Here is a 72,089-nt window from a genome sequence, read left to right on the forward strand (position 1 = left end):
TATGGCAGAGATTCAGTAAAAATATTATTCAGGTAGGCTAAACTTAGGTGGATGGATCTCAAAAGCACTTCAGATTAGATTTGCAACAGCGGCTATAGGGATGCTGGGGAGGGACTATTCATTAGGGACTGTAGTGATAGGACAAGGGGTAATGGGTTGAAACTTAAACAGCAGAGGTTTAGACTGGATATAAGGAAGAAATTCTTTACTGTTAGGGTGGTGAGGTACTGGAATGTGTTGCCCAGGGAGGTTTGAATGCTCCATCCCTGGCAGTGTTCAAGGCCAGGTTGGATGAAGCCTTGGGTGATATGGTTTAGTGTGAGGTGTCCCTGCCCATGGCAGGGGGGTTGGAATTGGATGATCTTAAGGTCCTTTCCAACCCTAACTATTCTATGATTCTATGATCTTCTGCTGGTAGTATCATGCTCTTCCATCTTACCCTCTTTCCATAGAAGTGATCAGTCACTATCCTGCTCTCCACTCCCTACCTCTTATGCTGCCATCTGCATTCCTTTTTCTTCCCCTCCTAAAATATCCTGGATTGTCTATTGCGGCCCACCCTCCAAAACGGAGCAAAACCCTCTAAACCACAGTAATGGAATTATGTCCTTCTGAGACCTAATCACGTCTTGTAGAAGCAGCCAGAAGTGGTAGACCATCACAGTTAAGAAACACCAAAACATCAGTGAAGGAATTGTTGGTATGTGGACTATTACAGGAGCATGGACCCTACAAGTTGATGGAGCATGATGGTCATAGTACCATAGAATGGTTTGGGTTGGAAGGAATCTTAAAAAGAATCTAATTTCAACCCCCTGCCACAGGCAGGGACACCTTCCACTTGACCAGATTGCTCCAAGCTCTGTCCATCCTGGCCTCAAATACTTCCAGGGATGGGGCAGCCACAGCTTCTTTGGGCAACCTGTGCCAGTGCCTCAGCACCCTCATAGTGAAGAGTTTCTTGCTAATATCTAATCTAAATCTACCCTAAGCCATTCCCCCTTATCCTGTCACTACATGCTCTCGTAAAAAGTCCCTTTCCAGATTTCTTGTAGGCCCTCTTTAGGTATTGGAGGGCTGCCATGAGGTCTTCCTTGAGAGATGTTGTCTACCTGAGGGTGTTAAGAGAGCAGGCTGATGTCATTGTGAGGTCACTTTCTATAATCTTCACAATCTCTGTAATGCAAAACTACTGAAAGGACAAAGTGGGTTTTTTTATTTAATTTTATTTTTGTCTCTTTCTGCATAGAAAACTCTTAACAGCTAAGATATAGCCTTAAAGACTATGGTTTCTGCTCATGCTCTATGGGACAGTGTATCATTAGGTTCTTTCTATTCTTAATGTGCCCCTCATTTGCTCCTCAGACATAATTTCAAAGCAGTATCTTACAAACTGGGACTTGAGAAGGGCAGACACAGGGTTTGGTGCACTGGAGCATATTGAGTTCATTCTCATTAGGTGTTTGTTAAATCTCTATGATACTAAACCAAGTTTCTTGGAATTAATGTGCAACAGTTATTTCACTTAAACATTTGCTAAGGGCTTTTAATGTCCTTATCAGTAAAATTCAGTGTAAGCTTTAGATTAATTTGTTCCTGATTGTGTAGTGCTTTGGAAATACAAACTACTAAATAAGAAAGAAATGCTATTATTTTACTATCTGCTAGTTTCTGCAGTACCATTATTAGTTTCTGCTAATATTTCTTTTCAGTGCTGAAATGCTTGAAATTTAACTTGCTTAACAGTAGAAAAACTGATAAATATCAGTTACGTGCAGAATTATTTGCATAAATGTATCAGATAAACATAATTCTGTGTATTATGCTTATACTTAGCTTTTAACAAGCTGTAGTATATTTAAAGCTTGACAAAGGCAGATGGCACAATAGCAAATACAGAAAAGTATGTGTCTCCATTAAAAACAAAAAGGAAAACAAAATCTTAATGACAGTGTCCAAGCTAGGTACAGAAGTTTGTGCTGATGTCTAACTATGTATTGCACTCAGACTTACTTGGAGTAAAAAACTGTCAAAACTGTGGTTTCAGGTTCAAATTTTAAGTATCACTTCAGAGCAGAAGCGGAAGAATTTGCTTCATTTACTTCATTTTATTTCTAAGTGTGATGCTCCTGTGCCCAGGGATTTTGGCCACAGAACAGGAATGAAGGGACTCTTCCAGTTACAGCATGAGCATGTGATCTGTATTTACTATCTAAGGCCCTAATTAGGTTATCATGTAATCAAATATTTAAGTACCATTGGTTTATGTTTTACTGTAAGTATATATATATATTATTCTGAACACAGAACAGTGCTGAAGAAAACTGAGGCTTCTGCAGGTGAAATGACGGCAGGGCGAGGAACTGGTGCTCCAGGATTTCTCCTTGTTAGGCTGTGCATTAGTTGCCGAGCTGTACACCATTTCGCCTTTTAAATCTCTAAACCCAGCAGAGGACATATGTAGCTCAATGGAAAACTGGGAAGTCACAGGTCTAAATAGTAGAAATGTGGCATTGTTTAGAAATATGCCTAATAATAACCTTTTTCTACTTCTTTTCTCAAGTAATACATGCTTTCAGCAGTATTTTCATTCCATAGAGGTTTATGAAAACAGAACAGAAAGCCTATTTCAGCATGAGGTGTTTTTAATTTTTTCTTGGTTACCTAACAAGCATTTGTTATATCCGTTTCAATCAGTGAATCTCAAAACCAACCAAGGCCCTTGCACCTCATACAGTATTTTTAGACTGGTTTTGGTCTGCATTTGTAGCTTCCTTGGTTTCAAACTTCAGTGTGTTAAAACAGCTCATTAGCACTTTCACCAATTGTTTCTTTTCTTTCCCTTTTTTCCCCTCTTTTCAAGTGTTTCTTTCTATCACTGCTGCCAGCTGTGTCCTATTTCCAAAGCTTCATATACAAGCACAAAACAGCTTGGAATGGTGAGGTAGATTTTAGAAAGATTAAAGATTGCGCTGTAATACACTAGACTTAATCCTAATGCCAGTAAACTCTTTATATGCTATCCTCCCCTTAGGATTACAAAGATTTATGTAACCATATTTTTTTCACATCCAAAGAAGCTTAAAGGAATTGACATAGATTGTTCTGGGTGTTGAATAAAAGCACTAAGCCCAGATAAAGTATTTTTGTTCCTCAGTTAATATACCAGAATGTAGCATTTTCAAATTTAGTGGTCATAAGAGATATAGCTGAATGGGGTGAAAGGGGGCAGAAGGGAGCAAGCATGATTACTTCTGAAAAAGAATAGATTCACTTGTGAAGTGAATTTTCTGCTGGAGTGAATTATTTGCTTATTTGTCTTTTTAGTTTAAATGGTGAAAGTATAATGAAGAATAGTGTCAAATTTGCTGTTTACAACCCTTGCTTATACTGAGAGTTAGCCTAGATAGAGATCTGGTTGCTTTTTTGGTTTGTGGGTTTATTTTGGCTTGTTAAATTGTTTTTAATGTGTAACTTTTCCCTCAGTCTGGAGTAGAGTGTCTGAACATGAGTGAGTGCCTTTCCTTCCTATCTCAGCAACTGAAATGTCATGTTGTTTCTTCTAATAATGGCTGCACCACCCACATCGTGCTTTGATTGTTGTTTCATCTTTTCACCTCTAGAAAATGCAGGTGTAGTGTAGGTCTTGCTTTGAGATCCCCAAATGACGTAAGAACAGAGCAGTTCCTAAATGCACCACGATATACATGGGGTGAAAAATATAATATTGAAGATCCAAATTGTCAGGTTTTCACCTTACAGTCCTGCCAGCCGTATTGGCTCTTTCACATATTGATCCTATTTCCAGGCGTTTAGGCTGAACACTTATAAAGTGGCTGAGAGACTTTGGAGCTAGGAATCCATTCTCCCTTTTCTAAGTCTTGGCTGATGTCCTGTAGGATGCATTTTATATATTTTGGGGAAATATTTTCTTTGCTAATCTTAGATTCTAGATCCATATAGAAGCTAAGAATTGCTGAATATTAGATTGTTTTATATTCTCCTACAGAATGTAACAGCATTATGAATAATAATGCTTTTTGAGGAACAGAACAAACTGAAAACTCTCTTATGGGAAAATCTATTAGTGATAGCGTCTTTGAGCAGAAATGAGTACTCCACTGAAGAGATGCTATAAGCTGGGTCATCAGCTTATATAACTCAGCATAGGTTTTTTGCTGGCATAAATACAACAATTTTCATAGTCTGAAAATGAATCCCTGAAAGTTAAGAATGTAATATAATAAATGTAATGATACAATTCTGCAGAAGGCACAGAAAAGTCTGAGGTGTTCTTACCTGCATGTATTTGTAAAATATGAATTTCACAAAGTCTACAAGAATTGTTGGAATCAGTCTTCCAAGAGATTTGCCTAATACCAAGCTGATCTTACTAAAACAACAGCAAACTTTCTGTTCAACTTAGTAGGAACAAAATTGTGTGTGTGTGACATAAAACACAGATTATGAAAAGGATGCAGCTACCAAGTATATTTTAAGTTATTTAAGAGGTAGAAACTGTGTAAGGGTATAAGAATTAAGAATATTTAAACTGGCTACAGAAAGAAATCTGGAAACTCATAGAGATTGGACATACAGTTATTAGAAACAGGAATTTACAAGAGGAGGAGACATAGTTGTGTAGATGCATCTAGATGCTACATCTTTGTTCGCAGTAGCCCAGCCTGAAAGGGGTCTAGTAGGCAGGTATGTAGGTTGTCTCTTAGGAACAGGATGCAGCCTAATGGAAAGTACAGGAGTGCATGACCATAAGAGATCTCTTTATATGGTTTTCATGTGCATAAAGCTTAGCTTACTTTGCCAAACCAAAAGATGTATTCTGGGAGTTTTACTCCTCCATATCACAGTATATTTAAATAGAAATTAGCAAGAGAATGGTTGTCAACTGCTTGTGTCTGCTTGTGGAACAGAAGTCTCGACCACTGAAGGTAAGAACATGTTAATCTACTTGTAGATAGGGAAAGAAGAGAAAATGTATTTCTAAAAAATAATTACTATTGGAAAAGAGATCTTGTGGAGTTTACTCTGACCTTAAACTTCATTTACACTGAATTATTATGTATTTATGTTGTAGTGGTGCACCTTCAATGTCTGTAATAACAACACTAGGAAAAACTGGTATAAACTGGTAAAACATTTGGCTTTATATCTAACAGTGTTTCACATTATGTGAATTTTGTTACCTAAGATTTGTGTCTCCTAGTTTTTAGCATTAAATATTCAATGATGTAAATGTGTACTAGATTAAGTTTGCCCATCAGTTTTTCAAATCAAATTATGTGGGAAACATACTAGGGATTGTAATCAAAGTTGGTTTACAGCCAGCAATGTATCAGGAGTTGTCAAAGGGGTTTTTATGTCTTACTACTGGGGAAGCTCTTTAGATAACATCAAAACCATGAATATTCTAAACATTGATGTTCTCTCAATGCAGATATTTAGCTTAAGCTTTTAATATTTTAGAGGACATAACTGTGTGACTTGTGATTTGCCATCTTCAATCCTCTTTGATGGAAGGTCAGTGTAGCAACATATATCTCTAACTTAGTTTGATTTCTGATGTTTCCAGGATGAGTGGAAGACTTTTCCTTTTGTTCAACTGTACTTTTGGATACGATTTACATCTTTTCTCCATGTTTTTACACTTTCTTGTCTTCAGAATGATGATTTTTTTCCTTTTTTTGTGAAGGAAATTAAAAACACCAGGGGCAAATGTAATCTCAGGAGATTATGAGGCTTTTTATTGGACTGAAAAACCATTCAAATGTGGCCTGGATTGTTCTGGCCTGTTAAAAGTAATTTTAGCATTACCTGACTTTCAGAGGAATGAAAGACTACCAAAGCAACCCCACTCCCTAAACTGCCACTTAAAACCTCCCAGATCAAGGCAGTCAGCTGTAAGACAGGAAAATAGCTGAAAAAAGTTGCTCACTTATCACAGAACATGGAAACATATTAAAAAAATTAACCAGCCCTCATTATTTTTAGGAGAAGTAGAGAGACAGGAGAATGATTTCACTGCACTTCTTGAATTGCTTCAGCAAAGTGCTTATTCAGTGGGCAAAATCACGGGGAAGAAGAAAAGATGAAAGAACAGCATCTAGGGTACAATTAAAAGTATATTTATATCTGGTATCTCAACAGTGATTTTCATATAGAGGAAAAGATAGAAAATGAAGTGTCTTTTGCAACATTCGGTCATTTCAAAAAGTGGAATTTCGTCACCTTTTCAGAGCTGTATAGAGCCTTTAGCAGCTGTTCTGTAACTAAATGCAGAGAGATATATAAGATGCAGCAATTAGCATTTTATCAGACATGCAAGAAGAAGTTGATACTTAAAAAGTTTGATACTTTAAAAATGAGTGGAAATATATTTCCATCCTTGGTGATGAAAATATATTCATAAATTCAAAATATCTGAAGTAGTGTTCTGCTTTTCTTCTGTATTTTTCTGTTAAAATATGCTGAATGGAATCAATAAATGTACTTAATGTTGTAGGATATACATACTCAAAGAACTATATTTACAGATTAAAAAAGCATTTAAAAAGTATTTTGGTGTTCTCATGTCTTCCTTCTTAGGCTGTGTAAATCCTGTGTAAACCAGTGTAATCCACGGGGATGAGGAAGCATTATCATGTTAGGGGACCAGTGTTTCTTGAAACATGAGAAAAGCACAGGAAATTATGTGTTTTAGTAGGACCTATTGTCAGAGAGAAAGTCATTGGTTTCTCTAAACTGTCATCAGTCTGTCTTCAGATGTTCAAATCACAAGCAGCATATGAATTTCCTTCTGATCTCATTAATATCAGTAATGTTGGATTTTGTTTTGTTTTCAAGTACAGGATTAGAGGGGTATCTATCTCTCCATAGTCACTAGATTGACATAATTTTGAATCATGTTATCTCAGAGCACATGGTTATAAGCCAGTCCTAAACTTTTTGAGATGCTTACCCTACTTTAGACTATCAGTATTTTAGAGCATTGTTATTGTTGCATTCTACTTAAGAAGAGGAACTAAAAATACCCATTAAACTCTTAACTGGTATAGGAAGAAAGTACAGTCCTTGCAGAGGGAGAGAAGTGTTGCAATATTAGGAGTACTGCTGATCTTTCTTCAACATAGCAGATGCTAAGGATGGGAGTCTCACATGCAAATACTTAGCTTTTCTTATTTGTGTGGTGCTTATGGTTGAGTAGTGTTTTTCATCCAAAAACCTTAAAGCATTTTACAGTTCTTATTTCATTAAGCTTTGACAATTCCATGAGATAAAATGGGAGCAAGTCAGCAGCAGATCCAGAATCACAACTTCATTCATTGATACTTTGTGAAGTAGGGAGAGCTGTCTTTGCTGTGTTCTTCAGTATCCAGCATGTTAGGAGACTTATAGCAGCCTTCATGGCCAGTAAACAAAACCAGCACTTCAGTGTTAATTTTAAATGACAAAAGGACAGTGAGCTAATGTCCCCATCATGCAGCAGACCTTACAGATGTTGTTTGTTTGTGATTTGGTGGTTTTTTTGGTATTGATTGTTATTTTCCTCTATTTTTGTGGGGTTTTTTTTTACCTCTCCCTCAAATTTAAGATCTAAATGTCATTTAATGTGCCTGCTGTTGGATTTATGAAGCATATCACTTTTACTAACTTACATGTCTATGTGTGTATATATGTAAATGTTCAGTTACATAATCTATAGAAATATAGAATATTATATTTAAATATACAATTTTTAATATATTTTTAATATCTTTATAAATATATATAAATAGATATATATTTACTGAGAGTGTTTGTAGTGGGAATGTGACAATGAAATTGTTATGTTCATAATCATAAGCTACACCTAGAATTTAAAGAAGTAAATAGAACAGTTTGACATGAAGAAATTCTGAATTTAAAAGTCTGGAGTACTGTTACTGCATATATCTTAGAGAAAAGCTTTCATATTTCCTCCCAAGCAGACATTTATGTCTAAGAAAAAAGCCTGGACTAACGGTAAGCCTTCTACAGAGCTGCTGGGTTTCTGTGCCTCATTTTCAGAGGTCCAGTTTCTGCACTAAATCTTACATTCTGGGCTGATGTTGTTGAGTCACCCCTTCATACTGTAAAGGAAATTGATGCTGGGCTTAAATCTGTGTGTTGATGGATTGCTTAAGAGTGACTGGCAGCTTGATTCATCTGCTGATGCCTGGGGTTTGGCATTTGTTTTCTGCTTCCTTGTCAAGGAGTAACAAGAGAGTGCCAGAGAACTGAGAGGAGTGAGGGCATCTTCTGTCAGAGGTTAGTTAGCCAGAATGTTGAGACCTAGGCAGTATGATGACCTGAAGACCTTAAGGTGCTGAAAAAGCCATCAGGGTTTCTAAGAAATAGCATGGCTTGATCATAGGCTAATTCCAGACACACTGGCCATATATTCCATAGGAAAATGGGATTTCATTATGTTTTCTCTGGGTATTGTTTTTTCATCATGTTCTCTCTTGGATCTATACAAAAGTACCTCAAAGAAAATATTCCAGGTGATGTTTCACACTCTTATGCTTAAGTTATCTGAAAAATGAATGGTTTCTGCCTAAGTAGTAGATGGAGATATTCCTCTAAATTTTAAAAGTACAGTTCATTGGAAGCTTTGTTGAATGGCTGTGTGACAGGATAGTTCATTTATCTATATCATCGTAACAGCACAGGACATGAAAGGTTTCATTTCTTTATTTAATTGGAAACTCACAAGAAGAGATTGCCACTAAAACATCATCCATCTGCTTCTATTACTCTTTAAGGGACATTGTAAATCGTGCTTCATGTACCATAAGATTTTATAATATTACATGCAATTTGCTGCATAAAAAGCATTAACACTTCCAAAAATATTTTTAATGTAGCCTATTTTTTAATTTATTGGTCTTTTAAGCATCTCTCCTTTTTTTCTCCTTGTTCTTTTTTGTTAATTTGGAAAGCTCCTTCAAACAGAAACATGTTATAGGCATTTAGAATGTCACTCTGGGTTGCTTTCACCATTATATCTATGTAAGGCAAGTTACATCAGCAAGATCTTTAACCTCCCTGCCTGGGCTGAATTCTTGCTGTGCCCCTGATATATAACCAAGTTTAAACTCTCACTTTTTCTTAGGCATTCATCATACTTCTGTGTCACTTTGGTAGTAGTAATATCTAGGAAAAAACACATGGAATCTTCTCCAGAAAGAGTTAAAGCCACTTACTGAGCAAACAGGTCTTCCTTGGGAATAGTGCTACACTGTGGGACAAATTCCCACAACAGCTGAGTGTCATTACAAAGCTTCCACTAGAGATGCAAGATGTGCTGCTTCAGTCTTGCTTTTTTCTTAGTGCAAACTCAATGACCAATGTGTGCAAATTAATCTAAGTCTAGAAATAAAAATATAATCCAAGAACATGTCTTGTGGACAATAAAGATGCTAGTAAATTTGCCTGTTCTAATTGTGGGAGATATTCAGGACCTGTTCTTAAAAATATATCAGATATAATAAGTGCAAGTCACTGCTACTCTCATATTGTAGGGATCTGTTAAAAAACCCAACCCAAAACAAACAAAGAAAAACCCCCACAACTCAAAAACTAAATAAAACAAGTGTTTCTACATCCCTGTTGGCAAACGTAAGGGTCAGAACCACAAATGTAGCAAGGCAGTGATGAAAATTGACTGGTCCGAATTTGTAGCTTCCAAAGTGAATACCACTAAATGTCTTTGAGTCTTTGTTGTAAGAAGAGAGAATTGTAAAGCTTGTTGGCAGTGCTGGAGACAGTACAATTAAACTATTCATTTAGAACAAAAGTCACTGCAATAGCTCAGATGTAGTAAATTTAATAGTGCAAGCTTGCCGGGTCTTTTTCACAGTATTGATAAATCTTCTATAAACCTAGATCAATTTAACTGTATGACTGTGTTTAGCTAGGAGGTGATAGTCTTACCTGCTTTAGCATGGAGACATATAATTGCTTTCCCCCAAAAGAAATGTAAAATGAAAGATAACCCTTATACACTACAGATAGTATATGGTGATAATTTCCCCCCAGCATCATCTATTTCACAGTAAAGATCTATCCTTTCTGCTCTTGAATCATACCCTCAAAACAGATTGAGTTTCACATTAACCCAAAGTGCTGAAATTATCAGAGCCCATTGAAATGACTGTGGTAAAATGAGCCTCAGTGATCTGATGATTCATCTTAATCAATTGCCTAGTCTCGTGTATAAAATTGTCTTTCTCAATGATACATGTGGATAATATAGATACAACATTATTCTCACCAGATACTGCATAATTAACCATGGCCATTTATCTTCTCACACACATGCAAATCATTAGTAACAACTGCAAAACTCAGCTGAGAGGCAGTTAAAAAAATAGAGAAATCAGTAAGAAAGCTCATAAACTGAGACTGAATACCTCTAAGTCTGAATATTGGTTTTAAGAGGGCTTTGTAGATATCCTTGTGTTTGGTACCTTCTATACACAGCCTGAAAGTTTGTGTGCTAACAGAAGGATGGCCGTTTGATCCATTAAGACTTTCAAGTGTCTGGCAGGTGGGGTTGTTTTGTTGTTTGTTTTTTTTAATTCTCTAAAAAAATGTGTCAGCAGTATAAGAGATGTGTTTAAAAGCTTTCTGACTTAGACATTAATTTATTACAGATGCATATTCTTCATAATTGGATTAATAGATGTTATTAACAGGCTTTGGGGTGTTGATATTATAGTATCTCATGAGGTGGTGAAACATTTCCATCTGCTTCTGGCTGCCAACAGGAGCAGCAATGCTTACTTCTAAGATCATTATTCTCCATGGTAAAATTTTTTTACTATCCTAGTGTTGCCTAAATGTTAATGGTAGTTTTATTAATGAGCAGTACTTACACAGCATAATATGTAACGCATGATCTATTGTGGCAGAGTAATTTTTTCTGTGATCACAGCTTGTGTGTTTCACATGCACAGCAAGTCAAAAATCTGTTGTATTTCTGTGCAGGCCTGCCATATCTCTCACATAATGAGATGATTTCTATGTATAACTAAGAGACACAAATGGAGCAATTCTCTCTATGTGGACAGAGTAGTCTACCAAATACTCTCTCTTTGTTCATATAAGAGTCAGCCCAAACAGTTGTTCCAGTCTTGAATAGTTTGAAGTTTCCCCTAACCTGGTTTAAAATAATTTTTATTAGTGCAAACCATTGGAAGAGTTTGTTGTAAGGATAATATTGAGAATTCATGAAACCTAAACTATTAGTAATTAAACTAGATCACTTGTTTCAAAAAATCAACCTGCATTCCAGGATTCAGAAGGTAATTGTGATTTACTTATTCACTTCTTAAGCATCTCTATGCTATTTCACTTGTGTTTCTAGTGTCTTTTCCAAAGGTTTCCCTAAATTGGGAGTGTATATAAATTGGCTGCAAATACATAGAGTCCAAATACACAGAATCCAAGAAATTACACTGAGATATACAAAGACATTTCTGGGTTTTACGTTCCCTACTGAGTACTTTATGAACCTTGTCTGACCTTATTCAGTTCACGATATTAAAAATGAATTTCAAAGGTGATTCAAGAAAAAATGTTTGTAACTTGTATTTTTCCTTCAACACTTTCTACATGACGAGGTTAGACTTGCTTAGACTTATACTCACTTGCCAATGCAGGGCCTATTGGTTTGTTCAGATCACTTCTAAATTAAGAGAAACATAAGAAGCCTGAACTGGTGTTTATTTACATGAAGGGCCTCCTTGTTTAGGAAGAACAACTACTTAAGGTGTATATTGATGTTGCATATTTCTACTGAGAATAAAGCACTTTCTTCCAGCACCTTGCCACTTAAATTGTAATAGTGCAGTTGCTTTATATTAAGACTGCCTGATATCTGACATTACATTCACTGATGTGTAACTTTGCACCACCATACACCTTACCTTTGCATTTGTCCCTGTGCTTAATCAGAAAGAATCAATCAGAAGTATTTTTTCTGATGCATAAGTCACCATAGCCATGACTTCAGCAGGTTCTGTAGAGGTCACAGTGAAGAGTGGAGGTTTATCCATAACAAGCCTTGCTTGAGTTGTTATAGCTATCTTAAAGTGGTGTAATAAATGAGAGTGAGCATGTGGATATGAAATAGCATACTTCATTGCAGTTTTGTTTTGTTTCCCATCTTTTGGAACAAAGATTTCCTCACCCAAAATAACTTTAGTGTACCTTTTATCACATTCAGAATAAGAAAAGTTTACCTTGCTTCAGCTCAAAGAGTAAAAAGAGTATTTCAGGATGTCAGTCAGACTAAAGCTCACATAAGCAATCTTCCTGGTGCTAATACTCAGCACTCAAATTGTTACTATGCATTGTAGAAGAGCATTTAGACCTCTCTGAATTAGGTTGTTCCTTTTGAAAACTGCGAATCTATCTGGATTGATGATAAGTTTATGTGTATGTTATCTTTGCCTGTGTACTCCAATGGGATATCTGTCTTTAATCTCATAGAAGTCTGACAGTGCGTCTCATAAGCATACAAATTAAGCAAGTTTCTTTTGCAAACTAATCAGGTCCCTGCTGACAACCTGAGCCATCTTTCTGCTTTAAGTGTGATAACATATTCATCCTCCTCTATCAAGTCATGGCTAATGGATAGGAATATTAACATCTTTTATATGTTATTATATAGCCTTTGATAATCTAAGGGAAATAAAAATTACAGTTTTTAGTAGTGGAATCTGTGATGTTTCTTCATTAAGCAATTAAAGGGAAGTGGAGAACACATGGAACACACTAAAATGTAGTGTCAGCTGCTAAATTAAATGTTTATGATCTGTATAATAGTCTAGCTATTATTCTTATAAATTGTTGACTGAATGGATTTTTCTTCTAAAAGGGGTACTAGTATTTGGTGGTTTTTCCTTGTAACTGTGCTGTGTTCATAAAAGACATGTTTGACTCCACTTTATAAAAATAACTTGGAACACTGGAACAGTGAATGATTCAAGAATACCACCTGATCCTTGGCTACAAGATGCTACAGGAGTGTGTGTGATCACTTTAAGCTTCAGAGCTTAAGTGAGTGACTGCATTTATTACTTCAGTGGGAATTGTGAACAATCGTGCACGCTGGGTTCAGTCTTTGAGAACCGTATCATCCACTTGAGTTAAGGCTGTGTTTGCATGGCACAATACAGTGCCATCTGAGTGTCATCTGAGCTGTCCTTGATACACGTTCAGTGCTGTGAGGTTCTGCATAAGGTCATTTACTGTTCCAGTACATGGAAGCTTGTTATGAGTCTGTGATTTAAAAAAATAATGTGCCTCCTGATTTAGCTTAATTACTGCATGTAAGGCAGATGAAACACAAAGCAGACAAGCAAAAAGAAAAGATTCAATGACTACTGTTGGGGAGATGGATAGATAATTCAAGGAGAATAGGCTGAGGACAGGCAAAAGTTGCTGTTACTGCTGGGTGTTAATAAGGGAGTTAGTGAGCTGAATGCCACATGCATAGCCACCAACATTAGATCAGCTTGTGGTTCTAATACAGAAGGCGATCTGAAACTATATTGTGCATATTTGACTTCTTACCCATATAACACTTAGTCTTTTCAAACTATATTTAGCTCTTTCATTTTTACTAAAGGAACGACTTTAACATGGATTACTGGACTAGGCCCATTAGTGGGTTAAGAGAAACAACCTATTTCCATTTCTTTTGCTAACCTGGTTCTCCGTAATTAATTTTGGTCAGCATGCCTGAAAGATCTGAGTCTGTTGTTCTTTATTGCCATTTTAAGGAAATGGTTGTTTTTGTTTGTTTTTCTATTTGTCTATTTTTTTCCTGGACATTACCCAGTCTAAGGTAATGGGAGTTGATATTTTTGCTAGCGGACTTGCCCCTACAGAAAACCTTTGGTGTGTCACTGTCTTCAGTGTGCATTGGGTTAATCAACTTCCACGCTTCCAGCCAGCTGCTTGCTCACTTCCTCTCCTCAAGGGACAGGGAAGAAATGAAAATGGAAAAGCTAATGGGTTGAGGTAAAGACAGAGTGGGTGCTTCTCAGTTGCTGCCATGGGCAAAGAAGATTTACCTTGAGTAAAATTAATTTAATTTATAAGTAATTAAAATACATTTGGCTGGTTAGAAAGAAAGACAAAACCTCAAACACCTTCCTACCCTGCTCCTCCTCGGTTCTGAGCTTCTCTGCCCTATCTGGAGCACCATCTCCCTCCCCATGCCCACCCCTTGGTGTCCCGGGGCTCTTCCTCACATCTCTCCCCTCACTCCCTGCACTGCCTTTTCCTAACCCCATGTTCCTGAGGCTCCCTCAGCCTGAGGCGCTCAGCGCTGCCCTGTGTGGGGCTGTTGAACCGGCGGGAACCGGCTGTGTCCGGCCTGAGGCAGCCCCTCAGCTACCTCAGCGCTCCCAGTGCAGTGCATTGCATCTCGAGGCTCTCTGCCATGGTAGGAATCATTCAGGCACCCCACATCTCTGCTGCTGCAACTGCTCAGGTAACTCTTAACAAAGCAGTAAGACATGGTTTATGTTGACTTGTGGTAGGGAAGGGTGTCAAAACCTTGGCCATCAACTTCTGGTGTCTGCTTGGGTCCATTCCATGGCCCGGTCCCTGGCTCTGCAGGGAGCACCCATTCTTCTCATCTTGGCCTTACTGTCTCTGTGCCTGGAAAGCACTAGCTTACAGCACTGAGTTACAGTGCTGCAATGAGCAATTGAAAACATTCAGTGTTCAAGGCTAGGTTGGACAGAGTCATGGGTGACGTGGTCTAGAGTGAGGTGTTCCTGCCTATGGCAGGGGAGCCGGTCTACTTACATGGCCTTAAGGTCTTTTCCAACCCTAACTATTCTATGATTCTATGAATCATGATCTTGTATAGGAACAGGGCTTCAGAACAGGTCTTCAAATAACCCTGGTGAAAAAGCAGTGTGACCCATTGTGTTCAGTGACACACAGAATAATGAAATAGGTTGCCCAGGGAAGCTGTGAATGCCCCATCCCTGGCAATGTTCAAGGCCAGGTTGGACAGAGCCTTGGGTGGCAGGGTTTAGTGTGAGGTGTCCCTGCCCATGGCAGGGGGGTTGGAACTAGATGATCTTAAGGTCCTTTCCAACCCTGACTATTCTATCATTCTATGAAATCAAAGGCCAAAATTATTTATAACAGGGTTTATGTAGAAAACCTGTTGCAGGTTAAAGTATGAGTCATAAAATTACATAGTAGGCTAAGTCTTCTCTCTGTACTACAATATTAGCCAAATAGCTGTCTGCTCCTAAAAACACTTTTCTTCTGAAAGGAAGTTTCTGGGGATATTTCCACTTTTTCCTAAGCATAGAAAAGATTGTTTCCTGGGAAGTAAAGATAAGTTTCAACACTACTTCTGGGATGCTGCATAGGCTTGTGTGTAATATTTCTACAAATGCTCTAACATCTTAAAATTGATAAAGACAGAAAAGGTAGGTTAGATTTTGAAGATCAAAATGGTGGAGTATTGTAGACATAAATTTTATCTGTAATTTGAGGCGTAGGCTGTATGTTGTATTGAAAATTTAAAAAGTACTAGATGTCTCTAATTTAGGTTAGAATCTTGGAATTAAAACTATTATTTCAACGATTTTATTTAACTATGAGGAATGAAGAAAAGCAGTCTTTCAAATTGGTGACTTCAAGAGGGAGTGAAACCTGGTTATGCAGCTTCAAACAAATTTGATTGCATATGTGGAGATGATGCATGCAAATTACCTAATATGCACACTATATATAACATTTTAAATACAGTAAAATAATTACGTGCTGTTATTAAAAATGTCCTATAAAAGAACAATTGGAAATGTTTTTTTCTTTATGCTCTGAAGACTATGATAAAGAGAATATCGTAATTATTGAAATCACTTTAAAGAGGTATAAGTAGCAAAAGAATTTTAAATTCAGTTTTCCTAGTTTGGAGCTGCAGATAATATGAGAGGATGAAGCCTTGGGTGATATGGTTTAGTGTGAGGTGTCCCTGCCCATGGTAGGGGGGTTGGAACTAGATGATCTTGTGGTCCTTTCCAATCCTAACTATTCTATGATTCTATGATGTCATTTAATCATAAAATACTTCATCTGAAATATGGACACAATTTGATAGACTATCTAGCTGGGATCAGGTCATAGAATGCAATTCATGATAAAATACCTTCAGTTCTATTTGCACCTTTGAAACTGTTCCTTTTAGATATTGGAGGAACTATGAAAATCAGGACTCAAAACCCTAGAGCTTTCTTATTGCTACAAAGAGATATAATTATCTTAGTTACAACTTAATTTTTCTAAGCAATGGCAAATAAATAAAACCCATATGTTTCTGATATTTTGACAATTTACCTAGTATTTAAAGAGTAGTTGCTGTATAAGTGTTTTCAGAGCAGTGCATCATTTTCTATATCAAAGTAATGATAATTAGTAGCTGTCCTGATAATGGCTGTGTTTGATAGACCTTTATCCCATTCACAGTGACAAAATAATTCAGTCTATCTCCCAGTTTTTGACAGACAACCTGGGTTTTTAAGCTGTGTTAGGAAGAAGTCCAGTTAGGCAGAGTTGGATTTTTGAAGTTCCTAAGCGTTAGTTTCTCGTAACATGGGATGCAAGAATTTTAAGGTTTTTTTCAGAGTATGAGGTGTAATGTTTCTTAGTTCTTGCAGTCAGAATCCATCATGTAAAAGGAACCTGAAAAACTGCCTTGTGATTTGAACATGTTAATATCAAAGGGCTGATTTTAACTGCCTCTCTTATAAAAGCAGAGTAAGAATAGGTTTCCCTAACAATAAAATGATGAACAATTGACAAGCAGTATCACAATTTCACACCTAGTGGTCCATCTAAATGTATTGAGACTTAAGAAAAAAAACAGACTGCATTAATTTTTAATAGAATTTCACTGCTGCTGAAATATATTCATGCCATATTTGATTGACAAGTCTAACACAAATAACCTAATCTGTAAAGAACAGTGTTGCATTTAAGGTCGGGCATGTCATTTTCATCTACCTGTGCTCAAAATGCATAGCCCTGAAATGCTGTGGTTATTTCCCAAACATTCCATTAATTTCCTTCATCAACTTAATTTTTATCTACTATCCATACCAATTCTTCTCCAGAGGACTAAAACAAATATGATGAATGCAATTACGTTTTTGAGAACACAGTAATAGTTCCTTACCTTCTGTGTGAATGTGATTTTCTTGACTTTGTGTATTTCAGTTGGCTTTATGTATCTTTGTGAATGACTTCAGAGAGTCATTCAGCTTGCTTTGTGTAGCAACTGAATTTCAGCTAGGTGGAAGTGTCCCTAAAAACCCATACATCATAGAATCATAGAATCATTGAATAGTTAGGATTGGAAAGGACCTCAAGATCATCTAGTTCCAACCACCCTGCCATGGACAGAGACACCTCACACTAAACCACATCATTCAAGGCTTCGTCCAACCTGGTCTTATACAGAAAGCTTTTACATTTTTGTGTTGTGCATCTTTGGTTGGTGTTGGCATTACTTCAGTAAGCTTTGTTGGTGAGATGGCTTTCATTTAAAAGACTGAGATATTGTACAAAGAATCATTGGAGAGGAAACCAGAAGAAAAATGGGTCATCTTGATATCAGCTGAGACAAAGCAGATGCTAAAACAGTGGGAAAATCTTGTCTCCATATGTGTGATAGCCAGCAATTTACTGAGTTTAAATAACTCAAATATTTCTCTCAAAATTACTAGGTATAAATTAGAAGATTACAAAGGGGTATCACCATTGTAGTGGTACAATCACTACGGGAGATACCTAGCTTTGAAGTGTTCAAGATGATGATTTTTCTCTAGATATATAGAAACATATTTTATAGACCAAATGTGCCTAGACTTGAATCACAGATTTTTTTTTTCTTTGCATTAGAGGACAGGATAAATAGTTTACTATTATTTGAATTTTCAAACTACCAATTTTTCATAAAATTGCTGCCTAGGTGTCATCATTACAATGCCTGGTCTGTTCTGTGGTATGACTGAAGTTCTGTGTCCTGTCCCATGTACAGCTCCTTTATTAATAGTCTGGCATAATAATACTTGTTGAGCTACTGCAGTAAGATCCTGCAGTTCCTTTAATATTCATGTTGGACATTCTCAGCTGTGTCTGAAGGATTTGGTGGAAAGGTTGAATCTGATAGATGATAAAACAAACAAGCGAGTAAGGAATTCTGCAGAAGTCAGATCCATATGTGCAACTGGTTAGTGTCCAGTCTGATTTTAAGAAAAAAAAGCACTTGTGAGATGAAGGAAGTAGCAGGTAGTTGGATGCTGGAAAATGTGGAATAGGCCTAAATTAAGTATATAGATTCACAAAGCCTTCATATAAAGTTACGTGTATGTGAGAAAGGCACTGCAACACCAAGGAATTTTTCTGAAGTAGTTGAATACATTTTCCTAACTACATTTTTACGACAATTATGTGAAGGACTCATGTAGTATAACACAAAACATTTGGTATGTTTTAAGCCTTTAATTACTGAAGAATTTCCAGGTTAAGATTTGGTACCACTGCAAGAATGTTCACAGTAAAGAACTTCTTCCTCATATCTAACCTCAACTTCTCTTGTTCCAGTTTAAACCCATTGCTCCTTGTCTTGTCACTGCCGTCTCTGATGAATATTTTTGTTTAAAAAATTAGACAAAATGCCCATGCCTGTGGATATATGTAACCATGAAGGTGAAGACAGATCTTTTAATAGTAAAATTTGTATTTCATGCTTACAATATGTCAAAACCACCAGTCTCCATATAGTTAAAATAACAAAGAGTGACTGAAGAGAGTATTATAATTATCTTGTGTTATTCATTGCTGTCTCTGGTGGGAGATGATGTAGAAATTAAGTGGGTTCATAGCTGTGAGTTAGTAGGCATGAAAGACAGACTTGTAATGATTCTGAATCTGAAAGGATTCATCTCATTTGTATGACATGAATGAAATCTTCAAGAATTAAATGAATGCTGCTCATAACAGTCCTATGTCTTTGCTCAAGTAGCCACTGGAAAGGTTTGCCTTTAGATGACTTATGTTATCCACTCAGGATCTTTCAGCATCAAATAGTCTTCTTGTTGACTTGACCTCTGTTTTAGTCTCATGAAAGATTGCATTTTATAAATTAAATATTGTGTTAAGAGGGGAACCCCCCTATCTTTAAAAAATGTTTCTATTGATTGTAATAATTATCGGACTCAAATACAAGTGAATTTTACCTGTGGCGTATGATGGCAGATGGGTTTGTTTATTACCACCTGTTCTATTTGAGTCAGCAGCTGTATTTGTAAACTGGTAATGCTGTATTTAGTAAATGGCCAGCTTTCTGCACTGATTTCAAGGTATTTATGCTGAAAATCCCTTCCTTCTGAGAATAGTAATGATGTTTTATGTAGATTGTTTCATTTAGCTGTTGTATGAAGCTACAACTTTATTCCTCCAAAATAGACATGTAATGTTATAACTTAGCCCTACCTCAAAACAATTAAAATAATCTCTCTTAAGCTTCATCAGTTCCCATTAAAATTATTTCAGACATTTGCACTTTGCTGGATTCTTTGTTAATGAGCTTTGGAGAAAGATGATAAATGATGAGATAATAGATCCATTAAACTAGATCTGTTCACATACCACTTTTTCTAATTCATTGTATGTTTTTACCTCCCAGGCTCCTCATATCTTAGTAAATACCTTTTAATTTTCACCACTACTTTATGTGCAAAGTAATATATACATTCATGGAAATGTAAAATAAAATAACCTAGGGACTGTATTCATCTGAAGGTCATTTTTTTTTTCCCTACTCAAAAGACGACACAGTAGATTATTAGAAGTTTCATTAATATTCAGTGAGTTCCTAACTCTCACTGTAATACTGTATACTGAGCCAGGACAAAGGTTGATTTTCTTGCTTTAAACCTTGTACAAAGAAATCCTAAGTGACTTCATTAGAGAGATGAACTGATGAGAATACAAAGATGTTAGAAAGCTAAGAGATTCTACAAGACCCACAGTAAAGTGAAATTGCTATGAAATGAATTGATTATATGACAAAATAATGGTAAGTTCTTATTAATATGAGAACTTAAATGCAAAGGGCCAAGTTTTTGCTTTTAATTAGGAATGTTTTCAGAGGTTTGTGTGGTACTCACGTGCCTCGAGGAAATATCTTGTAGAATTAGTTAGATATAATTTTAAAATACATACTGTGCTATATTAGAAGCCCCGGTTTAGGAAAGGAATACAGCGTTGTACATATAGCAAATACAGCTTGTGCATCTGTTGCCTAAGCTGAGGAATACTAGTCTGTCTAATTGGTTTCTGCTTGGAAACAGTTCTGCATCATTCATCAGCATTATTTACTTCTCTTTTTTTTTCCTTAATTTTTTTATAATTTTGCTGAGCTGTGGGGACCAGAGCTGCACGCAGCATTCAAGATGCAGGCTCATCACATATTTATATACTGGCATAATAATATATTTTGTCTCTTCAATACATTTTTTTTTCTCTTAGTAAAGCAAATTGAAATCCCTGAAAAGAAAGAGAGGGATGTAAGGCAGAAACATCATGAAACAACAGCTGAAATTGATGTATCCAACACTGTAAATTGCAAAGCCTCATAAAGTTTCATAGTTGCTGTCCCCAGAAAACTGTTGAACAGGAGCAGTTAGTGACTTTAATGGGAAAAAAAAAAGTATCCTCTTTATGCTCCCTAGCGTATTGTTGGAAAGCTGGCTTGGTGCTGAGAGCTGCAGTGCTTTACACAGGATCCATAGGGGCACTGAAAGCTGGAGTGGTCTCATGGTTTCCAGGCTTCTAACTTCAAAAGATGTTTTTGTCTGGCTAATGAGACCTAACATAGACAAAAAAGCAAACAGAGGACCTTTCCTTGGTAGCTAGCATGTAAAATGTGCAAAGGTCCTATAAGTGAACCAGCCACTCTGCCAACAGCATCAAGGGATGCTAGAAATTCCCAGTTCTACTGTGAGTGAAAATAAATCTTGTTTCTATTAGTTTCTCATGAGAGATTCGGTTTGTCTTTCCCATGGATGCCACAGCTTTTAGGAAGGAAAAGTTAGGTTGCATAAACAAAGAAACAAAGAGTGTCTCATACTGGGGAAGTAAAAAAGTGTTTTCTCTCAGTTTCCTTAGATCTTGCTTTGCAAGATGACAAAATGTTTTTGCCAAAAAATATCCATTCCATGTTTAAAAGCACTGGATTAATAAGCAGAAGATCCCAAGGGAACTAATGAGTGGTATTAAAGAATTCCAACAAAAACAGAGTGTTCTTCTGGGAAGAAAATACTTCTAAAATTTTTAAGAGTTGTCTATATTCATTCTCTAACTGAGCATATCCAAGAACAGCGGTGACTGAGATAGTCTAAGCTGTCCTGAGAAATTATTCCAAAATATCGGCAAAAGAGAAAATTCTGGCAATGCCAGGGGGGAGTTTCCTCTGATCTTTAATTTGGGTGGACGTAAGTATACATTCTGTGAGTCAGAAAAGTCAAAACCAGCAGGAGGAATGAACTTTCATGAGATTAATAGTAACCTTCAACACCTTCTGTGGGTTTACTGAAATTGGAAACTGCATCAATGAATAAGCAGATATAATTTTACTCCTAGTACTTTGATACTATAAAGAAAGAAATTTCCAAAGCTTGCTTTGGCTTCCTCTTGAGAATTTGCTCACAGTGATATCCAGGTCACTCAGACGCACACACATGGCAATACACAATCAAAATTTGAATTAAAGATCTTTAATGTCAAGCTTTTTTCTTTCACTTCTCTGGAGAAAAGAATTCTGAAACTGTATTTGTTTCTACTCCTAGAAACTATATTGGTTTCTGTTTCTAGAAACTATTTGTATTTCAAACTACTACCAATGCAGTTCAGGTGAGGTGGTAATTGGCTGCAGGAATCCAAGTCTGAGTACAAGGCCATGTATTCAGGATGGCTACTTTTGTTGGGTTCATGACACCAAAATGGCAAGGAGCAGACTGAAGAACAGATGGCTTCTGAATGCTTAGTCTTTTATAAATATGTGATTATATATAAAAATGAGGATAGGTTCGCAAAGCAGAGAATGGCCTTGGAAACATAAGACTTCTTTATCCAGCCTCTTTTCCAGAAGGGTGGCAGGATTGAAACTTTGAGCGTACTAGAACTGCAGATTACCAAAGAGCTAGAAGATTTGGGAATTTTAAAATTCTATGGATCCTGATCCCTCTTGGCTCTTGTTTTAAAGGCCAAACAAATGCCAAACGAGCACCTGCTAGTGCTTCTATTTTTTGCCACAACAGTAGAGACAACACCTGTGCCCATCCAGGGCTAAAAATCTCATTTCAGAGAATGTAGCTCTTGAAGCTAGTCAGCAAAGCAGAATTCATGAATAATAGAAACTCATCTCTCAAAGATATAAAAAAGTGGTTTTAGAGAAGAAATGGAGATCTAAATGTGCCATGTAAAAACAACAGACAACAAAAATTTTCAGCTCAGCTGAGCTGACGAGAGCTTCAGAGACAAAGGCTGTTTTACAACTGCCTTAGATAAATGCAGAAGAGAGCGAGCTTAGGTGAAACTCTATGGATAGCACTGGATAAAAAATTCTTGAGCTTTTTATTCTGGTATATAAGCACGTATATATACATACATGAACACACTGGTGAGACTACAAATGGAGAATCATCCCCAGTTCTGGGCTCCCCAGTTTGAGAGAGGCATGGACATACCGGACAGGAACAGCAAAAGGCCAGAAAGATAACTGTGGGAGTAGAGCATACTGGAAGAGGCTGAGAACTAGGGTTGGTTAACCTGGAGTGGGAATGGCTCAGTAGCATCTTATGAATGTGTTTACATACTGAATGGGAGACAATAAAGTCTGGAGGCAGGATCTTCACAGTGGTGCTCAGTGACAGGAGAAGAGTCAGTTGTCACAAACTGGAATAGGGGAAATTCCATTAAAAAAAAAGAAAACAACTTTTTTTATTTATGTTTTTTTTTTGCCCCCCTGGGATGGGGATTGAACAGTAGCACAGGTTACCCTGAAAATTATTGAGTCGCAATCCTTCATGAAATTGAAAACCTAATGGGATACAGTCCTGGGTAACCTGCTTTAGCTGACAAGATGGAGTATGGAGTAGGTGATCTCCAGAGGTCAGTTCTGTGATTCTTGGATGATACGGCCCCTTAGGCAGAAGTTGCATTTACATAAATTCAGACCATAAGTAAATTTTTAAGTGAAGACAATTATTAAATATTTGCCAAGGATCTTGCTAAATTCTACAGCTGTGAAGACTTTACAACAGGAATTAAATATTTTCTCAGTAAGTGAACTTTAGTTTTTGGTATTGGGCTCTTTTAAAACAACACAAAATCTTTAAGGCTTCTCAGCTGGGTAAGATTGGGTATTGTCACTTTAAGATTAAGAATAAAATAACTTTCTAGAAAGAATTTTATTCCTGTTGTACTATTTGAAAATTAATTTAAAAATTATACAAATATTTCTATCTGCAGTTAACATAGGCTTTCCCTGCAAGGATGACTCTGAAAGACATTATTCTGGTTAATAAAACTTTAATCTGTGTCTTAGCACATTTACATATAGTGAAATCTTTCTTAGGTAGTGATCTTGATGCTAGCCGTGGAGAAGACTGTAAAACCTGCACAAAATGCTGTGTCATAAACTCCTGGAGTAAGACTAGCGCCTATCATCAAAGTCAAGATTTTTTTACTAGGAAGCTCTAACTCTCTGGGACACTTCTAGCAAGCTCTTTGAAAGTAATCTTTGTCTGCAGATGTGTCCCCTTAGCAAGAATAATCTTTTAGATTGTGGTCTTCATTTTAGGTAGAGAATATTAAGCGTACTTGACAACTGTAATTATTCATCTGGTGCATACTTCACAGATACATAAGGAGGACTAGGATTTGTATTTTATTCGCATTTTAATTTATATTTCTATTGTTTTTCTAAACTAAAATAGACAATTCAGAAAATGCAAATGCCTGGTGCCCTGGGCTTGTGGGTTTTTTTTGTTTGCTTGTTTTGTTGGTGTGTTTTTGTTTTTTGGGTATTTTTGTTTGTTTGCTTAGTTTTATTTGATTTTATGTTTTAACTGAGAACAAAGCAGTTGTTTCTCTGACCTTGTCCCCTTGAAGCTGTGTTCAAAGTGTTTTAAGACTGCAGGTACTTAATTCTCTCTAGAAGATAATTAATGTGCTCCTCTTCAGCAAAATCTGCTTTACTTTTTAACTCTTTTTCTCCTAATTCAGCTGCATATCTGCCAGTTTTCCATCATCCAGACACGCAGACCTTGATGTGCTCAACAGTCTCTTCCAATTTCCTCACCAGACAATTACTGTTTTTGTGATTCAAGATTGATTTCTTTGGTCTGGAGTTTGAGTACAGTTTTAGGTGACCATTTTCCTGGTGATCATCAGATTTATTCAGTTTATTCTGTTTCCTGCTTTTGTTTCTACTGCATCTCTATTAAGCTGCATTTTCTGTCTTCCCCCATGATTCTTTTTAGCAGTTCAGCTTGCTGCCTTCTGTCGCTCTCCCAGAGAGTTTTCAGGACAGTGGCCAGCTGGCAAACTGCCCTCTCTAAGCTATTTTCATGTCATATTGCAGCATCTTTCTTGTTCACAATGGGTAGTTCAGGTCCAGAGGAAGATAGAGGACTAAAAGAGATTGCAATAGAATCAAAAATAGTCCTTCAAAATCTACACAGACAATAAAAAGAGCAAAGCAGCAATCTAACACCTTCTTTAAGGTAACTGTAATATACATACTTACGAAAACACTTGTCATCAAGAAGTAATCATATAAAGACCACCATCATATAAAGAAGAGAAAGTTGGTGACCAATAGGATAATGTAAGGTCAAAGAGATCCTCAGAAAGTTAGCTGAATGTGTGTCTTTAACTTCAAAGGTGAGATTAATGTTATTAATCCATAATGTGTTTGGAATAAAATATTTTGCCCTTTACAGTTTAATGCTAATTGCTGCCTTTCTCCACAGAGATGTTTGTATGTGTGTGTATTGAGCATGATTAAAGAAAACATCAACCTGGTTAAGGATATGGGAACCATTGAGTAGGCTCAGGTGGAGTTGCACATATGTATGGTTGTGCTATTGCTGTTTTGTTTTCATATTTTCTAAACATTAACTTCAAGCATATAGCTAGCCATGCAAACAAGTATTTTGACTGTACTGTTAACTATGTGCTTGCTAAGTCATGCATGAAAAAAGTAATTTAGTACTCCATAGCTCTCAGCTGTCCTGGAATTAGTAGAGCCTGCATTGGCTTGTGACTACTGAAACCAATATTGTCTTGTTTTCCTGACCCCCTTCCACATAAAAAAGATTGACATGGCAGGGTAATAGAAAGTGCATTGCATTAGGGTTTAGTATTAAAGATAAACAACACAAATGAAACTGAAAGCATATGGCTTTCCTTGCCTTCTATGCCAGCTGATGAGCAATACATTTTGTATTATGATCCACTTTGGAGGCTTTAAACCATTAAAACCTTGCTGCTTTGTTTTTCATGCTTGAAAGTTGCCAGTTAAACCAAATGGAGTAGCCTAATTTAGCTGATTGTGTGACTGATGTGTCAGAGCTTTGGCTTTGGATTTTCTAGGCTGGAAGTGAAAAATTGGACAAAATAAATTGAATACAGCAGATTGTATACTATAACAGTGCCTTAAATGTGGAACGCTGAAGATGGAACAGAAACATTATTTATGAAAAACATATAAAGGAAATAGAGAAAAATGATGAATAATTCAGCTAATATATTGAAACACAAAAAATAATTTCCTTATGGTTACCTAATGTAACTGTTCAATATATTGTGCAATTTTCTATGAAAATTCAGCTAAACTGTTAACTTTATATATCAAGCAAGATAACTTCAGATAGCTCTACACCTCCATCCAGAGGCTCTACCTCAAGATTTGTGCTAAGATCAAGTGTAACGGTTTTCCTCAGTTGAAACAAAGGATTTGAAATATTTACAGTGATTGCACTTGGATAGATATATTGCTTGATGCAGTAATGTTAAGTAAGTAAAATAACTCATCTGGGACTACAGCAGAAATAAATGTTACTCTAAGATCTTACTGAGAAAATAATTGCATATTATTTCCTGAACCCTATTTCACCCTTATCTAGATAGTATGATCTGTTATTTTTTGTGGCTACCATGTTATCTGGCATAGTGGTGATATGGAGAGACTGACCTAGAGATTCCCAGAATCTGTAGAAATTTTTCTGGCATTTGGATGTGTTTGGAGAGAAGAATCTGTAGCATGCATTCAACATTGTATTACATTAATTTGTATTACATTAATTTAAAAGTTTGAAACATGATCACCTAGAAACTCCCGTTAAGCATTCAGGTATTGATTCTGTTATTTAATGAAGTACTTGTTAATCATGGACTCTTAAAGGTCAGAAAAAACATTAACTCAAGCCACATCTTTCTTTTGATTTAATTTCTTTTAAATAGTTATAAAATAAAATCAACATTTGCTGGGGCATTATTTGTCTATTTCTATTTATGCCTTTCCCATTTTGCATCTGTTCTTTTCTTCTAGAGATACAGGTCTGTTTAGTAGACCAGTAGACAAGTCTGGTGCAGTGTGAGACAGTTTATTCATGTTTGAGACTTGAAAAAGAAGGAAAGGCAATACCCTCTTTGCATATTTTCTTTTAACTTTCCTGTGATTAAATGTAGTATGTCAGTGAGTGATAGCCTGATTGAAGGCTCAGCTCTTTGCTGTTGTGTACTGACTATAGTGCCGTTGAGGTGTAGGAGCGTGACCTCAACACAGCAGAATGACTCACAAGCAGTTTTACAGTAGTGGCAGAACAGGTTCTGAGGAGGCTGAAGGGCTGAAAAAGAATCAGGAAGGCTGCTGGAAGCCAGGATGGGTATGGTTGTGTGATCCCCTGCCCCAGAATGGACTCACTCAGAGATCAGTATGATCAGACAAAAAGCCATTTATTGCAAAGCATTAACTACTTATATACTGTTGCTTAAACACACCTACAGCAATTTGTCATATCATGATTGGATACTTGTCTTGAAGACCCTTAGTGACTAACATAGAATTGGCTAACCACAGGTGTGAGAACTTGACCTCGAACGCTTGCCAACAGTCCACAGTTCTCATAACTCAGTGAATTCCAGCTTCTTCTTATCTTGCTTGCTTAAGCTTCCTTGGTCATCTCACAGCCTTGCTATATCTTTCAGAGTTATTCAGAGCTCATGTACCAAATATTCATTCTCCTGTGAGAACTCTGTCTCCACAGTCCCCTGTATGAAAGAGTCTTTCTGTTCATCTCCTCCTCTTCCGAATGTCCTCACATCAATCCAGCTCATCTGTCCCCTGTTTTGGAGACTAATCTGTCCCCTCTTTTTGGAATTAAAACGTGGCTGAAGACTGAGCCTTAACCAGTGCAAGTTGCTGTTCTTTGTTACAAGCATGGAATTTTTAGCTTCATGCAGTTTGTCAAGGTGCTTCTCACTGCAGTAACTTCACAAGAGCAGAGATTGAGCCTTCAGTTGTGTTATACTTTTTCAGGCTAGTTAGACCAAAATATTAGTGTATACTGATATTTATTGTACTTATTGCAGTGTCAAAACTGTGTCTATCTCTTATTTCTGCTCAGTCACTTAAATAATTAGGTTATGTTTTTCTGGTTCCAAATTCACTGAAGTTAGCTATGGTGAAAGAGGTGGGGTTTTTAACTGTATCTCTTCCTAAATTATCCCCAAAATCATTTAGCAAGTTTCAACATATTGGTCATTCAAAGAAGTGTTGTTGCTTCCCAGAAGTTGCTAAGGGACAAGATTTTTGGATAGCCACTCTTGTGATCATTCAATAAGAAAATCTTACTGAGTTGGTTGAAAGTGTCATCTCATCTCTGGAATATTGTAGATGAGTAAAAAAATGAAAACAGTTACAAATATGCTGAAGCAGAAAAAGCTGTTCACCAATACAAACTTTTTTGTCTCAGTCAGCATCTTTCTGAATAAATCTTATGCAGAAAGTTGAGTAGCAGATAAATCGGTACATTAATGTTCAGTTTGCATGTCGTATCTAAATTCAATCTCTTAATAAAACTCAGTTATTGATTATTACATTTCTAATTTGCCTCAAGGCTCTTCTACACAATTATGGCAAAGAAACAAAACATAAAAGAATCTTTTTCTGTGGAGAATTATTAAAAAAAAGGAAAATAGAACATAAAACTGAGTTAAATTTATGTTATCCAGCTGTAAATCTAACAGAGAGCTCTAATAAGTGGGAAGTTTTATGAAAGTTAAACTGTTTAGACAGCTACATTGAAAGTATTAAAATGTAAAACTGTGTACTAAAAATAATAGATAGTAAAAGCTGACATATATTAGGCTTATGATATGGCCAAGTTCAAGATATCTAAACACTCTTAAAATTTCTGCCTGAAGAACTTTGCCTTTCTTTCCAAGCAACGCAAACTTCGAAAAGATTTAGGTTGGGATTTGACTCTGGTTTCTACTGCTCAAGCCTCTATCTCGGTGTTCAGTGAAGAACCACCTTAATATTTCTTTTTTTATGGTGCTTCATAAGTAAGAGTAGTTAGCTGATAGAAGTTTGGTTAACATAAGGCATTTTTATCCTGGAAATACATTTGAATACTGGTATTCAAAGCAGTCGTTTCTCAGAAATAAGTATTGAAATGCTTACTGACTGACAGACAACATGCACTGAAATGCAGTCCTTAGTCTCTTACTGATGCATTACTAAGAGGTGCCAATTTAATTGTGCAGGGGGTTGCTTCTGGAAAAGGTTTTTAAAAGAAAATAGGGATGGTGAGTTGCACCAGCCTGGTCAAACGGGTACTTTAGCTTCCTGCCTTGTGAAGCAGTTTTACCTGGGAATCTATAATGCTTGCCTGGTTTTTGTATAACAAAGAGAGGTCCTCAGGATATTTATTAGTACAGTGATAAAAGTATTTAAATGGGACTGGCAAGAAGCTTTTAAATGAAGGTTCCATTGCACAAAAAGGTTCAAGTCTAATCCAGAATTACTGAAATATAAATTCAGATTACTCTTCCAAAAGGAGGAGTGAAAGTTTCAAGTCCCTACTACAAGGCATCCATTTATTCTTACATGAATCATTTTGGACATGAGCTTGGTTTAAATTATTGGACTTCAGTGTCAAGACAGTCATTCATCTACTTGTTGCATCCTAATTTGGGGCTTTTACGAATTCAGCTTAGCGTACAACTCTGAGCTTTAGATGACAGTGCTGCAAGCTAATCCGATACTATGCCAGGGTGTAAAATGGGAGACTCAGCACTTTCACTGTGTAAGAGAAACACAGCTGTACCTGGGAAAGGTTGAGGCAAATTAATGAAAGACTAACAAATGTCTAGACCTGACCATTTATTTGTGGTCTGACAGATACCTGGTACAAACACGTATTGTACAGTTATGTCATCGTGCAACCTAGGAGTAGTTCATGTGCTTCTTTTTTGGTTGCGTTTCTTTTTTTTTCAGTTATATGGCTTATTGCACAAAACTAAAGATTTCTGCTGATAATAAATTCCTCTCAAGTGTGTGTTTCAATTAGAAAGTTACAAAGCATTTATGAAGTGTAAAACAAATATAAAAGTTATTGGCTGATAGGAGATTATATAGTGAAGAAGGAATCAAACCACTGGACATGAAATACCGTGATGCTGTGCTACTTATCTGGAACAAATATTTAAGTAGCTTTTCTGTTTCAGTTGGTATCACCAGTGGAGTTGAGAACCAGTTTTGTGTTAGGGTACTTGGTGTGTCAGCAATGGCTGGGGAGGAGGAGAATGCTGGAAAAGAAAGAAGTACCTTTTAAATTAGGGTGTTATCAATTTCTGGGCAATGTGGTCACATAAGGAAAAAAATTAGTATCCTCTAGAATCTTAGGCATGGAGCCTAGACTTCAGTCTCCACTGTTGTCACCAATTAGCAAGTGACAATAAAGGGACTATGAAATGCTGTAGGACTCATTCTGGAGATGGTGAAGTACTAGTCTTAAATATTTAAGCATGTTCTCATTTCTGAGAAGAGGTTATCAGGTCTAAAGCATCGCTACAGATTTTGTTATGCTTCTGTCTAACATGGTCTTACACTGTATATTCTGTAATGATAAGCATGCTGAGAATTTAATGCAGCAAGTCAATACAGCAAAGGATTTTCTTCCAGTAGTAACTGAATTAGAAAACCTTGTGACAAAGCAGTGAATATATTTCCTGTTGCAGTGAGATACCTCATTATTTATTTGACCTTTCAATGCTCTAGTTATTTAAAATTTAATGTAAACTTTAAGAGATGTACTCATATATGGAAAATATAATGAGATCTAGTAATAAGTCTGAAACTTGAGGGAACTTTTAAAGTATAGAAGACACCTCTTAAACTCTGATGACCTTTAAAACTTGAAGAAACATCTTTAGTGAGTACACTAAAATTATAGCTATGACAGAGGGGGTGATAGCTGAAATGTATCTGATATCAATTTATGCATGAAAATTTGGAAAGAAAAAACCACTGTCAGAAGGTGTTCCTTGCATGAAGTCTTTAAGCTTTAGTTGTGATTTTCGGTATAATGGATTGCTCAAGAAATGGCTGAATCTCATCTGCTGCAGGACTCCTTTTGGGCCATAGAAACAGAATTTTCATTCACAGTCTTATTGTGTGTCACACACATACTTTTAACCATACCATGCTTTTCGCATGAAAATTGCAACAATTATGGCTCTATACAAGTAATGGAAGAGTTTTTTTGGCTGTCAGATCTAGATTTGTTGTTCAACCTGATATTATCTCCTCTAAGGAAAATGATTTGTGTCTCCTTAGTCAAGTTACCTTTAAGACTGAACGCAGGTCATGGCGCATAGTTTAAACTGTGAAAAAGGCAAACTCATTATTCCTAGCTTTAAAAATCTCAAACTTCTATCTTTCCTTTTATGGTGTAAGCCCTAAGGAAATATAAAATGAGAGATGATATTTGAGACCCAAACATCACAAAGAAAGCAGATGAAGGGGAAGGCCCTTGTTCCAGATTACGTACCGGTTTGGCATCACTGTTTCTCAGCTTATTTTCTACTTTGTTAGAATCTGAATGGTCCAAAGCTCTTAATGCAGGGGCTGATCTAGAGAAGCTGGTGGCAGAGCACTCTAAGCCAGGGTGTGCTGCTCTGATGTACCCACAGCAGCCAGATGGCCTTTAGGAGACAGAGTAACCTCCTAAGCTTTACATCTGCTGTTGTGGCTTTTGGCAGGTCAGGAGGGAGGCAGCTCTCACATGGATTTTTCTTACCATCACACTCATCTTCTGCCAGCTGACACCACCAGGAAGGTATTACCACTGTGCTTCTGCTTCATGGCCTGCATGGGGGCTGCCTGCAGCCCTGCACCTGGACAGCTGCAGGACTGGGCTGTGTGAGATTACATGTTGGCATAGAAATGGCCTCCAGACCCCAGGAAATTTCAGTGCAGCAGAATTGTGATAACAGATGCAAAGAAACCATGCTGCAGAGTTGAGTCTTATTGATTTAGCTGCAGGTGTGCACTCTTAGAAAGAAATAGTCCATAGTAGTTAGACAGCTAAAACTGAGTGCTTGATTTAGTAAAATTTTGAGTAAGACAGGATAGCTTTTTAGGCATAGCTGTTCTATGAGTGTTGGACCATCAGGAAGCAGGAGAATATACTCTCTTCAGTGTATGGCCTTAATATTTTAGCTTACATTGCTAAGGCACTAATGATTTTAATGAGACCACTGTGTCCTCTTGGAAGCCTGATCAAAACATTGGAACAATAGTTGCCTTTTCAGGTGATGTAGCTAATTTAGTCTGGGTTTGTTTGTTCGGATTTTTTTTTCCTTAGGGGAATAAACCACCATGGAAATCATGGTATATTTTTGTCCTGCTTCTGTGTCCTTTCATCCAATAGTCTCTGTCTCTGTTTTATACTGAAAAGATTATGCCTATGTTACTCTACCAAGTTTCCTCTCATAGAAGGTATATGGCTGTGGAGTTTCTCTCTCAAGAAAAATACTGTAATCAGAGGCATATTAGCCCTTGTACTGTATATTTTCCATAGTAAAATTTCACTGAATATTGGACTATTAATACCGCTTAAGTTCCTGACAAGAAAGGATGACTTAATACTGGTTATATTGCATTGCTCACAAAGCCGGATATTTATGTCTAGGTATTCATTAACTGAGAAGTTAATTTTGACTTTCTTTGTGAGCCTGCAAAGAGATATATAATGAGGATCCTGTTACAATTTAATATTTTATCACTTCTGCTGTTTAAAAGGGATGGTTTATTTCCTGTTTTAGTGGTATGATTTTAGATTATTTTTTTCATTATCCATTCCCAGTTCTTCATAAGGTGGAATAGCTGAAAACGAAGCTGGAGTTAGGGATACTTTTAGTGGGATTTTCAGCTGAATCTGCCTCTCTAGCTCACAATTGCTAGCGCTGAATGAAGAGGAGGGAGAGGGAGGAGTCTGCAGTGAAGTTAGGGAGGAGGGAAGAACAGCTTTACCTCATCTTAGTGGTACAGTAGTGAGCCAGTTCAGGAGGTTGATGAGCAAAAAGCAGTTAACAGGGAGAGGAGGAGGAGCGGAGAGGAAGGGAGACTGAGAGGGCCCAAAATTTAGAATTCTTTACATTCTTGTGGAACTGTACCCTTAAGCTAACCCTGGGACTGGATTGCTCAATATATGAGAAAAGGGAAAAAGCGGTGTCAGTTTTATTTAGTCTAAATCCACAAATGTTTTTAGTCACAAAATTGAGCTCTGTATGTTTTCCAAAGGGCAGATCTTAAAATTACCAAAGGGTAGGGTTGGAATACCTACCTCCCTTGTTTAAGCTTAGAAGAGAACATGGGTTTCATGATTTGAACTCTAGTCTTTTGCCATGCAAAACGCACTCGTGAGGAAGACAAGCTAGAATGCAACTGAATTTACAATGGTGAAAAAATATATTCTGGAAGATCTTAAAGAACTTTATTGTGTGTATGAGGGACTTTTTTTACTATGCTGAACTCTCTTAAAGACTGTACATTCACTTTTCACAAAATCACAGAATCCCAAGGGTTGGAAGGGACCTCGAAAGGTCATGTAGTCCACATCGTCTACAAGATCGTATCCAAAGTTAGTCTCTCAAAATATCTGGAATTCGGGATATCTTTCTTCTACACTTTTTTCACAGTCCTGTTAGCTCAGATTTCAGCCATCTGTAAACCTAGCAACTGTTTTGGGGCTTATTCTGCAGCAGGGTTGAGGTATAGTGCAGTTACCTGAATGTAATGGCGTTTATGTTGACAAGTGGATGTATAGGGAAGATGTGGAAAAGAAAACACAGTGTTCCTCCAATCCGTATTCTCCGTCTGGTCTGGATTTTTGTTTAATCTCCAGAGGAGTCTAATTGATTTAAGATATTAATTAGACGAGGAGAAAAAAATCTGCTTCAGATAGTATAAAGTAATTGGAAAGATAAGTTTGTTTAGGAAACATTCTTACTACAATTTTACAATACATGTAAATCAATCATTAGATGCAATAAAAACTCTGACAGTGTTTTCAAAATGAGTGATGAATAAAACGAGAATACAAAAATAAATAATATTTTGTCAGGAAATGTTAAAAATGTTTTATATATCATGATTAGTTTTACCTTAATTACATCAAAATATAAATAGTTCAAATTAGTCTTCATTTGAGTGGAAAACAATTGCATTTTAGATTTCATTGAAGAGACCTGTCAGACAAAACGGTAATTAAAAGCAATTATCAAAGAAACAAAAAGCATCAAACCCTTTCCACTGTGGATTTTTTTATTCCTGGATTTGAAAGTAAGTTGGGCAGAGTAATAATTCAGATTTATCCTAGACTAGCTGAAACAGGACTGAAAATTAAAAATGTATGTACCATAACTTCAACATAAAACTCAGATAGAAATCACAATGTCACTGTCAAGGTGAATTCTTCAAGGTGTGATACAGGCCAAGCAGCTCTATTGTTTTGCTATGGCTTGAATAATTATTTTCCAACATATCAAATAATACTTTAGTGTTCTTTGTATAATCCAGCCTTTTAGTTCTGTATTTCATTGGGTTTTTACTTTTTTTTCCTCAGTTGTCCTTACCTCTCCTTAGCTACTTAATTCTTTCAGTCTGTTTTCCTTGTTTTATCTTTTTTTTTTTAATTTCCTTCAGAAGAAAAACATCATAAACACTGCTATTCTGTACATGCAGAAAGATACCAAACAACAGTCCTCATAGATTCAGTACTCCCATGTATTTTTCAACCCTGCTTCCCTTTCAAGCACTATTTTTTTTTTGCGCATATAATGAAGATCAAAACCTAAGTTCTGATTATCCTCTTATTTTTATATTTTGCAGTCCTTCCATTCATGGTATAGAGGTGCTTGGTGCTGGGACCAGTGCTGTTTAATGTTTTCATCAACGACCTGGATGAGGGAACTGAGTGTACCCTCAGCAAGTTCGCTGATGACACTAAACTGGGAGCAGTGGCTGACACACCAGAAGGCTGTGCTGCCATTCAGCGAGACCTGGACAGGCTGGAGAGTTGGGCAGGGAGAAACTTGATGAAATTCAACAAGGGCAAGTGTAGAGTCTTGCATCTGGGGAAGAACAACCCCATGTACCAGTACAGGTTGGGGGTTGACCTGCTGGAAAGTAGTGAAGGGGAAAGGGACCTGGGCGTCCTGGTGGATAGGAGGATGACCATGAACCAGGAATGTGCCCTTGTGGCCACGAAGGCAAATGGCATCCTAGGGTGCATTAGAAAGGGTGTGGTTAGTAGGGCAAGAGAGGTTCTCCTCCCCCTCTACTCTGCCTTGGTGAGGCCGCATCTGGAATATTGTGTCCAGTTCTGGGCCCCTCAGTTCAAGAAGGACAGGGAATTGCTTGAAAGAGTCCAGCGCAGAGCCACAAAGATGATGAAGGGAGTGGAACACCTCCCTTATGAGGAGAGGCTGAGGGAGCTGGGGCTCTTTAGCTTGGAGGAGACTGAGGGGTGACCTCATCAGTGTTTACAAATATGTCAAGGGTGGGTGTCAGGATGATGGAGCTAGGCTTTTTTCAGTGATATCCAGGACAAGGGGCAATGGGTGTAAACTGGAGCATAGGAGGTTCCACGTTAACATCAGGAAGAACTTCTTTACTGTGAGAGTGACAGAGCACTGGAACAGGTTGCCCAGGGGGGTTGTGGAGTCTCCTACGTTGGAGATATTCAAGGCCTGCCTGAACAATTTCCTGTGTGATGTACTCTTGCAGGGGGGTTGGACTAGATGATCTTTTGAGGTCCCTTCCAACACTTGGGATTCTGTGATTCTGTGCCTGGTAGCTTAAAGTAAGATTAGGATATTAAGATGAGTTTTATTTTATACACGTGTGTATATTTGTATGTGCAGTTCTTATCTTGATGCTGTCACTATCTTGAAGTGCTCCTGGTCTATGCAAAAGACAAAAAAAAAGAGTATTATTAGTTTTATGCTACAAGCGGAAAACTAGCATACACAGCTCTAGCACAAGAGGTAGGCAGATCAGAGGTAGGAAGGCAAGACCAATGCTTTTGATTCCCATTCTGAACCAGCACACTGAAAAGCAGCCTTCTTTCAAGCCAGTGACATTCAAGCCCAAAGAACTTTTTGAAATCACTTGTCACTCATTTTCAGAATTCAGCATTTTACTTTTGTTTAAGGTGCCCCTGCTGAACTTCTTAAGCCAGTGTATGCAGTTTCCTTAAGAAGAAATGGGTGTACTATGTTGAATTAACTAAGCAAAGATGAAGTGTACAGCTAGACCTATGCTTTTCTCATTTTGGATTTCTTTTTCTCTTTCATACCTCCAGCAGAAATGTGAAGGGGTTTGTGTCATGTCATTTGAGAACTGACGAACACACTACAGAAAACTCCAGTGGTAATTCAATTATCAATTACTGTGGTAAGTTAAATTTTTCCCTCACTTGCTGTTTTCCTACTTTTTTTCATGAGCTGTATCCAGTTTCTTTGGGACTGATGTAAGCTTTTACCTTGAGAACAGTGAAGGGTTTTATTCTTGTTGAGTCTGATGACTCTTATTGATTTGATGTCCTCTAGAAATCTCTTCAGAGGAATGCACTTCCCTTACAGAGGTAGATTAACTGTTTGACCTTTAAGCATCACATAAAAATCAACATGCAAAAATGTCACATGGTAATAAAAGGATGTGTTTTGGACAAAAATAATGTGTTTGGGAGAAAGCTGGAGTTTTCCTTAGGACTGTTGCTAGAGCTTCACTCTATATTCTGCAGCTTGCCTTGTGGCAGATTGTTTCATTATCCAGCAGTATCATTAATCTTTTTTTTATTATCACCTTAAACATAAACAAACAATGATTTTGTTGTGTTTGACACAAGTAGTGCATTTTAATTTTGTAGGCTTGCATTATTGACTTAGAAAAACCCTGCGATGTTTCAGTTTGAAATACTGACTGACAAATATGAAAACGCTATTCAGATGTGTGCATATGGCATCTGTTGTGCATATTAAACAACGTGTGTGATTTTATCTCTTCCACGTGGAACATTAACTAGGAAGGTTGATATTAATTAATCTGAGAAAATTAATAACCTGCATTCATTTTGCTTTCATGAAAATAGTATGCTGTTCTGTGGGTCATACTGAGATTAGGTTTCTTTAAGGATCCAAAGGTGTAATCCTGAGTCATATGATGGAGTTAATTTCAGTTATAATAATGGAAAAATCAGTTGTTTTGCTATGCTACCTCTGTGATGTTTTTATTTTACAGCTTCTCAAAAATTTGTTTTCCTCCTTTATTTTTGTCTAATAGTTAAAGGTACTAATAGTAATGATGAGGATGCATTAATTCAGGCTTATTAATGGTTTATGATTTGAAATCGAGAGAATAATTGTATACTTAAGAATGGAATGCATGAGAACCCTTCCAGAGATGTGTTCATTAAATTTATGGCCACTGGAATAAAGTTTTGTGTCATTGTTTGGTATTCAAAGCTAAGGAGACATTGCATTCCTAGGAAAAAAAACACCAAACAAAACACTATTGCATCCCCTTCTCTCCCTGCCCCCAGCCAAAACAAACCCAACACACAAATTTATGTGCTATGGACTTAGATATAATTGATCATTCTTAGGGGTTTGCAAATTATAATAATGATGTAACTAAACAGAATTACAGAGTAAAATTTATTTAGAATGGTTTTCGGGGAAGTCCAAATAGAGAAGTCTATTATTCCTTCACTCAGGTTTTCAGTTGTTCTGTTGGTGAACTTCATTTATGACAAACTGATACGCGCAAGTAAAAAGAAAGTAATTTAAAATATATATGCACAAACCACTAGTAATAAGAATTATTCAAGAAACAACAGATACAACAAAAATTTGTAATGACTATTCTTTAATTTGGAGAATTGCAACATTAGCTTTTGTTTCACAGACTTGCCCTAGATTCATTAAGCACTAACAGCATGTTGATGAAATGTGTATTACCATAAATTGTTATAACTTGAAGGCTACTTATTTAGCAGTTATTATTCATAGCAGATAGGGTTTTTTCTTCTTTTTTCCTGAAAATGAAGTATTTGCAGAACAGTATGTAGGTGTAATAAATACATTTATTTTAAACTGGCTTTCTTGAAGTCTCTTTCTATTTATAGCCTTCCTCAATTACGATTACTAAAGAAAAGAGTTTCTGGAGACTAGATTTCTGTCAGAGCTCAGGGCGAAAGCATCGTATTTTCTTGCTCTTCCTTGGATTTCATCCAAAGCCAATTCTGTTTAATCTGCCTGCTGCTGCTCTGGAAGTGACATCTGTTCAAATTTACACTCTTTATCATGGATGACATGTTGTTTGTGTGTCTGTTTACCTCAAGCCCTTGTTCCAACTGCCTCTTGCAGATAATTTGTGATTTCTTCCTTCAGTCTATCACAGGTTGCTAGGCATTGAATTGCTGCATATGGAGCTTTGCTATTATTTTTTATTTCTTTTCCTGAGCTTTGCAATTATGCTCTGAAGAGCAAATGAGAAATCTAGATGCAACATATGTATCAAGAAATATACTGAGGAAGGGTAGATGGGAAGTGAAGGAGCTGGGGGATGTGGCATGAAGGAAATAATATATATGATAACCTGATAAAGAATCTAGTAAAGTGTGGGCTTTGATATCTATGCATCTCTTCTGTAAAATAAATATTGCTTTGCAATTTTAGCTACAAAAGTAGTCTTAGGCCTAACAACTAAATCCAGACCATATTTTTCTGACATGGGGTTCATAAGTAGATAAAATATTTTTTTTCTGGTTAGAATGAAAAAATAATTAATTTGATCTGAAAAGTTATGAGATGGCTTTTGAATCAGAGCTGTTACTCAAATTCAGTATGAATACTTGAATATTCCTTGAAATTTTGGCTAAATTTTTTTGCCTTTTCAAAATTTCCCCAGAGTTTTGCAATTATGAAATTACCATTTCAAATCAAAATCAAGTATGAGATTCTCATATTGGTCAGCCCAGGACTGAGATTTAAGATAAATGAGAGTTGCAAGGAATATTACAAGAGCTGTCATCTTTGTGCTCATGAGGACAAGCATCTCTGTGGATCAACACAGTTCTAAAACAACATTACTAGCTACCATACATACTGAAAAATAACCCTGAGACTATCTTAGATTTCATAACTGTGGAGCACTGCAGTATGAGTAAGTTACTGGAACTGGGGGTGAGGTGAGTGGGAAGTGAGGATCATTGCCCCCTTACTACAAGCTCACAAAGACAAAGGTTTTATATTCATTATTGTAGGTACTGAAGGAAGCAAAGTACTCAAATGTACAAAAACAATTTAAATTGAAAACACATGTAGTTTGAAATATTCGTGAGTGAACAAGAAAGAAAGATCAGCACAATTTACAAATATTTGGACCTAAAATAGTAACAAAATATCTAGAAGGATTCAAATATGCTCCTTTATTGGTCTTTGGTGTTGTAAAAACTCTCACATCCTAAAGCTGTAAACTCTCCAGTTTGGTTGTTCTTTTTTGCTTATTATTCTGATGTCTTTAATTATTTGTGCATAACCAGAACAACTAAAAGCTGAAACATGATCTGATATTTTACACAGATGACGAATGACAACTATTTTGTTGTAAGTCATTTTTAAAAAGGGAAAATGTGCTATCTTTGGTGAAGAGAAAGCATCCAAAGTAACTGTTTTCTGTTACCTTCTCCTACTGTCTTATTCAAGTTTCAGTGAACCTAGTCTAATGTAAAAACTGCACGCAGAACTGTATACAAACTGCCTCCACACAGACTAATTTACTCTCTTTAGCATATGCCTGTACTGATCCCATCCCACGCTTCTGCCACAAGTGCCTCCTGGCTGACTTGCTAACAAATACGAGCTGACACACCTTTCAGCCAAATAGGCATGGCTGTATGATCTATTTGTAGGTTGTGCCTTGCTTTACTGGATGACAAAAGACTAGTCGAAAGAGTGAAAATGCACTACATAAATAGAGATTGTATTCTTGTCATTGTGTTCTCTTCCTTTCCAGTGCTACTGTTCTTCCTCCTGCATACATAAAACAGTGTTCATATGATACATGCACCTCTGTCACAAGGGAAACATTTATTGTTCTTGATCACTTCACAGACTTGAAATTTTGTTTTGTGATTTGCGCAGGAATTCTGTTGCTTGTCATGGTTGGATTCTTGCCTTTATCTCCGTGTAGTGGTTACTGTCTATTAGTGCAAAATGAGAACTTCTTTCTTAGATGTGCTGATAAAAATTGCAATGAGCCATATTGGCTTTTTCTGGTAATAAACTCTCCATGTTTAGACCTGTTGCCAAAAGAATCATTCATCAGGTTGACATATTTCACAATTCCTAAGAAACCACACGAAGGTTGTTGCTATAAATGCAGAGGTGTTTCTCAGGGTTTTCTGAAAGTCTTCCATTGGAGTTTCTCTAATGGAGAACACTATGAAAAGCTTCCATTTCCAAAAGAAGGTCAATACAGGGAACACAAATGTTTTTCCAGTCACCTTAGAGTATTTTATGCATAATGAGCTCATCTGAATTCTGGCATATACTATAGAATACTGAATGCCATGTCCTAGAGATCAGAAAGTCATCAAGTGACATTGAAAATGGATAATCAAGCTATATAAAAACAAGAATAAATATTCTGTTTGTCTTTGTTCTGTTATTTTCCCATTAATATAAGAGCTTTTTACTTGTTATTGCAAATCCATGACTGCTTTGCTTGTGATATGTCACTCCGCCTCAGAATCATTCAACACAAGCAAGCTCTGTGTTTGCTTTTCTTTTCTCTTATCATCTATCTGGACACTCTACATTTTTATCATATGATCCCAACAGTTCAATTGTTTACACATGCCATTCCTTGCAAGCTTCACCAAATCTCTGTTACCTAATAGTGAGATACTTGAATTTTCCCCTTTTACTACATATTTGTTTTACCATATATATTCTGTCTGTTGAGTCCTCAGCAGAGGGTGGATGTAAAATCCATATAAGGGCAGTATATAGGAGATAATGGATTGTTCATGTTTACACAATTCCACTAGTTGATGGATTTTACTATGCGAAAATAAGTGGGATTGAAGAACATTCTGCAAGCAGAGGTTGTGTTCCCCCTCTATTGTTCTAGTTACATTTTCAGTGCACTAAAATAACAAAATAATGCAGTTCTGGTTATTGTAGCTTACTGGAAAATGACCAACTTTGCTTTGGGCTGTTTTGATAGAAACCACTAAGATGCAGCTAAACTTGCTCTTTGACTTCAGTAGGTATTTAGGTATGACTTGGGTCTGATTTCATTTGGCATTTCATTCACTAGGTATCCAGAGAGGTAGGTATGTTCATACATACTGCTGAAATTACTATTTACCAAACAGTTTATAGAATACTATAAACAATACTGAATGTCCAGTTTTATGAAATGCGTGGAGTTTTTAAGCATACCTTCATTAGAGAAATATTCAGGCATCTAATTTATCTGCTGCTTCAACAACTGGCTGCCTGAACACTTCATGAACTTTTGTTTTATCAATATGTGGGTTTAATCAGTTTTTCTCTTTTTGCATGGCAGGAATTTGTACTATGGCTGCAAGTTAAATTACTTGATTATTCTTCTTGATGTTTTTATTATTTGTCTGAAATGGGGTGTAGCATAGCAAGATAGCACGAGCAAGTGAATGTATTATAAGGCAGAAAAAAAGTCTGAATGCAATCCAGATGTATATGTAATCACATTGATTACTGCACTCATTTTCGCTCCTCCTTCTTCTGTATCTTGTCCTTTATATGACACAGACTTTACTGGAGTCATTTGCCTTTTAAGCTGACTCTGAATAGACTGAATATATATATCTATCATTGTACAGCTTGGGATGGGTAGATTTTTATCCTGTGTAATTACAGCATATTCATATTAGCATTTCTCTCTTACTCATTAAAAAGAAATTCTTCGTATCAGATCTTCCAGATGAGCTGCTTGTGGAACACAGACAGGAGCTGACATCTTCAATTTTGCTTTTGCAGTGCAGAAAAATAATTTGCCTTGGTTGTTCCATGTTATTTAAGAGAACATTCTGGAACATATTGACGTCAGCACTGATATGGAGTGTGAGGCAGCTTGCAGGGAAATGTTAAAAGTTTACTAAGCAAAACTGGTTTTCCCCCACTTAATATCAGCATAGGAGAATGGTTTCACTGAGTTGTTAAGGAATAATCTTAGTCTGAAAAAGCACCCTGCTGGTTACCAACAGTGGACACACAAAATAAGTATATTTGAAATAGTCACTTGTGTTCAAGTGATTGCTTACTTTATCTTGTTTCATGGAGGAGTCTGAGATACCAATGTTTCCACCTCTGTGGAGAAGGGTAATTAACCGTAGTCCTTTAGTAGGAAAAAGTGGCTTTATTATTCTGTCTTGCAAAGTTTGATTTCCCTGACATTAAAAAGCAAGCTGTTAGCATAAGAGGAACACAAATATGCCACATAAAATCAGCTGTGCTCCTGTCACCAGCACTCCAAAAATGGCAAGAGATTCCCCTTGGCCTAAAGCAACCTTCCTCCATCACGCCTTTCAAAGGCTTCACTGAGCAGCCAAAGGGGGACAGGCTCAGTTAACTATTAACGACAAATGCTTTGAGGAAAAGCCATAAAACTACTTTGTAAGTTTTAAGGAGAAGTCAGTGCTTACCTTTGCTGTGGTAAAATTGGTAATGCAGCTCAGTATATCGCAGTGGGTGATGTCAGACTAATGCTGCATTTATCGACAGGAGGCCTGACTACATGAATCCAATCAAACTGAACGGATCTCCATTGCCTGGGCTTTGGACTCTTTACACGTGGAACCTGTTCAAGCTGATACAGGCTGGTGTGCCAGCCTATTTAGTGTTTCATTTAATGAACTTTTTCAGTGCGTTTTTTCTCTGTTCTGTTATCATCATTTTTACTTACCTTTGGTGTTATTAATGGTTCAGAATGTTTCTCCTGAAGTATTATGAGAGTGAATGAAATCAGCCTATTAGGTATGCACAAGCTGATTGCTTGGAAGTTTGTTTTCATGGTTTCCTCTTTGCCATTTCCTGATTAAGCAGCAGGACTTACAGCATGTAGTACTGTTTTTGGCATGCTGTGGGGCAAATGCATTTGTGCCATCAGAGTAACTAGAAACTAGTTAGTGTTCTTCTCGGGTGAATTTGTGATCAAATCCTTTTTTCTCTTCTACCCACTGAAATTTGACAAAATGTTAGATATATGTTAAAGTGGAACAAGTGAAACATGATTGCACCTGATGCTTCTTAGTTGAATAGATGTGTGCAAAAACTGTTTCAATATTTCATTCTTTTTTCCATCTAAATTATGCCATCTATTTTGGTACAGTCACTGACATTACATACTGCAACTTCGAACTCTACCTACAAGTACAATCACACTTAAGTCATGGAGAGCCATACCTGATTCTTCCTTGTTTTTAAAGGACAGCAAGAGTTGCACAGAAAAGTATCGCCAGGATATAAGTCAGCAATGAAATCTATGAGAATGGTGATTGATTCACACTAAATTTTTAGTCAGTAACCAGTGTTTTTAAACCTTCTTCCCCGAGGAAAACCTTTTCATTTAGGCAGAAAGCAAAAATAAAAAATGATGATGCTCTCAGTATACTGAAAAACCTTTCAGTTTGTTTTTAAAAAGTTTTACTATGAGAGAAATGTTATAGGATTTCTTTTATATTAGGGCCTTAGTGGAAGCTGAAAATGCAAGGAGTAACCATTGTATTTCTAGAAGAAACAGAGCCAGACGTGTTAAGTCACACTCTTATTTTAGTGTATTTTCAGTGATCCCATGATGTAAACTGCCTTGGTACAGCACTATTAGTTTCCACTGTTTCCTTGTAGTTTCCACTGTTTCATTTTATGTTTAGCTTTTCAAGATTAAATGTAGTCTTTTACATCTTCCTATCATAAGCAGGGGAGAAATTGGAGCAAGTGGCTTTAATAGCATACAGTAGGGAAGGTAGGCACAGGCAGAATATAAAAAAGCAATCTAAAATTCAGCATCTTAAGTGCCTGGAGCTTGAAAATGACTAAGGTGTTATAACTTAATAATATCTTTTTTGAGTCACATTTTGGACCAAAAACTAAGAGACGAAGTAAGGCTCAAGTGTTGTGATAGAGTATATTGCTCTGTGGAGGAGAGTGTTACTCATTCATTACAATGCAGTCTGCATAGAAGTGAAAGTAGATATGAATTAGCATTTCTGGGTTATTTAGCATTCAATCTATGATTGTTTAGATCAACAATGAATATATATGTAATTTATTCTGCTACTAAAAATTTTCCTATTCTTTTCTGAATCACATTAGTGAATGTTTAGAATAAGAAAAAAAAATCACTTTGCCTAAGTAAAAACTGAAATTTGCTTCAGTTATGTGGTAACTGAATATATCAGTTGTTCTTTCATAAGACTTTGTATCAAAATGTTATGGTCAGCACTGATGTCATCCAAGCTGGTTGCCAAAGTAAAGCAGGGTTTTAGGCAGCCCTGGCAGGGTCACCTAGTCTTAGACATCAGACTGGCTGGCCTATATCCAAGAGGAGTTATGCAGACATAGAAAAGGTAGTCTCACCTGCTTTTGAATTTACAAAAAATAAACCCCAAAAGCACTAAAGGAACTGAAAATACACACAAACCATGTTAAATTTGAAAATGGTTTTAATAAAAACAGGATGGGAAAGAAGGCAAAATATCAAAGTATTTAATTTTCCCCTTTAAAATAAACATTTAATTTTGAAAAGGCTGCCGTGTTTTCCCTCAGGTTTTTTTTAAATAGATCTTTTGTACTTTTTGTTTGAAAGAAACATTTAAAAAATTGTTTAAATTAAAAGCATTTTAGATTGCATTTTTTTACAGAAATATGAAGCAAATCCTTGTGCTAGGAGCAATAAATATATTGATTTTGGTCAACCTCGTAGTTTCTTTTTCTTAAAAATCCAGACAGAGCAGTATGTACTATCTGAATTTAACTCAAACTCTATTTCTTATTTATTTTTTTTGCTGCCTAGCCTCAGCACTATTTAAGCAACTGTAAGTAGCTTCGCCATGTTTTATGTAGTCAGTGGTTAAAAATCCCTGGGATTCTTGAACCCGAGCTCTCATCAAATCAATAATCAAAACATCAATATCAGATGACTTGCATTGACCATTAGAAAAGATAGATGCTTTTTTTGTGCTAATATAAATTGTAGTTTTCTATGCACACACACACACACACACACTTTGAATTAGTAACATTTTTGTGTAAATGCCAGTACATCACAGTGGATGACTTTGTTAAACTTGAAATCTTTAAAAATATTCACTTTTCAATAATGACATTAGAAGATGATCTAAAAACTGATGTTTAAAAAGAACGCTAACCCTTTTATTTGACCTTAAAAGTTGGTGACTTAGAAAACTCTAAATATAGATTTTAGGGCTTCATAGGTTAATAAAGCTTAATTTAGATTAGTTTTATTCTTGCATATTAGCCTTATTGAAACCTATATTGACTTGAACCATGTTCCTTTCTTAGCTGTTCCACAGAGTCTCTTGAGTATTTGATGGAGAGCACAAATGTACACTTTAGGTATAAGATTAGGTGACTTGTAAAATCTCATTCACTTCAAGGTGTCTGCACAAGACCTAAATTTAAGTTGATGGAAACTGTGTGGCTATTTCTATCATCCTAAGCAGAAGTTTATTAAGTCCTGAGATTATTACTAATTGTTAATCAATTTCAATTTTGCTTGATTAATTTCATTTTTCGATAGATGTTCTGTTCTGGTTCCCTTTCTTTTTCTTTGCAAATGTACTTTTAATCTGCAGTCTTATCAGCCATGTTAAATTGTCTTCATAGTATATGCAGTTAATACCTCACAGTTCCCTCAATAAATCAATCAAACCACCTATACCACTTATTTTGTATTATGTAGTAATTGGCTTTAGTTTAAATAACTAATTTGATTAACTGGAAGCCATTTTTTTTCATGTTCCGTACTGCTGCATGGCATAAAATGAAACCAATGCAGAGGATAGATAAGCACATCAAATTGCAGAGCAGGGAAGTACATGAGAATCTAAGTATTTTAGTACTATGTAATGCAGTTGCCATCACACTGTGAGGATCTCTGAAAAAGCAACTGTGTGTTAGCAACTGTTTATTTCCTTTCATAACTGCTTGGTCAAGGACAGATTTTAAGTGTCCAAGTGTAACCTACAGTCTTGTGATTTCCAGAGTTGCAGCTATACCAGATTGATGTATCACAAACTGGAGTTTGCAGAGTCATGAAGTGTCTGAGTCACACCTTTGGATGTTGCCATGTGAGACTGAGTGAGAGTGATTTTCAAGTACTTCGTTTATAAACACTATAAATGACTGTAATGTTTTGTAAATCTTCAGTTACCAATAGAGCAGCTGGTTCAAGAGAAACCTTTCAACTGCCTCATTCTGAAAAGTATTAGTTTTATATCACATTAAACTCAAAACTCAAAAAATTAAAACTGTTGAGGAGAAACACAAATAATAGGAAATGCTGAAATGCCCAAATCTTTCCAGGGATGGTGATGTACTTTGCCTTTTTGCTCAGCCGTTCTTTTGTTTCCTAAAGGCTCTGCTGATATGCCTGGGAAGTGTTTGATTTGCCACATAACTCGAGAGTCTCTGAAAGCAGTTGGTGTTGCCACCACTTGTCTCTCATGTCTTGTCCCCCAGACTTTGCAGATTCACTTTGTCTGATCTCACCAGACACAAGTTGAACAGAATGGAAGTGAAGCTAACTGCGTCCTAATCTGCTTTTGTTTGATCTTTCCTAAAACTGCATCTCAGTTCATTGCATTCAATAGTATCACACTAACTGCCCCACTGAGATTAATTTTTTATTCTGATTTCAAGAGTGTGCTCCAATCCCATTGCAGATAAATGGAAAATTATTGGTATCCAACTTAATGTTTCTACATAAGCATTATATTTCTGTCCAGAAAGTCTTTACCTTGCCCTTTTTACAAATGGCAGCAGTATCATAAATGAAAGACTTTGTTTCAGTTTGCCTGTTTTATGTCTGATCGTTTCAAACAGCAACTAAGGAGAGAGAGATGCTTGGAAAGAAATGTGTTTGTAAAATTGCAGAATTTGGCAGAATGATTCAGGGGCAAATGTAGTGTTTGAAACTCCTCTTTAGTCTCTTTTTAACTGACTAGATGTAAATGCAAAAATGTCTCATTAAAGTAAAGCGCAGTAAGTTGTTAGCAAAAAACACAGCAGAATCCAAATTCACTTCCTGCTCCTGTTGTTTCTTGTGTTTGTGTTTTTCTTTGTCTTTCTTGTCGTGATGAGTACAGAAATGAACGGCCTAATTAAAGCTGAAACTGTGTGAAGTTTCCAGGAATGCGTTTCTATACAATCTGCAGTGTTGTTAGAATTCTCTTTGCTAATGTAATAGTATTTACCTCAGATAAAGGCTAGTTTGGTTTTATTTTTTAACACAATCTTATTGTTTCTAATATGTGTTAGAGATCATACATAATGCTACACTTAAATTTTTGAGGCCTCCACTGTGCCAGGAGTGCTTAGAAATTTTAGGTCAATTTTCAGTCTTGTGGCTTATGGAGAAGGCAGAGATTCTAGTTTGGGCCAGTAAATGCAACTGTGTTTTCAATTATGCAATTAGAATTTATTTTGCCACCTGAAGGCAGCAACCAACACAATGAAAGAGTTTATTTTCTTATGTAATGACTGGAAATAATTGGAAAAGGAGTATATCCTTGGAAAATTTCCACTTCTCAGTGAGAAGTTCCAAATCTCAAAAACTCTTCTGGCATAAACCTTTTGGTGTAACTTTTATAGTTATTGATAGGTGAACTTGGTAAAAGGTGCACTCCAGAAGCACAGTGCAGAAGAGAGAATTAAGATGGGAAAATCAGATTACAATGTAGGGAAATAGACAAAAGAAAAGTACTTCAATTTTTTATGGGAAAAATCAGTTTCTGAGCATCTAATTTCTCAATTTTGTCTTTATGGAGAACTATGCAGACTTGTGCAAATTTGACTTTGTAGGTACATTTCTATAAAACATCCTATAATTTTTTCAATTCATTTTTAGAGGATAAAGTAATTACAGGTTGTTTTATCCTAATGATGAAGGGTAAACAACATCAGTAATGAAATATTAGCCAAAGGGGACCAAACATGTTGCTTGCAGATCACCTCATTAGCTTGCTTCTAAAATATGTTCACCAGAGAGAAACTGCAACATGTGACTAGCTGTAGTGACAAACATCTGTTGTCTTAGCTCCAAAAAGGCTTTTGGGAGGGGGTAAAGACAAACAGTTCTTGTTTAATCAGGTTAAATGTAACCTGAGAGACATTTTTGTCATCTGTGGCCTTGTCTCAATCTGCTGTTACTCCTTAAAAATTACTTATGGGGTTAAGCTTCTCTTTAAAGTTACATGATCTTTTAGTAAAAGAATGATTTCCATCTGCTTTGCAGTGATTACAAATGTGGTAGCTGCTGATAATCAAACAAAACCAACCACCCAGACAAACTTGTCTGTACTCCAGAAAAACACCAAGGGACTGAACACTCTTACCTTAAACCCAAAGAAATATGGTACTTCCAGAGAACAATGTGGATGAGTAAACTTAGCTAGATCTTTAAAACCATTTGTAAGTATTGATGATGAAAAGGAGGCAAGTGGGTTGAACACCCATTTTCTGTGCTTCCAGGTAATCTACTGTTTTCCATTCCCAAACAAAAGGATGTGTTCCTTATGTTACAAATAGCAGCCTGCAGTGCTAAAGAGTTTATTGTGCCAACTAAACAGAATCAATGTGTTTTGCCAAAATAAATTCTCCAAATTCCTAAAGAAATTGTTTCTAATGACTGTGAGCTATGGTGTCCCTGTTAGCAGTGAAGCATTAGGACTGCATCAGATGCGTGACCCCTACGTTTAGCCAGTTCTGTACATTTGGAGTTATAAAAGTTGTAAGTGGATATTCGCCCCTCATGGAGAGCCTTCCAAAGTTTAACTAATGTCATGAAAGCCAGGTCTGTGCAAGAAATCCTTGGAACTACTTGTCATAAAAAGGAAAAAAAGGAATTTGTAAGAAAGGACTCAGGGAAAGAATCCTCTTTCTGGATCCTCTCCATTGCTAATACTGGCATGACTTCAGTTCTTCAGCCTTGGGCATAAGCACTGTGTATCACTTCCTGACTCAGAGTCAGAAGAATTTCTTTCCAAAATCAACCTTGTTACAAAGGAAACGAGGTGGATTTGCCTGAAAGGCTTAAAAGGGGTATTCCCTTGATCTTTTAGTATTTAGAGAAATCTGCCCGTAGAGCAAGATCTCCTTGTCACATGCTGCTGCTCCTCTGGACAGGGTGCAGTTTCACTGCTTTTGTTTTCAAAATGGATTTTTCCATATTGGTTTGGAACACGTCACCACATTGATAGCAAACATTTTCCCTCATTTTTCCCTGTACTGGGTATTAGCAGGCTCTTCCCATGTTTCTGGTTATCAGCAAATGTAAGGAAGACTGTTTATTTACTTACAAATTTATGTTCAGAATTATTGAAGTGAAAACCATGAAGTTAGATTACTTTTTAACATGTGCTGCAGCAAGAAATGGAAATTTGTTCATAGTGATTTTGTGGTGTGTTGGTATGTGTGCTTGTAGCCACACTTGGTGAACTTGGCTACAGAATCTTTAATTATAACGTGATAAAATACAGATAACATCACATAACCTAAATAAATTCACAGGTTATGAAGAGACTTTTAAAACTGCCTTTTTATTTCTCGTCTTGAGAACTAGCTTGCAGTAAATGAAGTGGGATACACTTGGGTGTATCTATTTGGCTTTTCTGAAATCTCCTCTAATTCTTAATGATATTTTCAATGGTTACTTGATTTTTGATTATGGGAAACTATCCATTTATGAGGATTAAAATATATTCAATTTTACCAGCAATGCAAGCTCTGAAAAACTACTTGCAAATGTCATTTTGGGTTATGTTCTTTTAGAAGTCTTTTCTTTCTGGTAAGTGCTATATCAGTTTCATGTGTATGAAGAAAATATTGCATCCAGTGGTCCATTAAGTTAATTACCAGTATCTGTTCCCAAGAGGAGGATCCTCTGGGAGGTAACTCCATCTATTTTATTTTATAAAGAAGTACATTTTTGATGTAAAAACTCCAGTTTAGAACCATGACTTTAGGTATAGATTTCTCTTTAGATTGCTGAATACTTTTCTCCAGGAAAAAGTATTTATTAAATACGTGTATCAATTTTATAAGACACTGCTTTTCAGCTTGTAACTTAGATTAAGTACTAGTGGTTGGTTTTGACTTAATAGAAAGTGAAACTGTAAAATAAAATCTAAGAGATTAAGTGTAGAGAAACTTAAAAGTTCTCTTTCAGGTTTCTCAATGCTAATTTTTCACTGGGGCATAGCAATCTGTTCCTAACTGAAATGATGTAGTACCTCCCCTCAAACCTGATAAACCTTGCAAGAGTGCTATGTATTGTAGCAAGAGATATTTGTCTAGAATATTACCTGCAAACAATAGGATGCTGGATAAATTTATCTCTCCTGAAGTAGGATGGGGATCTTGCATACCCATTCTCAATCCTGCCCCATCCTTCCCTGTTTCCTGTCCTCTCCACAAATCAAGTGCTGCAAGATAGAGATGAGTGTTCATATCTGCTCTATTCATGATGCCACCTGAAGCCTCCAGTTTTCACTTATTATTTTCATCTTGATGTACCAGATTGTAATAAGGTACCTACTTTTACATATATTTTGCCTGTCAGGTTGTTAGGTAGAATACTGTTACTACATGCATTTTCTCCAGGATTTTGAAAACTTGTGTATAGTTTAAGACAACAGCTGTATGAAACATTTAATAGGATCTTGTACTAGCTGTGACATAATGAACTTTTACAATTTTTGTCTAAGCGACCTTGTTTTGTTGACTTGGGCCCCAGTCTTGCAAATACTTTTCAGGCAGATCATTCACAATAGCTCACTGGTGTATGAAGGAGTAGGTTCAGAGACATTTTTCATTTCCTATACAATTCATTCTTCATGTTTGAACAAGCTATATCTTGTTCATGAAGCATGATTATTCTTTTTTTGTCATTTTCCTCCTTTTTTAGATGACACCTCTTTTCAACAATAGATTTCAGTATAATCACAAACCATTGTTTTCTTCATTAGCAGATCACATCACTGGAGCACAGTAGGTGGAGCAAAGTGCTAAAATATTAAACCAAATTACTACTAGAACTGGCTGGCAGTGAGGGGTTCCATGAGCCAGCACCTGCAGTCACTAGGCACAGATGTCATCTTATTGCACAGAATTGGAGGATACAAAAATAAAACTCTTTTCCACTTTCAAGTCCTGAGGTGCTTAGGATCATGAATTCTGACTTGCAGAGAATGCAGTTTAGAAAATGTGAATTTAGGTTTGAATCCTATTTCCTTATGAGAACTACATTGTGACTGCTTTGTAGAGGAAGCAGCAAAATGGTTGGCACAAAGCTTCAAGTGTTGACCATGACTTTACATATTCCTTTCACCTTGGTTAATCCAGTGATTTAGTATTTCTGTAACTGTTCAGGAATGACCATTTTTATGAGGAAGCAGGCTGTGTCTATTGACCAGGCACTTGATATATTTCAGAAGTTTTATCAGGGGATTAAAGAATGAGTTAGTTTTAGTGGTTGTAACTGAACTCCTGTGAAGAATTCATACATGAGCAGAATCTTACTGTTTATCTCAGCTTGGAATATCTTTTGTGTTTGTCCAGTTGTCCATACCAAGTAATGACAACTGTTACCATTAAGGTGGTTGAAAAATTGAAGAAGTTTTGTTGAAAAGGTGTCTGAGATACTCTAAAGAGTTAAACCTGAGGTTTCCAAAAAGTAGTTTCAGTTGACTTAAGGGGTGTTCTGTACAATTAACTGAGAGGATTAATTTGACACTGCTTGATTTGTTAGATGGTTTAGCATTAGTAAAATTACTGTATTGCTTTGCAAATTAATAAGCCAGATTTTAGAGGATTTGAAGTTAAAATGTTAAGAAGAGTAAAATGTTTTTTGTGCTTGCATGATTCTAAAATTAGGATCTTTCAGTATTCTCAAAATCAGTGGGAAGCTTATTCTGAAATTTATGCTGACTAAGCTTTTCTGTATCTCATTGCTAATTAACAGTATAACCTTGTGTTGAACTCAGTCCTGTGCTTTATTCAGAGAACTGTGTTTCCAGTGCTGTTTGCACATGTAATCAACTAATTTCAACACAGCATTTTTGAAAGCAGGTTCTTCCCCAGCTGTGCTCAATTTGAGTTGATGCTGACTCAGATCTGCCCTCAGCACTGACCACTGTTTCCTCTCCAACTTGATACCATCTTTCCCAAGATGGACATGCTTAGCCAACACTTTTTGCCATATACTTCCTCTTTTAGCTTGCGTGTTTGTTTGTTGGTTGGTTTTGTTTTGTTTTGCTTTGCTTTTTAAAGGGCTAGAGAGAGACTGTTAGAAGGCCCAGGAGATAAATCTTGAAGCAAGGGAGATGTTAAGCTGAAGTGCTGTTCTCATAAAGGGAATAAAACAACTCAGCAGCTCAGAGTGAGAGAGCTCTGTTTCTTTCCTTGTGAATAATGTATTATTTCATCAAGAAAGTTGCTCCTACTCAGCTCATACTGAGTGGCAATACTGCATTACCTACAATTGGAGAGGTGTCCAAGGAACACAGAAATGTAGGAGAAATGTTTTTTCTTCTCCCCGTGTACAGTCAGTAGCTGAAAGCCCTAGGGAATGTTTGATCTGATGCAGCACCACAAAGCTTGTATTTGACTGGAGTGCAGACTGTACCTCACAGTGCTGGATATACTGCAATGTACTTCAGATATGATGTCTTTGAGAGTAAGTCATGTTATTACTAAGGAGATATAAGAAAAGTAATTCTTTATTTTGAAGAAAGAGTGTTCATAAATAAACTGAAGTGCTAACAGTTCCTATAGTCATATGTATTGCCATAGTTACATGAAAAGAATCAAGTTATTTAGATGCCTTTTGAGTTTAGTTTAGGATATACTGGTGTACCTACCCATCATGAAATACTCTAGTAGGCAGAGCTTTTACCTAGAATGAGTAGGCGATATGTACCACAGGGTGCACAGGCACCCAGTCATTTATTTAGTCCAGCTGGTAATTGTGCTTCAGCTTTCTCCTAGGCACTCAGGCTTCTTTCTTCTGGACACTTGGTTGGAGAAAAGAGGGATCAGAAGGCAGTCACAATATCCCCTCCACATGTGGGGTTAAACATGGCTCAGAAACAAAACCAAGACTACTTTTATGTGAGGCTTATATGAGGTAGAACAGCTTGAACTCTATATAAATATAATAGGATTGTCACAAAGAAAGCTACTTATAAAAATTAAGAAGTCTAAAAAGACCCAATTTTCAGCTCATTGACATTCAATTAGACCACTTGTCAGCAGGAAAAAAAAAGTCAGCTTGAGATCTGTGAAAAGTTGAATTTATCCTTGAAATTCTGTGACATGCAGTTAACATTCTTCATTAGTCAGCTAATGGATTGATTAATCGTGGCAACCCAACTGGATATTGCAACATTTTCAAACAGAACAAAAAAATCCAGTGTATCAGTAATATTTTGAGTATTAACATCAAGGAAGAGTGGTATTATGTTGTTAGGCAACAATCAACAGAGGTATCATTGTTAACCTACTTCCATCAGATTTTCACCAGTGCAGAAGTGGTGATTTAAAGGCAGCTAGTTTTCCCAGTCCACAGACATTATTGCACTTACAGAGAATTTATCAAGTTCCTAGGACCTTATGAAACTGTAAAATCTGATTATTATATTTAGAAATCTTTCCATATTTCTTTTTTGTTTTCATTCCACAGTAAAATATTACTATATTGGTAGTTACATATTAAACATCTCCTTTTAAAGCTGGATACTGTTCAGGTACAAGCCTGAATCAAGCATCATATTTTCACTCCACCTGTATTTCCTACTACAGTCTTTCAGAACTGTTACTGTGTGTCATCATCATTAATGCTCCTGAACCATTCTATGTTGAAAGCTGCTTGACTGAATGGATCAGCCTTCATCTTGTGGTATTTATGATGTGCATTAAATCTCATTGACTAATGCTACCTTTATTTTATACCTTATCTTTTCTTAACGGTAGATCCTTGTGTGCCTGTGAGACAGCACTCTCACCCCCCACCTTGCTTTTTTTGTGTGATCTGGTGCTGCCAGTTATGTTCATCTCGAATATTTGTGTAATAGGAGACTGTGTTCGCTAAAATAACACAAGCAGTGGCAATCTGATGCTTTATCCTTCACAGCATACCACACTTTATCAAGTTAAGATGACATTTGTGGATAACAGTTATTTAGAGATTAGTTTAGGTGCACACACTTACTAAACATAGGTTGATGGCAAAAAAATGTATATACTTGAGATTATTCTTTTGTAAGCACAGATAAGTATACTACTTTCAAGAGGTTATGACGTTACTGTTTCCAGAATGGAAATGATCAAGGTATCACAATGACACCAGATGTAACATAAAAAATTAATGAGTAAAAGTCCTTTGGAAATTTGACAAAAATAGCAATGACATAAGGGTATTGCAAATAACACATATGCCATGGAAAGAAATATACAACGAGATTATGTAACACTTTGATCACTCCTTCTTTCCTTGTGTCTGGGCTAAAATTCTTCCCGATTCCTAAGACTTCATAGTTCTCCACAGTCATGGCTGAATGTTCAGTGTTTGAAATGTTTGCTTGCAACCAACCTTACCATTAATGGGTCAAACGGTTTGGGGCGTGAGGGAGAGAGAAAGAGAGAACACCCACAAATCAATGAAAAAGAAATTGAAATAAGCAGATATTGTAGTGTTTGTCCTGATACAGTATACATGTTTCTAAAAGGATAATTCAGGGAGAAAAGGAGTGAGATTCCTAGGGCTCTATTGACAGATGCTTCCATATCGCAGTTATCCTGTTCATCATAATCCCTCAAAGGAAATTTGCCCTTATAACAGCTATTGGCTCATGTATTATTCTGTGTAATGTAAAGAGGGTTCATCTATCCTCTACACCTGAACTCAGCATGCAGCCTCTCTGTTCTAAAGTGTCTGCCTTACTCTAAGCCTGTTTACAGTGCATCTGACATTTTGAACTGCGCAATGTGACAAGCTGACAGTGCCTCTGATTATAAAATCAGCTCATCTGCTGATATTAGTAAAGAGCAAGATGATGTATGAAATCAATTTTAAATAGGTCATACCATACTTTAAATATGCACATTTTGAATATATTAAGAAAGTGTATATAGAATGTGGCTTTTGTTTATTTAGTGTTTTCGTTCGATGAAGACTGCGCTGTATTATTTTATTTGTTCTTACACTACACAGTAGGCACTAAAACGTGTAAATCCTCTTCCATTGCTGTAACTTAGCACTTGTAAGTACAAAAAATAAACCACTGCTCAAAAAGTTCATGCAATGCCACACTTTCAAACCTTCACCATCTGCAGTTAGGATTGAGAGCTCAGCTTTATGCCTAAGTACCTGAGTAGTGGCTAAAATACTAGTGGGTACTAGAGAGAGCATCAGCTAGCACCTCCCACTGTGACGCCAGTTGCCAAATTGTCAAGAGTTCACTATAGGCTGCCCAGAAAATTTTGCAGATCTGGAGAACATGGTCTAACTGATCAATTAAATTCCTACTGTATTGATTACAGGCATTGTGAAAGTCGGTTATCTTTTGCCAAACTTGATATGTGTAAAACAAAACTGAAAAGTGAGATTCAAACAGGATGGTGTGATTTAAAGGAAAGTAAGCAATGCAAATATTACTGTAACACAAATTGCATTCATTTGTCATGTAGGCTGGATTTAGAAATGTCATGATATATCCTGTGTCTATGTATTTCTTTTCATAGTACTTCAGAGACATTGAGAAGTATTTTAAGTCTTTCACCTTACATCCAGAAATGGGCTGTAGTAAATTTTTAATATGCTAGTACATAATGCTACCACAATACAAATGTTCAAAGTGCCATTAAGGATCTAGCTAAAGTCTATAGTACAGGGAACTTTCCAGCTAGACTGACCAACAGTAACTGTTCCAAGCCAATACGGTAACTTAGTACAATTTAGTTTTGTGTTGTGCCATCCTTAATAAACAGCTGACTCTAAACAGAGTGTGGCAGATACTACTTATAATCCAGCAACTGCATTTTGCATCCAGTTGTGATTGCCGAGATGCAGCCTCAGGTGTCTTAACAAACAGCAGATATATTAGTGTTTGAGTTACTGAGTAACTGCCTCTGTCATATAGGCTTTTGCCGTTATATCTTTCTTGTTGATCACATCTTGATCATTTTCTCCAGTTGATAAATAAGATTATTTCCCTCTCTTCTCAGTTCAGATTGATGTCTCAGATTTTTTGAGCTCGTTGTTTTAGCTAAGTTACTAGAAATGTTGGGAGAGCTAGGTTACTGGATAGAAAAGTTCTTTTATTTTCTATCATTTTTATTTCTTTTTAGAGTGTGCAAATATACACATGTATGTGTATATACGTGTCTGAATCATGCTGCTCTGTAGGTTTTGCAGGTACCATGTTTTTCCCAAGTAGTTTTTAGTAGCAGACCTCCTAGATAGCATGGTAAAGTTTACCTCTGGTCACAGGTAAAACCTGTTAAGAATGTGTAAAGGGATGTAGACAGTCCTGCTCTGGATGAGATTGAAGTAAACTGAAAGAACACACTGTATTTTGGACAAAGGAACATCTGGATCCACAGTCTAACTTTGATGATCAGGCCATTCCATGCACTGTGGCATTGGTTCTTGAGTTCTAGCTCATATGACAAAGATACATGTGTTTCCAGATGTTACCACGCTTTACCTGATGCTCCTCACCCGGGAGTGTAAACTCTCAGCTATGATTAGATGCTATTAAGGCTGCTTTTCTCACCTGCTGAACTTAAAACCAAGCACTTTTCCCCTCCAGTACTGCTTACATCTCAAAAAAAAAAATCACTAAGTATCAGTTAAGATAATTCTTCATACACCTTCACATTCTACCTCAGTATTTTTACCTGGAGACTTACAGACTTATGATGGTAGCTAAATTCATTATTAACTAAGGTGATTTCCAAGCCTGCTGACAAAGGGGCTGTGACCTGCTGTTCCCTTGTCTTCTGTTAGTCTGTGTTTCTGTTCATTTCAACATCACATAGCACAGTGAAGCCCAAGGCTGAGGTGAAAACTGGAATGCACAATTACAAAATTAACTCTAATGATTGTGAAATTGGAACTGCTGGCTCCTGAAAATAGGTATTTTAAATGGAATACAGAGATGCCTGTTACAACATCTGCATGACACCTCTGTATGATAGGTGTAGTATTTAACTGTCTGTGCAGCAGGGGGCAAAGTGACTCAAAAGAAAAAGGAACTAATCTAAGATACAGCTATTGGCCATAAAAAGTAAGTTTCCTATAATGACATATTGTCATTAATTAATAAAATGTCATGGACATAAAATCCTTGATTCAATGTAAAACCTGAGCATAAAGGGCAGTCCTGAAAAAAAAATATAAAAATTATTTTGGGTTCTCTGTGTATCAGATACACTATGTCCTAAAAGGATACCTCCTGCAATTTGAAGTTATGATTAAAGCTAGTTAATAGAATAGACTGTATCAGTGAGAAGGGACCTACAGTGGTCATCTGCCTGACCAATTCAGAACTGACTAAAAGTTAAAGCATGGTATTAAGGGCATTGGCCAAATTCCTCTTCAGCACTGGCAGGGTCAGTGCATTGACCACTCAAGCCTGTTCCAGTGTTTGACCACCCTCCCAGTAAAGAAGTGTTTCCTAATGTTCAGTATAACGGAACCATGGATTACAAAGGCTTCAATACCCTTTTGCCATTTCAATTTAAATCCAAGCTCTGAGCTGCCAATTAGAAAAGCTGAACAATTAAGAGAAAAACTTTTCTTTAAATTCTTTTTTTAGAAACAATATGGGACTCAGTTTTTTAAGAACTTCTCAAAATTTCTTTCCTGTTGCATAATTGAGGGAACTGTGCATATTTGTATGTGTTAGACCATTTGTTCTGCTACGTTTTCCTTTATAGCACATGTACTAAACTTAATTACAGTTGCCTTTTACCTAACGTCACAAAGGCACATACACCAAGTGTTCTGGGACAGTGCTTTTTACAGTATCAATTACTGCAATACTAAATAAACCTCAAAGATTCAAGTATTCGTATAGACAGAGGGCTGAAAAGTCTTGATTGATTTTTTAACTTCCCTGATCAGACCTATCTTTATCTATTCCTTTCCCCACCCCCCGCATTTTAACACTTTAGTTAATATTAATACGTTTGGAGAGTTTGTTTTTTCATGTTTTCATAAAAAGTGCATTCAGCTCTGTACTGGTATACACAGCCTTTCCTTATAGCCCTGGCCATGTCTGTGAGCTGAAAAAACAGAATCAAGTGAATAAACATTTCGGATTAGCACTTCACTCACATAAAACTAAGTTTGCAAAAAGATCTGGGGAAAAAAATTAATTGAAGACATCATAGTGGTTTGATTAACATGAACATTCTTTGAGCTTTATAGTCACTGAATTTCACATATGGAAATTACAGTTGGTCTTAATCTGCTTTCAGACGACTGGTGCAAATATTAAAAAGTAATGAACTAGCAAGATTGTTTGTTAATGCCACATAAAAGTGCTAATTATACTTCATTTCCTGCCTACAGCTAAACCCAAGAGACATTGCCTAAGAAATTGTTAAATAAGTTGCTTCACTTGAAAAGTGAACAGATCTGCAGTGCTTGGTGGGTTTACATTTAAGGAGTTGTTTGCCACATAGCACCTTTGAAAGTGTGGCAAACAAAGGAGTACTATCAAAAAACTTGTTTAGTTCACAGAAAGTATATTATAAATTTGTGGTTTCCTGCTACCTCATGAAGAGGGAAGGGCTTCCTTATTAATTGCATGTTTTCTGCTATTTCAGTATGTCGCATAGTATGATACTGCAATTATATGTTAATTGTTATAGTAGGACTTTAATTTTTTAACACCATAATGATGGTATTTTTTCATACAGAAAGTATACTTGAAATATACCCCCTGATGTCACACTGCCTGTGAACATTCCTGAAGGGTTTTACTTTGCATCTCTACTGACATCTCTCTCTTGTGTCTTAGGGACAGATGAAACGTGAAAGACCCCACAGAAATGCCATTATGATAATTGAAGGCTTGGGGGGGAAATTACTTCACATCTTTCAGTTTTTCTACTATAAATCTACCCTTTTTCCCTTTATAGGATCAAATATGAAATTTGAAATTGCTGCTGCACTTGGTCCTTATTCTAAACATATATGCTAAATGTATGCAGTTTAAAAATAAATATGAATAGTTAGACCGTACATCTATAACAATTCAAAAGTTAGTGTTTTCTCAAAGATATAGCATAAGGTAAATATTATTATCAGGAGTTTTTTTCTAGTGCAGTTAAATTACTGTTATGGTGAGGAGGAAACCTGAATAAATTCTTAGAATGGCTCATCTTCTACGTGATTTTGCTTGAAACTATTCTCTTGACCAAACATAGCAGGAAGACCTCTGTAGTACTGAGGAGGGAAAGTAATAGGAAATACTGGAGTGTACATAAATATGTGAGAGTTTGCACACATGCCTTTATAATTCTGACTTTCTAAATTAAAGCAGCTCCAGGAAAACTTCACCACAATGCTTGCCAACGTCTTTTTGAAGTGGGTTTCTTTTTGGATAATAGAAACATCCCTATGGAGCCTGGGTATCATGGAAGAACTGGAGGCTAGACACCCTTGAAACCTCTCCTAATTCAATCTTCATGGGTGGGCAGGGAAAGTGTAGTATCTCTAGACAGGTGTGTTGTTACAGTTTGTTGTTGTCAGGTTAGGTAGTGTGTTATTAGGCTAGTTTGTCAGGTAAGATTGTTGTTTAGATGGCTTCATTTCTAACTTGTTGCTGAGCTATTCAGGAATTATTGTAGTGAGGTGGATTGAAGGGTGGAAATTCCTGCACAAATTCTTGGGCAGGGGCACTAGTGGTATGGGCACAGTGCCAGGCATGGAAAGACAAAAGGGAAGGGACCTGGTGACTTGAGATAAATAAATGGTAAAGTCTTCTGCGCCTGGAAGTGTCAACCTATATATGCAGTTCAAGCATAATGAAAGCAGCTCAGAGGAAATAATATCATTATGAAACTACTAGAAGAATTTATAGTACTCTGCATAAGAATACAGGTGTTTAGTGCATTTTGTGGAAATGTTATCACTCACTAATAAAGAACAAAAATTAGTACAGAAACCCTTGCAAGCATAAGATGAGTTTGTGCTGAGATTGTAGAGACAGCACTGGACGCTTTATGTACTGGCCCAAGTAATGAAAAAGGATTGAAGGATTGACAGGATTTTGATACTGTAATTTGTGTAAATGCATTATGTTCTGTTGGTGATCTCTAAAGAATACCTACTACATAAATATGTTTGGCTTTAAAATTTGATTTATGCCTAGAGTTAGCCACGATACTGCACAAGTGACCTATTGCTAATAGAAGTTTCTTTTTTAAGGAATAATCAACACTCAGGCTGTGACATTACACACTGTCTTTAGCACATTTATAATGGTATGAGCTCCTGATTAGCTATTGAGTGACTATAAGAACTCAAAATATATGGCCTTTTTTACATAGGGGAGGCAATAATGCCTACTATGGGAAGAGCAATAAAACACGTTTATTAGCTTCTTGATGAAGGCTGCATTGAATGAAAATAGATATATCCTTCCTAGCTTTACCTCTGCAAATTGCTAAACTGCACAACGGCTGAGAATATGAGAAAGGGAAACAAAAAGCTCTCAAATAACCAAAAAAGGAAAAAAAGAGTGCATAGTCATCAATATCTGTTATGGCAAAGAGTTTGAAGCATAAAGTAAATCCCCTATGGTCCTATTTCTTCAACATAGCTAATTTCAATGATAATATACCATGCTCCTTCTCACTTATCTATGGATACATAGCGAAACCCAATTTTAATAGGAATCTGGTAAAGAAATTTTGAGTTTACAGAATTTGTTTACTTCATTTGTTTATTTATAGTTTCCATTTAGAATGCTATATCGTGCTGAGAAATACATCAGTTCTGGGAGATTTAGCATAACCAAATTTTAATAAAATTCTTATTAGTATAGGGAATTATTGAGCTGTAGAATCTTCTATATGCTACAGTCAATAGCACAATAGTATATAGTGTGATAAATTTTAAGCTTAGCAAAGGCACATAAGGGATATGGCTTTATTGGCATTTTATCATTTGTTTAACTCTTAAAGGAAATTTAAAACAATTCTGCTTTTAAATTGTGACTGTTCAGTAGTAAAATGGAATGGTGATATAAATGAATTTCTTATTTCTCCTCTGTACTCCCATATTGTTTTCATTTGCTGTTAGCATCATTATCTTTGTTACAATAAGAATGTATTTATATTGTACTCAAGAGTCTAGTCATTTTGTGCAGTAAACACTGTCTAAGAAATCATTTGAGAATACTTGCTGATCATGAAAAAATTGTGTATCAGCCACTTTGGCTTTCCCACTTGAAATCTTCCTTATTGTGAAATAAAATACAAGTATGGTATTCAGTATATTTTTCTTACAATGTCTTACAAGGTGCACTTCTGACTGGCATTTATAATATCATTATTGCAAGACATTGCAATGGTTACAGTATTTCCTCAAACTGTACCTATAACCTGGACATAAATTGATAGACTTGGTATGTGACAAATAGGCTATATAATGAGCTCATTCACCTTTGGCTTTTTCTAAAGAGCAGAGGCTTTCAATCTCAAAAGTTGATGTAAGTAGTTTATTTACTTTAGTTGCATTGCAGTGGCAGTCTTTGCCAGAGAACTGAGGTACATTTTTATACCAGGCATAGTTTGGAAAAAAATTGTAAACTTTGAATAGATTTATAGATCTAGATTTTAACCTTTTCAGTGTTATGCTTTGAGATTGGTTGCCTCATCTACCTCTTCTTCCCAGGTTACTGATGCTGTTAATAGAAGAGAATAGGAATGGCTAATGAATCAAACTATGGTACACTGAAAAGGTCAAAGTAGTACAGTTTACTATTATCTTCCACAGAATATATGAGGCACTAAAATTCTGATGCTGCAGTCTTGTGACAAAGAATATAATGAGAACTATAAATAATAAACAGCACAACATACATCTCTTCTTGTGATAATGATTGTAACAAGCATAAGAGGGAGAAAATCCTTAACCCATTCTCATTGTACTAATAAGATCTCCCCTTGGATGTGTGTGCTGTAAGCATCTGTAATTGCAAGAATAAAAAAGGGGTTTTAAAATACAATTGAATCCAGAAAGGAGGATGGAGATTCAAATGTGCCATTTTTCATGCGCACTCTCTCCTAAAATGTACCACTTTTTGCATGAAAGGCATTTGTGGATAAATGTGAATAGATAATTACCAGCTTTGTGAAGAAAAATAATATTGCAAGAAGGTTTGTAGACCTGAAATAAAGTCATTACCCTCCCTTTACAAATTTGTCTCCAGACCAAGTTAGTTAGACATATTGCAAGTACCTGGCTTAGGTTGTACAACTGCAGGTAGTACAGAAAATATTTTTGATGTTCATAATGATTCCCATCTCCTATGCTCAACATCTGAAAATACTGAAGTGTTTATCACACTGGGGATAAGTCTCTATACAGCTAGGAGCTGTGACCTGATTTGCTGAATGTATCAGTTCAAGTCACTGTCGTATTTTGGAATAATTTCCAGCCTCACGATGTGTAAGCTGAAAACTTTAGCTCCCCATTCTTTTTAACTACTGTTTTGTCTACTAGTTCTCCCAAGAAACCCTGCTTCATTTCACTAAGATGTTATAAAGACTGAATTGAGATAAACATTTAGGTTTTAGAGTTGGTATAAAATGTTGAATTGTCAATATTTGGGTGTATGATATACAAGAAAGTAAAACAAAATTATGTAAAATCGAAAGAGATTCCTTCAGGTAGAAGTAAATCCAGGAGACCCTAGCACAATAAATTTTATTTCTCTAATAAAGAGATAAAAAAATAACTTTACATACCTAAATACTGTATCAGTGTTGGAATCATGGTAGTGCCACCATTTGGAGTTTAAAAAAATCAGAAGCTTATTTTCTTGTAAAATTCTGAGCAGTCTATATGTGGAGGATCAAGAGTTGCAAATCAGCTTTATACCAGCAGTGCTGTTTCTACATCTTCAATTGCATTTTAGACATATCTGAGACTATGCTTACATTTCTGTAATGGGATTATAACTCTTCTTACTTTTCTCACAGACTTGTCATAGAATCCAATAAACAAAGCTATATTAATCTAACTCTATTCTCTCTTCACACTGATGCTCTTGTAGTTCAGATTCTTTCTGTAGCCTGTATTTGACATTAGAAAGGATTGATGAGACCACATGGTGCTTTCTTCCTGGATCTTTGAAATAACTCTTCATTATTTCAGGTTTTCACTCCTTTGTATTGTGTACTCTTATATCTTTTAAAAGCACCTCTTGCAAGGAGCCAGACAGCATGTTGAATTCATTTCTGTATCTCAGACCGTAATCTGAATCTAGCCATGGGGGTGGTGTGGGACTCTGGTCACTATGGTGTGGGAAAAGAAGGAAGTAGAATGCCAGTAGTTTAATGTAATTTCTAAACTCTGATGGAGAGGGAGAAATATTGACAGAGATCAGAATATCTGGGTTTGGAAGTACTGGGTGGGTAGCAGAAGTTGAAAAGCAGTTTAGTATTTAGCCTATAACGATTACCCATGACCTCTCAAAATACTTCAAAAATTATTCCTGAGTTGCTGAACTATTTTGAGGCTAGTGCTGAAATTCCAGCTGGGAATCTTACATGTGCATATTTACTCTTTCTTAGTAATAATGAAGCAGTTAAAGATTTGTATTACCAAAAGAATCCATGTCTCTTGCAATAAGCTTTAATGTAGAACAGAGAAAGGGGATTCAAAAATTTTCTGGTTTACTTTGTATATCATGCAGGTTCTCAAAATGCCTTAAAAAACCCAAACTCTAAAATATTGTGCTTCCTGTAAGATGAAGTCTTAAAAATGAAAGCTCTCCTAGCAGATGTGGCTTAATACTATAAGCATGCTACTCTGGGACAGTGCACATGCTTCAATTTGTAAGTGTTGTTAAGAAATTATGAGATTGGAAAGACTGGAATTTTTAAATTAGTATATAATAAATGTTTTCAAAGAGTTAAAACATCTAGGCTAGAGTTACACTGGAATTGTGATTGGGTAAATGGCCGCTGTCAGTCAGTAGCTCTCCTGTGTTCACATGAATCCCCTCTGTAATTAGGCCAAGAAGGTCAAAGAAGAAACAGATTGAACTCTCTTATACTGAGCTGAGGGAGTCAAAGGTAAGAAGTTTCTAGTTAAATCAATAGCAACTACTTCAGCAGCCAAATAGCTCTAGGCATGCCTTTAAATTGCTAATTGTATTTGTTAGCTGTTTCTTTCTTGCTCTTACTATGGTATATATGGTTTATTTGGAACTGGAGGGAAACAGACTGACAAGAAGTAGCATGTAAAGCTTCAGAGAACATTTTATACATAATGTCATGTATTTGGCATAGCCAGTGTGTAAGGAAGAAGTAAAAGATCACAGAGGAGTATTATTTGAACCTATTTAACAAGGGGAGAAACTTTAGAAGGAAAGAGTGATTTACAGAAGAACACAAAGCAGCAGGGTGGGAGTGATTTTCTGCCAAACCATTAAGAGTGTTGGGGTCCAGAGAAGAAGAATTTGGCTTTCACCCATTTAAGTAGAGAGGAATTTTTCTAATAAGTTGAATGAATGCAGGTTGTGTTGCAAAATAAAGTATTGCTAGGCTGATTAGCATGAAATACCTGGATGGAATTTCAGGTCCAAAAAAAGGCAAACAGAGCTATATTCAAATGAAACTTAGTTAAGGAAGAAATATTGACTGAGGTTCATCTGTTCGTTGCATTAAGTATAACGGAGTCTTGCCAAGACATACTTTTCTTCTTTTCCTTCTAAAGAGTTGTGACCGCATTTCTGATGCTTAATACTCTCAAACCTCAGCCACTCAGTAGCTTTTTCCTTTTCAAGTCTCAAGCCCTGTGTAAAGGGCTGCTGTCGTTTTCTTTGTCAGAGAGCTTAAGGAAATAGTAAAACATATCACCCAGATGTACGAACTCTTTCATTTCCTTACATTGAGTGACTACAATACACAGCAACATGTGTAATGTCCTACCATAGAGACAGGAGTCTGGAAGCATTGATGTCTTTTCTGTAACATGGCAATCCCCTTTTTGTGACTGCAAATTGCAGCCAGCTTATCACCTTTCAAGAATTGGCTTGGCTTTAGACTTTAACAGAAGAAAACAACTGGAAGTGTTCAGATGATTAGCTAAATGAGTCAGGAAACATGATGACTGTTTCCTGTTCCTTTAGAGGCTATTTATTAGATTGACCAAGTGATTTTCATACATTAAAGAATTTCAGTAATAATCTATTTCTTATATGGTCAAATAAACAGCTTGCATGATGAAGCATAAGATACTGCCTATAATTCAAGATGCAAGGAAACATGCTGATGAGGCCCAAAATGAAAATAATGGTGGAAATCTACTTAGAAAAAGCAGTCCTAACTTTTTGTTAAACTACAGAGTGTTGCTGTGTTGCTGTCCCCTGTGTTTGGTAAAACTGCCTTTTAATCATTACTGACAAAAGGTCTAATTCTTTATTTGAGAAAGACTGTAGGACATGTCATGCTGTTCCTCAGTGTGTGTTTATCTTGTCTTTTGAAATAAAATTTATTTCTTCATATTGTTTTTGAAGAAAATGCATTTATTAAATGTGCTTTTAGCTGCACAAAACAGAAACTTTTCCTCAGTTCCGAAGTGCCAGTGTAGGTCCAATGTCACTTCAAATGTCACTTGAAGGCAGCTGTTTTGCCTTGAAATGGTTTGCTATTATATGGGTATAGATTATCGTTATTTTTGTGCATTTACTTATGCAAAGAAACAAAACATTCAGTCCAAACCAGCCTGTAAAATGTAAACTGCTGTGAAAGAGACATAAACCAACAGACAAGAAGAGGTTTACAGATGATATACTTGAGTGGTCCAAATTTTGAAATAGGGTTTGAAGATGGTAAATATGCACATGCAAACCCCAGCATTTGCATCAGCATTTGCAAATTGATTAATTACATGCCTGACTGCCAACTGAAAAGCATGAAAACCCTCTTTAAACTGCAGAACTTTTCTGTGTGTAGCTGGAACTAAAGGTTGCAGATACTTGCAATGTGCAAATTGCCAGGTCTGTTTGAAATAGGGAGACTATTGCCTTCCTGTATTAGCAGCACTGTGTAAATTCATATTAATGACAGATTTAATTGTTTTTCACCTCGCTACAGTCGGCTCTAGCCTATTTTCAAAATGTTTTCTAATTTGGAGGGATTGAGATTAATCAGATCCTATTTAAAGAAACTGGATGAGAATTAGTGCTTAGATTCTGACTTCAAGTCCTCTGATGAGCGACATAGTGTTCTTATGAAGAAACAATAATTTTCCCTTATGTTTCATAAATGCCTTTTCCCAGTCAGTGCTCTCCACTTTAGTACATTTTTCAAAGTTAATAAATAAATTGCAGCATAATAGAAACATAAATATGATCTTGCTCGTAATACTGAAAGCAATTAAAGCAAATAAATGAAGTGTAAGATGGATTGCAATGAGCAGAAATCCATACCTTAATAACCATATCAGCTGAGAGGTCTGCTTTCTGCACTCTTGAGATGGGATTTCTGGAATTATGGGCCAAATTGACAGGAGAAGGCTTGAATATGACAGCCTTCACCGCTTGGAAACAGGAAGGTTCAGAAGCACTTATTCAGAGTCAATATACTGCTCTGTGAAATAGACCACAGAAAGGGTGAAAAAGGCAGCATGTCCCAGCAGATGCATTGGCAGGCTGAGGTTCAGGAAAGGTGAATTTCTCCTTATTTGAGTTTTACCTGTCTCATTTCCATTTTTGTTTGCTTTCTGAGCATTTGGGACAGGGACTGTTTGCATTGTTAGAGCTCAGCAGTGAGACATCCCTTCAGCTAGTGAGGTCTGAGTACAAACAAATCTAGAATTGGGTATATTTGGAAAGAACCTAACAGGATTAGGATCATTTGTCCTAGGTACATGTGATTGGCTTTTAAATGAGGTAGTTTTCATATCTTCAGTGAAGATACACAAATGTTCACTATCCCCGGTTAAGGGTTTTTTTCAAGTGCAGTTAGTAAATGCTGAAAAGATTTGGCTGTCAAGTCCTCCAGATGTTAATAAATAGTTTCTGAAGACAGCAGAAGATTCTGCATGGCTCAAATTTCTTGTTTGCCTGCTGCTGAAACTAGATTGGAAATGATATCTGTGTAACATGTCAGAAGTGTTCAGAAGTTGTGAGAGTGAATCACTTTCGCCCTCTCAGACACATCTTTGTTATTTCCTTCTCTTTCCTACCTGTTGGTGTGATTTGACTGTAGCGGAGGTGCAAAGGTTGAGGCACTACAGCTCGGAAGTATCTAGTGAGTTCTCTTCATTTAAGAGATGTATTTAAATGCACTGAGAAGGTAAAGACCCTGGTGCTTAGTGGCCTGGTAGCTATAAAACCTACTCAAGACTGCGTGATTTCGTATGCATGTGCACCCTGTTTCTGTGTCAGTTAAGTATGACAGCCATTACCTGAATAGATCATGGCTGGAACTTAAAAATGTCAAGGATTTAAGTATGGAGTAGACCTTAGTCAGAGACTGTGGTTAAACCACCTCCCAGGGCTGTGATATAGACATTGGATGGAAACGTCTGATCCAAATGCCAAAAATCTCAGGTGCTTGACTTGGTTTTCCTCTTCACCGTATTATACCTGCATATAAATTTAATGTATACACACCAAGAAATCAGAGTATATTTTACAGATCAGTAGAAGTCCTACTCCTTCCTTTTTTCTTCTTTCCTTTCTTACCCCCTGCCCTCCCTTTTCATTTTTCTTCACGGAAGATCTATTAAGCAATCTGAAGGAAACAGCAGGAGAATTTGTAACGAGTTCTAATTATGTAAATGTAAAATAGTCATCAGGAGAGTAAAAGGAAAACTATGTTAGGTAGCTTTGATGAAACTGCTTTGAAATATTTACTGGTGCCATCAAATTAAATTTTGTCTTGTATTTAGCATGAGGATTACAATATTTAAACAAACAATAACTTCATGCAGCAAAAAATAATGATATTTGTTCAGCCTATCTAAAATGCAGATCTGTGTTTTGGCTTATTTGTAGGAAAGTTTAGAAGTGCTACTGCAATGTATTTATTATTTATTGTAAGACACAGCTTGTCTGGGCTATGTGCTAGATTTTAACTTGTAAAGTGTTCCGAAGATAAATAAAAGTATTCTGGAATGCTTAGGATTTTCTTTTTTTATTTATTTTTGTACAAACTAATCACTTTGGAGCATAAAACCATGAAAGTTTGCTCATAAATGTTGCTGAGATTTAATGCAATAATTTAATGGAATCTACATTTGATATGCAATCCTGAAAGCAGTTTCCCATGTAACACATGTTATGAAGTACTGAAGTGTGGTGACTTTTCTACTAAAAAAAAGGGGTTAGTTATTTCAGGAGAGGATCCTCAATTTTTAATAAGTAATTCAGTGACATGAAAAGCCTATTAATATTTAGATTTTGCATGTCAGGCTGTGATTTCAGATCACATGTATTAAGCCAGTGCTTGTGTCAGACTGCTGAACCCAGGACACTTCCCAAGCAGGTATGGCTGCTGAGGACAGTGGTCCTTGGTGGATCTCTGCAGGGGTGGCCTGTAACACCTTTGGGCACATATTCTGGGCTCTTAGTCTATTAATTTTCTATTCTATGATTTATTCTATTCTATTATCTCTTCTATGATTTATTTTATTTTCATTTCCAAAGAGTCTCAAACTTGAGCACAGAGAATAGTTCAGACGAGGAAACAGTTTCTGTGGTGTGTTTGAGCAGACATAATCTATGTTTGGCTCCTTTTCCAAATGTCTTCCAAAGCTATCCCAAAAGGCTTCATACCCTCCCATACCCCACCATGCGTTCATAGCATGTCCCAACCAGCCTATGCATTCTGTGCCACAGTATGCAATGAATCAACTCTCTTGTTCTGAACACGTATTTGGGATAGTATCTCAGGCGTAGACAGGGACCAAAATGAAAGATCAAGTGGAGCATGATCCTATTTGACTGGTCTTATTGTCTGTGGGTATCTGGGTTATACACATAGCTTTGTTGAAAGGAGAGTATTTTTGCATAACAACAGGAGCAGTTTGATGACGTATTCCTTATGATATATGTCCTTGTCTGCAAGGGCAAATTGAGAGAGGTGTTGTGAAAAGGTAGGAAAGGCAGGTAGCCAAGCTGAAACTTTGATACTGATCCAACAAATATGTCTGTTTGAGTTGCAGGAATAATGGTGTAAAGACAGCTGTAGAAACAAGAATAAAAAAGTTATTTGAATGGGTATTTGGTAAATATAAATACTGTGGATTGGCTTTAATGTTTAATGAGCTTTTATTTTTAATAAGCTTTAAAATGTATTTGCCTCACCTCACCTTTCAACGCAAGTCTTGTTCCTGAGCACATTATTTGAAATCATTTGCAGTATTACAGGATCAGAGCCTCAAGAAAATCTGAATTAGCTTTCATTGCCAGTATTGTCTGACCATTATAATTCTGATAAACCAGAAATGACATAGATAATGGTTTCTCTCTGCAGAAATAGGGGTTCAGAATTATTTTGTGCTGATTCCAGTAAAGAATTGGTATCAGAGAGATTTTGTTTAGGTGTGCATGCTGACCCCAGTCCATCTGCTGTGTGCAAGCTAAACTTGGTCTCGGTTACGGCTTCTGTCCTTCCTCAGGATGGATGTGTGCATCATGAAGCAGATGCCATCACCTTCCATTTCTTAGTGATTCTCAGTTTTCTGTCCAAATATTTGGATTACTTGGAAATAGAGAAAGGGAAAATGATACATCAAAAGAATAGCTTTTATAGCCACAGTTTTAAGTACCTAGAAGAAAAAAATCCCCATGAAATTCAGAGAATTATTATCACATCCTTATATTGTCATTGTATTGAGGAAGTTGTGAACCATATTTATCATGTGTTACAATTAGCACAAACCTACTAAGAGTATTTAGAATTAAGGAGAATTCTGAGATTGAAGGAAAAAAACAGGACAAGAAGTTCTTCCAGACACATTTAGGATATGGGCCCTTTCTGAATTTTGGTATAAATTTAAATCAAGAAAGTACATTTGTATACATTTGAAAATAATCTTTCTACCTTCTCCACTAATGCAGTTACAGGTAACAATGATAGAAGAATCAAGGGCTTGTATCTTTGCAGTAGTACATACAGACTACCAAATACCAGATATAAACTGTAGGAGATGAAACATATGCAAGATGACCCGATTTGCTGAAAGACACACATGGGGCTAAACCCATCAGTCTTGGAAGAATCCATGTTTTTCACAGTGTGTAAAATATCCTAGGCATTAAGTCTGCTTTTTCTTAGTTTTACATTTTCAAGTAGGAATTCAAAATTGGAAATAGTTTCTTATTTTAGCTACTCATCAAACCAAGCTTATTTGGCAAGCAGCTGCACAGCCCAGTGTGACACAGCATCAGGTGTAGAGGCAGCCAGGGGATCTGAAGAGAACCACCAGATAGGATAGAATCTGTTAGTACAGGGATTTAGTTTTGCTCTGATTTACATCAGTGAAAGTTTCCTTAGCTTTTGCAGAAATGCTATTTTGCTTTAGTTATATTTCTTATTATGCTCTTTGACCATCAACATCTACATAAAATATATTTGCTGTCTCCCTAGTTTCATGCATATAGTAAAAAACATCTGATACTAAATAATTTCAGAGGTCTTAGATTTCATAGAATGCATATATCTTTACGAATTTCAGCTGTCCGATATTGTTAAGAAACAATCCACAGCTGATATGACTACATTGAGTTGGTGTTTTCAATAAGCAATAAATAATTGTTTTATAACATTTGCTTTGCTGTTTCAGTTTTGGAATTGTCTCTTTATAGCTGTTTTTGGAAGCTACAGCCTAATACTGAGATCTAAAATACTTTTGGAAAGTAAACAATATTAAAAATATCTTACTGACTTATATTTAAAAGGCATTACAAAGTCGGTTTTGGTTTTGGATTTATGGGCTCTTTTTAATACTTACCACAGGAAAAAAATCAAAAAGGATGACCAGCCCTCATTGTTGGATAAAGGAAGAAGAGCTGTTAAAGTTTCACAACTAGTAATTTCTTTGCAAGATGCATTCATATTCAAATTTTGTCTGTAAATTTTTCTGTTAAAGTCATACTTTCAAAACCTATTTGTATCATTATTCTACCTTCCACCTGTTCTGTATGCTACAAGATGAATTTCACTGCAAAGCATGCAGTTCCTTTACAAAAAAAAAAAAGAAAGAAAAAGATGCATTTCAGCTGGAAAAAGTGTGATTTTTAAGATTCAAGGGATATGTTTTTGTATGATGGATTGGAATTTGTTGATGGTTGGTGACATAGTTTCTTTTGGGTGTTTCGTATGTACTGAAACACTCCATGAGTGATACCCAGATCAAAGCAAATTACTCAGACTTTCAGCAATACGCAGTCCCTAAAAACCTCACCAGATATAGCCAAGGAGAAAGGCTGTCAGAGGGTTAATATAATTTGGTTAGTATAATCTCATATGTGGCTGTGTCCTTTCACACTGGTCAGTGCTCTTTATTGAACAGCTAAGTGAACTCACTTGATCGCTGTATGAGTAGGATGTTGCTTGAGAGCACCAAATGATTGCTTTTGTAAGAAGTGTGGTGATGGGAAATCCTAATGTAATTCTTGCCTTCATTAATTTATACTGTCCCTATAATGCTTTATTTCATGTATTGCAGATCAGATTTTTCTCTGTGGTTTCTATAATTAAGTTTCCATCAGTCTATAAAAACACAAGAAATTTCTTTAGAAAATAAGAAATAAAAGCTAAGCATGGCAAATTCAATAACAGCTGGTTAGTTTTCCTTTAATATTCCTTATGAATAT

The sequence above is a fragment of the Melopsittacus undulatus genome, chromosome 6 (genome assembly GCF_012275295.1).
Source record: "Melopsittacus undulatus isolate bMelUnd1 chromosome 6, bMelUnd1.mat.Z, whole genome shotgun sequence".
NCBI classification, from domain to species: Eukaryota; Metazoa; Chordata; class Aves; order Psittaciformes; family Psittaculidae; genus Melopsittacus; species Melopsittacus undulatus.